The sequence below is a fragment of the Myxocyprinus asiaticus genome, chromosome 36, assembly GCF_019703515.2.
Source record: "Myxocyprinus asiaticus isolate MX2 ecotype Aquarium Trade chromosome 36, UBuf_Myxa_2, whole genome shotgun sequence".
In the NCBI taxonomy this organism is placed as follows: Eukaryota; Metazoa; Chordata; class Actinopteri; order Cypriniformes; family Catostomidae; genus Myxocyprinus; species Myxocyprinus asiaticus.
Window position 1 is genome coordinate 28804555 of NC_059379.1, and position 72089 is coordinate 28876643.

General features: G+C 37.7%; 1 protein-coding gene across 1 annotated transcript; it reads right to left on the reverse strand.

Moving 5' to 3' along the window:
• Window positions 1-16154: 16154 nt before the first annotated feature.
• LOC127426630 (transcription factor Sox-9-A-like) lies at window positions 16155-20122 on the reverse strand. The gene is made up of 3 exons (XM_051673560.1): window positions 19366-20122; window positions 18726-18976; window positions 16155-18469 (listed from the first exon to the last, which is right to left on the reverse strand). The coding sequence occupies exons 1-3, from the start codon at window positions 19800-19802 to the stop codon at window positions 17685-17687; spliced, it is 1473 nt and encodes a 490-aa protein (XP_051529520.1). The 5' UTR covers window positions 19803-20122; the 3' UTR covers window positions 16155-17684.
• Between the last annotated feature and the right edge of the window lie 51967 nt (window positions 20123-72089).

The window sequence follows — 72089 nt, forward strand, 5'->3', positions numbered from 1 at the left end:
ACTGAAGATTGTTTAAAGATGAAAATGATCACCACAGTGTTTTCAAACACCTTTGAGGCATTTAATCTGTGTTAATGTGGAACAGATGTATGTGCATGAGTGAGAGACTAATGCCTCACTGGGTCTCACAGCAGTCTGTTTGCCAGGTCTTCATGATGTCCATCATGTTCCTACCAGTTAGTCCACCTGTAATCTAAATGGATAACCAGGCCACGTGCAGAAATACAGTATACTCCTACAGGCTCTGCAAAAGCTAATTTTGGAACATGCTTCATATTTTATGTTGTACAGTGGAAATTGTGTGTGAAACAATTCTGTATGGGGTATGCAGGGCCATAGAAACTTCTGGTTTTCATAATTTTTTCAAATATCAGAAACACTTTGCTCATAGACAATTTATCAGTGATTCAGATGCAACGGAATATATCTATACTTTCCTTTCAAAATATGTACAGTATGAGATATTACATGCTTGGTGCTGTATTCATTCGTCCTCAGATTTCTGTCATCCACGTCAGGATTTTGGATCATGTCTCATTTTGTAAGTCAGAAGCAGGTGACCTTTTCACCCTCTCTCACTGGACTGAAAGGACCCCCTAACTCTCCACCAGACACCCCTGTCACTGACTGATGTTTTTGTTGACAAGCTACTGAATTACCACATTATTCTGCGAAACAGCATGGCTGTGATGGTCCACCAGCTTGACCAGCATAAAACCAGCAATAACCAGCCTAGACCAACAAGGAAATTCACACTGGTCTAAACTGATCTTTTCAGCAGGGTATGAAGTCACATACTTTTTTAAAGCCTCTTCACAGAGCAAAGTGTTCCTGTAGCTCAACTGCTGGAACATAGTGCCAGCAACTGTAAGGTTATGGGTTTGATCCCCATAGAACACGAATACATTAAAAAAAAAAAATGCATTTTGAATGCCCTGCAAGTTGCTTTCAAGTTGCATATTAATAACATTTAATTAGCATGATAAACAAAAGCTTACCACAAAACACATGCATTCTAAAGAAATTCTTTATTATTTCAAGTTTATGTATGAAACACAGTTCTTGCAAACGTATGTTTGCCACACACACACACACACACACACACACACACACAGATCATGTCTCATTTTGCAAGTCAGAAGCAGGTGACCTTCTCACCCACTCTCACTGGACTGAAAGGACCCCCTAACTCTCCACCATCTTCTGTTAGCGAATGACTAATTCTTTTGAGTCGGTTCTTTTCAGTGAATTGGCCAAACGGGCTTGCAAAACAGTCTGAATCAATTTGTGATTCAATTAGTTAGGAGCGCTCTCTCACTGAATCGTTTGCAGCAGTTTCTCACACAGAAATCGGGATATTTACGAACACAGAACAAACAGCACTGGATAAAGTGGAACTTTACCTACAGTCAACTGAAACAAATGGCTGGGAACACTGCATTTTATACACTGTGTTATGTTAAAAAGAACTTCTTGAACTGATAAAAATGCGTCTCGAGACACCTGTGTTCTACTGTACTCACTGTGATGTGTTTTGCTTTTTTAGTGCAAGAACGCATTTGTTCTGGAATGGTTACTGGAAGAAATGTTTTAGCCAATAGTTATATGATGCTACTCATACTCAAGAAAATGAAATATAAAAATATGCTTCTCTCAAAGTCAGCAGAATTGAATGATTTGGTGTTGTTTTTGCCAAAACAAAAAACAAAACAAAAAATCTCCCAGGGAATCATGCCCCCAGAACCCCAAGATGTAAGTTTGTGTTAGGCAGATTTCTGTGCATACCCTCAGATGAAATCCAGCAGGTGCCCATGAATTATGTAATCAAGTCTCCCTACACTCTCAAACAACTTGTACATTTTATACTTATAATTAATGACTCCATGAAACCTATGAAAGTCAATAGGTTTAAATTGTAGACCTACTGCAGTTTTTAATGTGATTGCAACACCTTATTTTGGCATCATCAACGTGAAACTTGTCGAAATAAGTAGAGCACCCTGGGAAAGTAAACAACAACCATGTTCAACAAGCAGTGTCTTGCTGTACCATAATAGTTAGTGGTCCACTAGCTTTAGCAGAAAAGGCGTAGATAAGGATGAAGATAAGTCCCCTCCCTTAATTCTCTACTCTCCTGCTGTCCTTCTCCAGAATTTTAGTCGGTTACAGAAACTCAGTGCTAAAAATGTTGAAAAAAGACCTGAATGGTTATGCTACCCTGTCTCAGCTAACTCACCTGACATCTTGTTTTACTTTGTTCAGCTGTTGTGTCTGCACATATATTTTAAGCCTGTGCTTATAGGACTTATGCTGAAGACTCCAGACATTTAGCAAAAGACCTTGGTCCAGTTTTCTAATAAAGAAAAAGTAGACCTAGATTTAAACTGAAAGTCATCTTACATTAGCAGCAAGCCAGTGGCATGTGGTGGACTTCTGAAATGAGGAAGCAAAGTCCCCTTTGTGTTTTTTTTAAAAAAAATGTTTTTTTTTTTTTATAAAAACAAAATTTGTCCAATGTAAATTTGTGTTCCTGTTCAGTGATGTTCAGATGGTTTCTGCAGTAGAGGCATATTAAACACCATTAACCTCCTATTATCAGCAAGCAACCAATTCTATAATATTTGTGTCTACCGTACTATTACTATTTACTATGTAAACCATGTCACATCAAAACCTTATCAAGTTTTACATGTTTAAACATATTTTTAAAAATTTATTTAAAAAATAGTAACTTTAATAGTAAAGTAAAAAGCATGTTTTGTGCAACTTTTGTTTGTTACTATACTAACCTGTTTCGCAATTGTAACATTCGTTTAGTTTTACTTTTGTACTGTTGATTATTTTTTCATTCAATTTTTTGAGGAAACTCCCTCCTTGGAGGACACACCTCTGCAGCAGATATGTGCCATCGGAGACAACTTAAGTGGAGAGATGGGTAACTTGTATGAATGGGCAAAATTGTTGTGCTAAATATGGTTTCTGTAGTCCCACCCTACAGTGAAAAGAGCCAATTGCTTGTTTGTTTCCACTAGAACATGCATGCAAAATTGCTTGATAAGCCTAAAAAATTCAGTTTTTATTTATTTATTATTAAAGCACAAGTTATACCACTTTTGTCAGATAGTAATGCTAATTTGAAAAATGTCACTTGGACGTAATCTTGACCAACAGATTTTGGTCTTTCCCCATTCACATAGATAAGAGCTTAACTTGCAAAGCTGAACCGACCAGGCTAAAACCACATTACTTGACCAGAATTTTAGCAAAATGATTTTTACCTAGTTTATTATATGTATTACAGCAGTTTCTGGTGAAATCAACACTAGAGGTGCTACAGTGATGATTTTCATTCCCTTTCACACAAATCACAAGTAAAACGGAAGATTATCAGTTCTTAAACACTTTTCGCACTGTTCCTCACACAATGCTATCTTTTGACATTGAAACACTTTTACTATAGTGCATGACTTGTAAGGCGATACAGTTAACATTTGCAAAACATAAACAACTACATTTACAAGCTTGTTCAAGCACAATCAAATGACATGGTAGTGTATGAGCATGTGTGTCGACACATGAGTCAAGTGTCAAAGAAGCACCACAAAATAATGTGATTGCTTCAGCATTTGTGTTTTTCATCTCAAATTGTCTTTTTATGACACTATTGGTTGGGTTTAGGTTTAAGATTTAGGGTAGGGATGTCAGTTTTCATGATTTAAAACTCGCTAGGTCATTTACCTCAAACCGAATCTGTTTGAGAGAAAATTGAAAATTGAGCTAAATTGCTTTTAGCTTCACACAATGGAAATTTTGCCTCCAAACTGCCACAATATGTAGAAAGAATCACAAAATATTATTCTGCAAAAAAGTCACCACAGTCACTTAATTTTTATGAGATCAGGCTGGCCCAGATGCATTACCAATATGGCTGCCAAGCGAACTTCTCCATGTTTACAGTATCGCCATGCTTTTTTCATCTTTAGTTAATAAGTAGTGTGTCACTGCTGCTAAAGATCCTCAGGTGATAAACAGATGTATAAGTGCTATCTTTTGTTTGTGTGGGAATTTGCTTTACATCTCCACTCCTCTCTTAAGTGCTTTGTCACCAAGGGGGGCTATAATCAGTGTCAACTCGTCTTCAAAATGTCATCTCCAGGGAGGCCAGCGATGTGTCTGGCCTGACTCTTGGTGGTCTCTGATAGATCTCTTTTAGGCTAACAAGTTGTGGTTTATGAATTCTAAAGGAGTTATTATTGCTCCACCCCATTTCTACCCACATATGCACACATGCACACACACACACACTTCTCGAGCACATAAAGTTCACACAGTTCATCAGGTGGTGAAACATAGTGTTTGGAATTGTGTGTGTGTGTGTGTGTGTGTGTGTGTGAGAGAGAGAGAGAGAGATAGGAAGAGATAAAAAGTGACGAATTGCTACATCTGTTGGCTATGCAGTGCATGCCACTGTTAATCTCTAGTGATATATGTACCATCAAGACATAAAGCCTAGCAACTTGTGTGGTTATGGAGTTGTGCAAATGTGTGTGTGTGTTTGTGTGTGTGTTTGTGTGTGTGCGTTTTCACATGTTTTTTGCACTAAGTAGGTCACAGTTCCTTGTGTCTCTGTCTGTCAGTGAAAATCCAAGAATCACAACTCTCGAAAAGGAAAAATTAGCCTACATCTTATTCTGACTTCCAAGAATGTGTGTTTAACTCACACACAACATGTTGGGCTAGACAAGAAGAATAGGAAAAGTTCAAAGAATGTTTACTCTGATGCTGTGGGATTATGGTTAAAGTTTGTATCTTCTGGGGCTGCAGTTACTCAGTGGCCTCACCAGCTGTGCAAGCAACTGTCTCTGTGCATATGGAGGTCAGGGGATGATAACCCTCATGCGGATGATTTATGTTTGCGTACACATGTTTTCCTGTGTGTGTGTGTGTAATCCTGATTGTCAGATGTCTTCCCAGCAACAACATACGTTTTTTTGACATTATGTTGGTGGTGTTCAGACAGGGGCATTTTCTCCGAGGAGGCAAAGGAAGGCAATGCTGATTATATTCAGAATATAAAATAATCGACAGCACAAAAATAACATTAAATAAATATTATAAAATATGAGACTAAATAGTGTGTAAAACAACACTGTCCAAAAGTGTTACCAGCGTAGTTACAGAGGAAGGCATTCTCATTGAGGTCTTAAATTGTGCAGCAAGTATGCGGGTGGTAATGGCAAAATATAGGCGAAAAGTCAACTGGGAGGAGACAAGGCCACCTTGGCACTATGATTGGCTGATTACTCTGTCAATGGAATATTGCCTATCTATCATGTGTCAAACTGGTGGACATGGATGCACGAATTACAGGGCTAAAGGTGATGTAATTTCTGCCTCACTAGAGGCACCAAAACAATTCTTTAAGTGGGACTGCAAAAATAATTGTTCTCAAAAAAAAAGGTTTCTGAACACTCCCCCTGTTTTCCGTTGGTCGACAAACAGATAGTCCCTCCCCAAACTCATGCCATTAGTTGAGCTAATGTTGCTGTTTTGGGATGCTCAAACAAACCAAGCGCCAGTGAAAATCAACCTACAAATCGATCACTTTTAGTTGTCTCTGCATATTAACCTTGACAAAGTATTTTTTCATTAATTTACATTACAACAATTACACATGTTTTTGCCTATTTGGACGTCATCACCTTTGGTAACATCTGAATCGAAATGGACTTGTAATAAACTTGATATGACTTGAAACATGAAATGATCTTTGACTGAGCTGCTTTTAAGTGGCCACTTGGCTCGATGAAATTAAAGATACAACAGCATGCGACGCTTGTGTTGTTTAACTGAGAATTTGTAGAGTAATGCTCAGCTCAAAAGGTGGCTATTGATAATAATAGGCAAATAACATATGTAAATATGCATAAAATGCAATGTTTAGACCTTTTCAATAATGTAAATAATTACAGAGGAATAGCAATGCTACTGAGCATGTCTGGTCTAGAAGCATTTCTGGTAGCAGCATTTTTACAACCCAGAACTGTCAAATCAAAATGACAAACTCACTTTTGAAGTCAAGCTAAAACAGAACAAAGATAAACAATGAGTTTTCATAACTGGATCCTTTAAATAAGACTTTAAGGCAACAACTTTTATCAAAGGACATAAAACGTTTACCTGAAATGACTTATTCAGACATGTACTTGTACATGTACATTAACACTAACTCTACACAAAAAATTCAATGGAAACGTATCATAGTTTAGATGCATTTAATTATTTCCTCAGCGGAAATTTTTGGGAATATTTCAACGCTTCCATTATAATCAATGAAGATGTTAACACTGCAAGAATTTGACTCGCACATTATAATGGAAGTGATCTATAATGACACTTTTAGAGCCTGTATACTCTGAATTACAGAGCAGACTTATAGGTAGAGCTTAGACTGTACCTATCAAACTTAGGGTTAGTTGGCAAAAAAATTATTCACTTACCAGAGATAAAATGTGTTAAATATTCTACAGTTGGTAGTACGAAGCCAGTCGTCTCACTTCACTACTGCAGTCCAGGCGTCCATTTCTTCTGTGTTTTTCTAAAATCGAAACATTTTAATTTCCGTTAATTCCAGGCATCCAGGGAGCATCAAGCCACCGAACAACATGTGACAATCATGTTAACGTTACTGCTACGAGTCACTATGAATAAAGCGCCTCTCGCTTAGTGGTGGGGATTTTGATTCATACCAGTGACTCGATTCTTTTGAATCCGTTCACCAAAAAGATTAGTTCACATTCGTTCATAGATTCGTTCACTGATCAGTTCTGTAAATTAAGCCTTTGCACCAGTAGATGGCACCAAATGACCGTCTTTTAAGTTTTCACCAGTAATTTTACTGAAACAAAAGCACATAGTCAGTCATGACTGGAACAAGTCCAATTATAATTTATAAAAATTTGCACCTCTACAATTCTACTAGGAGACTTCAGCACTGCAGAGTGTTTAAGCATCATACGCGTTTCCCCACAACTGACAACAAAGCTTATTTATCATACTGTGAACTGATGAGCACGACATTTTACAAAGCTATAAAAAAATAAAAAAAGACAAAAATACCAGCCAAAGAAAATAAAAATAGTATGAGTTTCAATAACCTCGTATTTCATTGTAATGTATGGTCATCACTCACTTTTATTCACAAATCATCTGTTCCCTTTTCTTGTTAAATGAGAATGACGAACTGAACGAACAACATGTCTCTTCTTGTTCAATCATTCGAAAAATTTTCGTTCATGAATGAAATGAGAGAGTCATTCATTTTGTTCATGAACGAGTGTACCAGTACCTTTCAGTTTGTTCATGAACGAGACGTCTCATCTCGTTCAGACTCAAAAGACGGACTCAACTGGTTCAGTAAAGGGTGCATTCATTCAGCAGGTGAAACCAGTGATACTGTATCTTCTTCACAGCCTGCACTCAAATGCAATTGGCTATAATCTGTGTTTACCACTAAAGGAGTCTCGCGCTTCAAACTAGAGCGCATTGGCTTCAAAAGTGAGAGACGTCAGTAGGGTTGCCACCCGTCCCGTAAAATATGGGATCATCCCATATTTAAAGATAAAGTGATTTGTCCCGTATTTAAGCTGGTCAGATGGCGTCATGGTGAAATCATTCCAGATCGGCAATTTAACATTGATATAAGTTGGAAAATTTGACTATGGCTTGTAAGGGACCTTCTGAAAATTCCACACATTGTGCTAAAACTCGCTAATACTGTGGAGGGTGTGGTAAGGGACCGTCTGAAAAGTCCACAAATTGTGGTAAAACTGTGGAGTTTTTTTCTATATAAATGTTCAATAAAATCAAACAATGTATGAATACAACCATAAAGACAAGTACAGGTGAAGGAAAAAATAAACAAATAAAATAAATAAAAATTATAAAAAATATTTAAAAATATGTATAAACATCCAAAATGTATACATAAATAAGATTTCTTTATCTTTGGACAAATAATCGAATAAATTAAAATAAATATATTTTTAACTTATAAATGATGTATTTTTTTTAATAAGTCATGGTTCAGGAAAGTTCTCATTTTAGCAATATAAGAAAGGATATACAATTTGTATTAATAACGCATATTAACTCAATGCATTTATTACTAAAACTGTGGAGGATAAGGTTAGGGGCCGTGATTCCCCCCATTTAAGTGTCCCTTATTTTAAAACTTCAAAAGTGGCAACCCTAGACGTCACTGAACGAGAAATATGTGTCAATGTATGGAGGTGAGCGAGAACTGTGTTCAAACTGTGACACACATTTACATTGGACTTAAAAAATAAAATAAAATAAAAAACACCCAAATGCAGAAAGGGGACTTTTTTTATTTCAGAAGTCCACTACAAGCCACTGTCTTCAGCCTATTCTTAATCCTAAATCTAAAGCTGTATATCCAATAAAACGCTTGTGTCTTTCATAAAGTTTTATCCAGACTGAATGTATTATGGTCCAGCTTTGTTTTAGTTATTGCCCTGCCACACATTTAGCAATAACACAGGCATGTGTATCAGATGGAAGCCTTGCCTCTGCCCTGAAAGGCAATAAAAAAAAAAAAAAAACACACTCTTCATGGTAAAAGCCCCTAGTCCAAACAACTCTCCTCCCATGCTCAGTGTCCACACCTTTCCATGTCACCTCAGCAGAGCCTGGTAAACCTCTCTGGCTACTTTATCTCTCTAGACAGCTCAGGTCATCACGCCTTTGTCGCTACATTTAGACATCCAATATTTTCAACAACAACAACAAAAAAAGTGCAGACGTGCTCAGATTTTTTTTTCTATCCAAACTTCCAGCAAAGTCGGTGAACCCTGAACCCAAACCCAGACACCCAGATCAGTTGTTTGAGACTTCGTAAGACTCAGACTTTGAAACTGGCCTCTCAATGTAAACTCCGTCCACCCACTGAATTGGGCTCAGTTACAGAGGAGGTACAGACTGTGTGCTGTGTGTATTTACCCTGGTTAAAGATGTTATTTCTACCACATGAGCTGACGCTAGGAGAGCCTGCGTTTAAATGTAATCATACTTAGTGAACTGATCATAGGCGTTCTACCGTAACAGGATACGTGCGTGGTGGGATAAAGATGGTCGCTGCTCTGGAGGAGTTGAATGGGAAGATATGGTGGATGGCCAGTCTTTACTTGTGTAGAGATATGAAATGGAGGTGTTGTCGATGTCACATGTGTGCTGTCCTACCCCGCATATCATCCACTCCATTCAGAACATGTGGTTTGCAGTCAAGCGCCACAGCTGGGTTACTCTAGAATAATTTGAACCCTTCAAAATATCATTGATTAGTGCAAAGGTTAGTTTGTATGTATTAAGGCACTGGAAAAAAAGGTGAAGTAATAACACATGACATTGTTTTGCTTTTGGCTCAATGGGCATGTCAAATGCACTGCTTGGGTTCTTGTTGAGAAAACACAAGGTTCATTTATTTGTGTTATTTCTTCAAACTGCCGTGGTTAAATGCCAAAAAGATACAAAGAAGTGTCTTCTTACCTTGAAACCGCTTCCTTTTCAGGATTCCTTTGAATAATGATCCTTTGATATGGTGCTTTGGGTAATGGGAGAGGAAGTTAATGCAATGTACAACACCATTAAATAACCCAAACTTTGTCGCAGTTGAACTGTTTGATGGCCACTACAGTGAACGGCTCTTTAAAAGCCATTTTAACAATCCAGGGTGTCAAGTTACATCAAAACCACCATGGATGAATACTTTTGACCTTTACACAAAATTCTGTTTGACTCTCCACTTTAAGTGAAAGGCGTTTTTTATTTTATTTCTGACAACATAAATTCAACATGGCTGACAAAAGTGGTGAAGCACCAATGAACTACTCTGGTTGTGATTCTGATTCCTCTTAAAGACTGTGATTACTTAACGGTTCCATTAACATTTCTTACTAACACTCTTGATGTTTCTTCTTTAAGGAAGTAATATTTGGAAATTTTATTTTTATTTTTATTGATTCTCTGCCCTCAAATGGTGAGATAATTTCATATTCAGAGTGTCTATTTGCACCCTGGTGTAAATAGCATCTTCCACACAGTGCAGCTATTTGCAGCCTAATAGTCTGGAGGAACCAGAGAAATATACGACAAATTAACCAATAGATGTTGCTGCAGTGGCGTGGGGTGTAAAGACGGTGTGTGATTGTGTGCTGTTGTCCTAGCGACTGCGGTTCGAATCCACGTTTTGTCCCACTCTTTTTCCCATCCGGGTTCCTGTTTCTACTCTTAGTACTACTTAAAATAATAGATAAAAATGAATACGAAATGCTGATTTCATCGCACTGGTTTGATCACGGTGAATGTCGAGAGTGCAGAGAATGTTTTGATCTGGAGGCGGGGTCTGTTGATTGCACTCATTCCCGCGTGAAACCATGTTTACTGTAGTAAAACTAAGGTTATTTTTTTTCTAAGGTAAGGTTAAGGTTAGGTTTAGTGGGACTCTAAATAAACACAATAAACACACTGCAGTGATGCCCATACTGTATTTTAGTATTTAAATATGGTTGCAAACAGTATCTGACACTATTTGCACCAGGGTAAAATTAGTATCTACAATTATTTGCACCAGGGCTGGGGTGCAAATAATATCTGCTACTATTTGCACTGGGGTGCAAATAGCATCTGCCTTTCATATTTTAGCACAGCAGATATAACAAATCAGAGATACATTTGCATAATTCCTGCAAAAGGCCTGTTTACACAGACTTAATGGCTTTGTAAAGACTTTTTTTTAGAGGCATAAATGCAATCAAGTAATTGGTACTGTAACTGCAAATTACAAGACAATGCTGCAGCTGAGTAGCACTGCAGGAAACACTATCAGAGTAGTTTAGCACAGTGTCCTATTTGCATTGGCCCAAAAAATACATGTTCGAAAAGCAGAACTGAAAGTAATTGAAATCATTCAGTTATTTTGTTATTTTTTTTGTTGCATTTTTTTTTTTTTCGATTCCCAACCCTAAATATTTACCACTATCTTTTTTGCAATGTACATATGTGTAACTCTCTCAAAATATGCTATTAAAAAATAAATAAAACAAAACAAAACAAAACAAGAAAAACAAAAGATTGGGGATAATTATAGTCTTGTCTTGAAATTAAAAGAATTAAAAAGGAACATTAAGAAATTATTTTTTCTTCCTTTGTGATTAAATAATTCATGCATCAAAGCGTTAATGTTTAACAGAAAATAAAATGCTTTATACTATGCACAATTTACAGCGGCCGTATTAAACAACTTTATCTCACATTAATTAATATTTAAATATGTATGCATAATTTTTTTTCCATCAAATGCTGTTACAATTATAAATCTTAGAATGCGACCCCGGGTGTCTATTCAGCTCTGAGGTCCAAGGGAGTCTCACCACACCAAACTGAACTGTGAACTTGTAACTTCCTGTGCTGGAGGCATCTGTTGCTAGGAAACGAGTGGCCCACTCTGTCAATTTCAGCTGGAGCGAAATGTTTCTCTTAAAAAAAATTTTTTTTTTCTTTTTTCTGTGAGGTTTGGCTGGCCATCTTTTATTGATGTACAGTTTCCTTTGAGTTGGAATGAGACATTCTGTGGGCCAGGACACTTTCAAAAGAGAGGAAATGGGGGTGTGTTCAGAGGTCAAACGTTCCCTTTTGTGGAGCTCCTGAGGGACAATGACAGTGGGGTGATGTTATGTGGGGGCAAAGGGGTGAGATCCTTTGGGACTGACAGGGGTATAACAGGTCTGAGTAGGGGAGATGCTGCATGTTGACAGAGTAAATGTGGAAAAGTGGACAATAATACAATCCAGAAAAAGAGGAGAGCAGAAAGCTGATAAACTGAGAAAAGGAGTAGGCCCATAAGGATCATAAAATATGAACTAAGCTTCGTACTGTATTCTTTTTAAAGCAGCATAAGCAAACAAGTTTGCCCCAGGGGGTGAAATTTGAATAAGCAAATTTTTGCTCCTGATGTTTTTAATGAGTTCAGTGCAGACACAATAGAGTAGATTGGCATTTTTTCTGGCAATGAAAAATAGGCCACAAAATAATTACGTTTTGTTGTCGATAGAATATTTACTTGATTAGTGCATCGTAATTCAGAGGGTGTTTTTGGAATGATGCAGTGAAACTCACATTGCTTTATTATTAAACAAGGTTAACTTAATTAAATGCTGTATTTTCCCACAGATATTAAATTGTATACTGACCAAAACCTGCTGCTTTGTTCATGTATGTACGTTTTTATGTTGATAGCGCTCCAGAATTTTTATGGTTGCTTTGTTAGTGATGTGGGAAGTTGCCAGATTCCTCTTTTTTCACCCTTATTTTGTGTTGTTGTTTTGCATTTGAAAGGACCACCCATTGGGCTCCGAGGAGAGAGATTCCCTGCACGCTGTCTCTATGGAATATTAATGGGCTTCTCCTGGGAAAACTGTCCACAGAATGGGCTACTCCATCGCTGTCTCTGTTTCCGCTCAGCTGTCCTCTGGTTATATGTGGGTGTGCACTCCTTCAGTCAAATCCTGCCAGGAGAAACCTAAAAAGCTCAAGCCTCAAGCTTTTGTATTGCCCCCCCCCCCCCCCCCACCCACAGGACTGTATTCATGATGTCTTTAATGAAGAAATGAACTACAGTCCCATGAAGCATTGCAAATATCGTAATCAAATATAAATGGAAACAATGGAAAAATATAAAACCATTGATTTAAATTTGATGATTAGAAGTACATAACAATATATTTTAAGTTAATTGGGTGGTCACTGCTCTTTTGCTCCATTTTTATCTGATTGGTCAATTTTTTTTTTTTTTCCCCTCAGGATCATGGGTAATGTAGTTCTTCACTAGGAATTCTGCTGTTAAACACGACTAAAAAAACTTAAGTTGAATGCCTTCAGCAGAAGCCTATATCGTCGGTTAGCAACCTAAGAACTCATAGTCTGTCTTTGAAGGTTTAAAAGGTTCAAATAAATTCCTCAATGGAAAAATAAAATGAATGGGATATTTAGTTCTGGAACCAGACTGTTGCACTCTATACCATCTGCAACCGACAAGTAATTAACAAATCATGTTTTGTAGCAGTGACGTAACAAAGCCTATTGGCTATTTTTAAATTTAGAAAACTGTGCTCGTTTAAGATGTCTGGTAACTCAAAACTTAAAGCTGAATGTTTTTTTTGTTTGTTTTTTTTTCTGAATGTCTGTAAAATGTATTGCAATGTATTGCAAAATGTATTACAAAACACAATAAAGAAACACAGGACCAGTTACATTTATTTCGTCAAATTCCTCAGTGTCAGCTTTATAACAGTAATCAATAATAAGACACATTGATTGAAATGAGGGGGCCATTAGCACATTGGGTATATGGGAACAGCTTGTTCGAGTAGTTTGAGAGGTAACATTGATGGTGATCATCACTGGTTTTCATCATCAGAGCTATATAGTTCTTTCCCACTCTATAGCAGAACGTTGTGCAAGGCTGCATGGCATGTGAAACATTTCATCTGTCAGCTCCTGAGTTTCATCATTATGAGAGTGACCATCCTATTGGCTTCTTCATATGGCAGAGCTTGCTGAAGTCATTGCTCTTTTATTTCAATCCCTTTCACATTCTTTATCTGTATTTGACTTACTCTGTCACTTTCTTTCATTCCTTCCTCCATTTCCTCTATCCTAGTCTGGGTCTCGGAGGTGAGCACTGAATTTTCTGCACACATACAGTGGCCCCAAAATGTATTTGGACACTTTTGGACATGCAAGTTAGTTCAAATGTATGAATGCCATTGCATTAGGCAGCATAATATTAAACCAATGATGCTAGATCTTTTTCTAAGAACTAATTTCACTTTTCTGAGCCATTTTTGCAATGACTTTTAAAAAACTGGTGTCAAGGTGACTTTTTAGGCTTTCTGAAGTCAGTTCCCCTCAAGTTCACACTGGTGACCTACTGTAGCAGAGTAACCAAAAAGTTAATCACATTAACTATGGACATGTTCCATTAACATTTGACAACAATATATAATACATGCCAGTTGGTTGTATATTTTGTTTGAATGCAAAGACATTCATAATTTTTAAGTGTCTGTTCATGCAGTGTAAGGGTTCAATACTTTTTGCGATCATTCTATGTGAAAAGTCCAATCTTTACTAGCTTGCCAAGCTGTGAATGAAACTATGTGAATTTTAAATGCCAAGGAATAGCAAATTAAAATTGTGTTCGAAGGAACAGTGTTACTGAGGTATTCAAGGACACATTCCAATCTAGGCAGAATTGATTGAGTAAATAATTTCACGGTTTGCACTTATTTAAAATAGAAATGTTCCTATCCTAGGTAAATGTTAGTTTTGTGGGCATAATTTCCATATGGTAACATAAATAACTACTCTTTATATTGAAACAGCTGTGACCAATGGACCCCTGACCCACCACTGGATTGGCTTTTATTGCTGTGGGCTGCTGTCTCTCCCTCATTCATGAATAATATGTTTTTTAATACTATCACACAAGCTTACAAATGTTTCTGTGCACATACAATGGCTTTTGGACGATTAAATCACACTTAAATATTCCAGGTCCAATGCAAGTTAAGCTCAATCGACAGCATTTGTGACATGATGTTGATTTACACTAAAACTAATTTTGACTCCCTCCTTTTCTTTAAAAAAAGCAAAAACTGGGTTATAGTGATGCACTTACAATGGAAGTGAATGGGGACAATCCATAAACGTTAAAGTACTCACTGTTTCAAAAGTATAGCCACAAGATGTAAATACTATGAGTGTTAATATGATTTTTGTACAGATATATCATATTTTACAACTCTGTTGCCATGATGATACAATGCCATAAACACTAAAACAATGTAAGCAACTTTACAGCTTAAATAACACACACGTTTTAACAGAAGAATTAATTAAGTGATTTTATAAAATTATAAGCTTCACATTTCTGCCTTTTAACCCTCTAAAAATTGGGCCCATTCACTTCCATTGTAGATGCCTCACTATAACCTAGATGTTTACTTTTTTTATTTATTTTTTTTAAGAAAAGGAGGGATGAGTCAAAATAAATGTTGGTGGTAATCAACATCATGCCACAAATGCTGTCGATTGAGCTTAACTTGAATTGACCCCGGAATATTCCTTTAATAATATACAAAGTTTAGTCGACCAAGTAGCATCTGCGAAAAATTATGTGAGAGCTTTTCTCAGAACTAACTATAGTCATTTTTTAGATTAGTTTTACCAACTGGTCCCAAGTTAATTTGTAGTGGATTTATGCAGTGAGTTCCCCTCAAGTTCAAACAGGTGTCCTAGCAGAATAGCCACATATCTCTTTTGTTTTAACCTTTAAAACCTAGCTTTTTTTTTTATATATAAAATGTTTTCCTTGAAAAGTGAAATATCTACAATTTAAAAAAAAAATCTGTATAACTTGGATTGATATTTTTACAATTCAAGACATTCATACATTTTGAAATGTGACTTAAGTGTCCAAATACATTTTGGGACCATTGTATGCCCTTTTACTAACTGATGAATGGAAAGTCTCTTCAATCAGACAGAAAAGTCTTTCTGAATTAACAAAGAATCAAACACAAACTAGTGCTGAAATAATAAAATAATAATAATAATAAATTAAAAAAAACACCTAAACATGATCTCTTTGGCATGATGGACTCATGTGTCAATATTTCCCTTTGCTGACTATTTAGAGGAAGAAACGTGAGAACAGGAGAAAAAGGAGAACAACAGAAGGCCAAGCAGAGGCAAACTAAATGCTGTTTTTTCTTTCTCTAAATGCTTTCCTTTCTCGACCAATTATATTATAATGAGTCTTATAATGTGCTGACTATAGGCCCTCCTGCTGTTTCATCTGTAAGAGGAGTGAGTGAGAAAGGGGTTACATGCTTACGTAAGAACAAACTAAAGTTCGTCATTGCTTAAGAAATTCCACCCCTAAGGCTAACCCATACATATTCATGCCTGACATTGTAGAAACAAACCACACACAGATTATGATCTTACTTGAAAACTTTACTAATGGAGATGATTTTAATAAGAATAATTAAAAAAAAATCTTAGGTCTCTGTTTTAAGTTTTATTCTTGCTTTTATTGCAAATATAATACAAAAGATGAGCTTCTTCATAGGCAGTAAAATGTTAAACTTTTGAAAGACATATAAAGACAATTTGTTCAGTTTGTGTAAAAAAGAAGATATCAAAAGATATCAACATCAGTACTGAGATTGCTGACATGGAGTAAAACACAAATTCGAGAGGGAAAAATCTAAAAGCAAAGAAATAATCCAAATAACAAACTAACTTACTTAAAAACAACTACTTCTTCAAGCTTTCAGACAGAAAGACTACTCTTCCAGTTTAATCAGCCTTATCTTAGAAACTGCAACAGTATTTTGTGCATAATTAAACAACCGGTTAGAAATAAGGACAAATAAACATTCAAAATAGAAAAATCTACATACGATAAATAAACATGATGAATACAGAATTGTACTATATTAAGTACCAGCCCTCTGTCGAAATGGCCCGTTGGATTATATGTCACCATATACAGAGGCGCAAAATAACAATTATTATTATTATTATTTGTATAAAGTATTAAAGAATAAAATGCAAATAATTTCTTTGAAATAAAATTAATACTAATAAATAAATTAAAGGGGTTAAGATGGGATACAAGAGGATGGGTGAAATGGGGGTGTAAGGTGACACTGGCTTGACTGCAGGCTGCTAATGACAAGCAGAGGTCTTAGGGCACTTCCTGGAGCTGTGACACATGCTGTTACACACTCAGTAAGTTCTGCAGCTGCCACATAGATATTCCCGCTTTAAACCCAACTCCATTCACTTCCAACATATGACAGACAGTGATGTTGGGGGGAAAAACAAACACCTTTACAAGAGCTGGTAATACCTTAAAAAGTACTGGGTTTTGTGACAGTTGAAGAGGGATGGTATTTTACAGGAACATAAATAAAGGGAACAAAATCCACTAGAGTATAAAATGCACAGCATGAAAACTACAGACAATAGAGGGTAAGAGAATGCTATTGTTGGTGAAAAAAGATGGGCTTGAAAAAAAAAAACAAGGCAGCACTATTGAGAGTGGTTTAGTAAAAATAGACTTTTCTACAAGAAACACAGAAGGCCTCTTATGACTGGCAGAAATACAAAAAGAAAGTGTTAAGAAAACATACACAGTACATATTAAAGGATCAATAATCAATAAGTCCTCACAGAGGATTAATTTCTCAATTTTTTTCTCTTTTCTTGCAATCAAGGCTAAAAATATATATTCTAATCACAAATTCAGGCGATTAAAAAGGCACGTCGGGAGCCGTTTTGAGCTATTTTTTTTTTTTTTTTTCTGTTTTGAAGTCAAGCTTTCTTTCCTACATCTTAATGTTTCATTTTGCATCAAAAATTCAAGTGTGTGTGTGTGTGTGTGTTTGTTTTAAGAAAGTGGAATGTGTATGTGTAATGATGAGAACATGTATGTGTAATGATGAGTCTTTATGCAGGCCAATAAGTCTTCTTTTTACAGTCTCTTGATGTTGGCGGGTGTTTCTGTCTGTGTGACAGAGTGCATGTAAGTGTCCTTAGGGTCTTGAGAGCTGTGTGTAGACAGGCTGCTGGTCCCAGTGCTGGGGGCTGTGGTTTGACTGGGGGATAGAAGGAACCCCTGTAGAGTCAGCGATGGGGGTGTACATGGGTCTCTGGCTGGAGCTCATGTAGCTGAAGGTGGAGTAGAGGCCGGAGTTCTGACCCCCTGCATGGCTGTAATACGAGGTGGCGCCACCCTGGTGGTCGGAGTATTCGTACTGGGCACGGGTGATGGATGGGAATGAAGTGCTGTAATGTTGGAGGTGCTGGACGTTGAAGGAGCCATAGCTGACGTGCTGTGGGGAACCCTGCTGCTCGCTGTAGTGACTTGGACTCAGCTGTTCAGTCTTGATGTGCGTCGTTCTCGGTTGGTCCTGCTCGCCACCACTACCGGTCCCCAATGGGGTCAGGGTGTGCTGCTGCCCACTTTGGGGGCTCCCGTTTTGGGGCTTCCCCATCCAGTTGTGCCCCCCGGTGCCCCCTGTTGCCGGGCTGACGGAGGCACCGCCGCTGATGCCATAGCCGCCCACGTAGGCCGTGTTGGTCACACCTGCGTGCCCGTTTGGCGGTAGGTACTGGTCAAATTCGTTGACGTCAAAAGTTTCAATGTGTGAGATGACGTCGCTGCTTAGCTCGCCAATGTCCACGTCGCGGAAGTCGATGTTGAGCTGGCGTCCAGTGCCCTCCTGAAGTGGACGGGCCTCACGCTTCAAATCCACTTTGCCTGGCTGCACATCCGTTTTAGGGGTGGTGGGGGGAGTGGGCGGCCCTTGGGACTGGCCTGTTTTGAAGCAGAGGAGGAGGGGAGAAAAAGGGGGGGAGAGAGTTAACCACAGCACACAAATGATGCAACAGCAAGAGTGAAAAATGAAAAGAAAACGTATATGTCCCAAAGCAAGAACTCAAGAATCAGCAACTGCCAAGTGCATTACTGCCAGTAATCTAATTCATCAGATAAAGATGTTCTGATAATAAGCTACAGTTTCAGTACATATAACACTCATTTTTGAAAGCTTTCTGCTCAGTTCACTGCCCACCTGAGTGTTCGCTGGGTGAGTGCACCTCTCCCATGCTGGAGGCAGGTGAGTCGGCTTGCTGGAGCGCTTTGAAGATGGCATTCGGGGAGATGTGAGTCTGCTCGGTACCGTCCTCAGACTCGTTCTGCCCGTTCTTCACGGACTTTCTCCGCCGGGGCTGATATTTGTAATCGGGGTGATCTTTCTTGTGCTGAACCCTGAGTCGCTCAGCCTCCTCCACAAAGGGTCGCTTTTCACCCTCATTCAGTAATCTGTCCAACAAAACCAATAGGTGCACCACTGAGCATAAAAATCTTGAATCTTTACAAAGATTAGTAGCTTTTACACCTCTATGCATTTATAAAATACATTATATTCTTGATGTTAATGGAAAATAAATATAATTTGAAAAAAGGATAGCTGCTCATTATAAAAAATAATAAAAAAAAAAACATGTTTTCAATTACATTACACCATTGTTAAATATTGTATTTAATTATTAAATATTAAAATACTAAAAAAAAAAAAAAAAAAAAAAAATAAAAAAAAACGTTTTATTTATTTATTTATTTTTTTTACATTTTAAGTTTTACATTTATTTAAAAAAAAATACAAATAAGGAAAATACTAAATACGTTAAAATAAATAAATAAACATTTACCTCCAAAGTTTGCCCAGAGTTTTGCTGAGCTCTGCGTTGTGAAGGTGCGGGTACTGATCGGCCAGTTTTCTGCGTGCAGCTTGCGCCCAAACCATAAACGCGTTCATCGGTCTCTTCACGTGCGGCTTGTTTTTGCTGGAGCCGTTCACTCTCACCGGCATGGGCACGAGCGTCCAGTCGTAGCCCTTCAACACCTGAGACACCGCCTCTCGGATGCACACCGGGAACTTGTCGTCTTCATCCTTCTTGAACTCGCCGAGTTGCCCGTCTGTAGCCATGAGGCTGTTCTCCGTAGGTCGGGTGTTCTCGGTGTCGGAGCCCGAACCAGATGGACACGGGGACCCCGCGGAATCCTCGGACATGCTCGGACTGGGAGCGTCAGACAGACACTTCTCTGGCTCATCTGTCATCTTTAGGTAGGGATCGAGTAGATTCATGTGAAGACTGTTGATGGACAACCTCAGAGAAATGGTGTTGCTCTTGCAATTCAGCCCCTGCAGGCTTCAGAGGATTAAAAACAACAAATGGCAGTCCCAACTCAAAGTGTCCACTCCAAAAATACTTTTTCTTTTTCTTTTTTTCTTTAATTATTTCTCCAACTTTTAATTCCTCAAAAGCTCTGAAATCCACTGAAGCACAGCGCAGTGCTTCACTCTTTCAATTTCAAATAGAAAACATCAGTGTTTCTTGTGAACTGCTGCTGTCTCTGCAAAAGCAAAGCGCTTCCTCTTCGCTCCCGTGTAGTATTTCCAAGAGAGGGACGAACTTTGATTTGTCACTTGAGCGCGCACGGGCTTTTAAAGTCCACGCGCTGTGACGAAAAGGAAAACGATGCCTGCTCGTGCCCACCCCTCTATCACTCTCAATATTTTTCACTCGCAATTTAACATTTTCATTTTAGAAAAACGTGAAATATGCTTCAACTAAGTTTTAAAGTTTCTTCTTCTTCTTCTTCTTATGAAAGCTTATTTATCAAAACCACACTTTACTGCTTTTTCTAGAATGTCACCTTTTAAAAACACCATCTGACTAACTGCGAATCTCCTTCTAAAACATTTTTAGGACCTTATATAGTACACGTTAACAACGTCTGTGAAATTGAAAAGATTTCAATCAAATGTAAACAATGATGTAGCCTAAATATCCAAAGCAATGGTCTTTGGTTAATGTATTTAGTGATTAATTGCGGAGAGGTTGTGGAAAGGAAACGTTACTCAGTTTCACAGTCAGTGAAAGCTTTCCACTTTCACAAATTTCTTCTTTTCCACAGTTTTAGAGAAGTAGGGAATGTTGTATGTATTTCTCAAATTCATGTTAGAAAGATGGTGTGTGTACAGGTTCGGTTGGTGTTTTCATGAAACTGACCGATAGGGGGAGACAGCGCTCTGTGATCACTTCACTAGAGTCCAGAAAACACTCAGCACGCCCTGCTTAAGAACTGTTCGACAGAAGAGAGCTGTAGACTTTCAGACTTTGTCCATATAATAATTCTCCGGCAAATGGAATGCTTATAAAACGCTTCTGTGGCCATTTAAAGGGCTTCAACAGCGCGCGCTGTTTCATGTGTGTGCGCGCGCGAATGTGTGCAAACTTTTGGTCTCGTGCGCTTGGGTGAGCTAGAAAATGAACATATAACAAGAAAACATTGTATGAGCAATTGATGAGTGATTTGTAGCACACATGAGGATCTTTCTCCCTCTCACTCCCTCTCTTATGAGCAGTGCTGTTAGGTGCTCACGGGAGAAAAAGGCAGAGTTCTGGATGTCGTAAAGCTGTTTGTTTGCGTTATGTCAAACTCTTGCAATGCACAACCAGTCTGAAATCCTATCTGCCCAACAGTTTCATTAAGGCTCAGCTTCCACATACAGAACTTGAACTGCGAGCGTTTTGGTTCCTCTTCGCTTCGACACACATCGTTTATTTACATTGGATGAGTTTATTTAAATTATTCACTTAAAGCATAAACAGAACAGAACTTTTCGGACCTTCGTCAATAGCACGTTGCCTCTTCTGTTAACAGCTCGTCGCTAATAGGAAGGAGGATCCGTTTATTTATTGTAACGCAGCCTTGCGAATGCTGGGAGTGAATGACAGCTTTTCAACTTTACATACTCTCTCATCAACTGATCTTTTGACAACTGCTTCATTTTTTTTTTTTTTTTTTTTTGGTAAGCCTGAATTGCAGTAAGCTCCTGTTGCCATGATTGCTGCTGGCAGTGACTATTATAGATAATATTACTGCAATTAGATAAATGTTACCACATTTGTGCTATAGCCAATAACTTCTCCACAACTGCCTTTAAAAGTTGTATTTCACCATCCACTGGTTTATGAATGTGTTTAAGAAAAAGTGCAACTTGCATTCTAATTAACTTATACCACCTGTTAAAAAAGAACTCACATCAGAGTCACATACACCGGTTTCAGTCAAATAGGCAGCCGGGATGGATAGTCAGCCTTCCAGCGATTTCAGATGAGATACACCTACGCCACATCCTGTCAAAACTAAATGTTTCAGGAACAGATGGCAAAAGCTGTACTAAAAAAAAAAAAAAAAAAAAAAAAATATATATATATATATATATATATATATATATATATATATATATATATGTATAATATTATTGTTCATTTACCACCCCATATGGTAATTTGATCTTTTTGGTTTTACTTTATTTTTAATTTGTTGATATTATATATATATATATATATATATATATATATATATATATATATATATATATATATATATATATATACACACACACACACATACACTACCGGTCAAAAGTTTTGAAACACTCATTCTTTATTATAATTTATTTTTCATGTTTTAGAATAATAGTAAAGTCATCAAAACTATAGAATAACATAAATGGAACTATGGGAATTATGTTGTGACTAAACAAAATCCAAAATAAATCAAAACTTTTGATTTTAGCATCTTCAAAGTAGTCACCCTTTGCCTAGAATTTGCAGACATGTACTCTTGACATTTTCTCAACCAACTTCTTGAGGTATCACCCTGGGATGCTTTTTAAACAGTATTGAAGGAGTTCCCATCTATGTTGGGCACTTATTGGCTGCTTTTCTTTATTATTTGGTCCAAGTCATCAATTTAAAAAACTTTTTTATTTTTAATAAAATTTTAGATTTATAATGAAATAAATTAATATGGTGGCACAATTATATTTTTGTCTACAAAACTAATTTCAAACATTTAAGCATACGCCTTCAGATCAAAAGATTTTTAAGATCATGAGAAACATTTCAGTCAAGTGTTTCAAGACATTTGACCGGTAGTGTGTGTGTGTGTGTGGTATTTCAATTAAATCTTAAATAATAACTAATGTGCTCTTAAAGGGATAGTTCACCAAAAACTGAAAATTCTCTCTTTATTTACTCACTCTCATGCCAACCCAGACTTTCTTTCTTCAGCAGAACACAAAGATTTTTAGAAGAATATCTCAGCTCTGTAGGTCCATACAATGCAAGTGAATCGTGATCAGACCTTTGCAGCTCCAAATATCACATACATGAAACATATAAGTAATCCAAATGACTGAAGTGGTTAAAAGTGAAAATGGAGATTTAGTTAAAAAAAAAAAAAAAAATACATTTTTATCTGTTTCTCACCCACATCTATCATACATATTGCTTCTGAAGATATAGATTTAACCACTAGAGTTGTATGGATTACTTTTATGTTTCCTTTATGTGATTTTTGGAGCTATGTGATGTTTGGATCAATGGTCTGATCACCATTCACTTGCATTGCAAGGACCTAAATTCTTTTAAAGATCTTCTTTTGTGTTCTACTGAAGAAAGAAATTCATACACATCTGGGATGACATGAGGGTGAGTAAATTATAAGAGAATTATCATTTTTGGGTGAACTGTCCGTTTAATGACAGCCATGTCTGCCACATTTTATCATAGAAAAATGGCAGTGGATAGCTGCATCAAAAATATCATATATTTCTTTAAAATTGCACCAAATCCTTTGAAGCAGCGGTTCTCAACTGGTTTTAATTCAGGACCCAGATTTTACATTGGACATCAAGTGGCGACCCAACACAATAAAAAAATCGTAATCTGTATTTACTGTAATATAGCATGTAACATATAATATAGCAAAATATCTTGCATAGTTTTGTTTGTGGTTTTCAAATAGAAAGGCATGATATTATTTTTGTTGTTGATGTCAACAACAAAAGATGCAAGACGTTTTCTCTCCCTCCTTTTAAAAGTTGATGAGCATATCTATTTATGAGTGTATTACATTTACAATTCAAACAGAACATATATTACACAGGAGTAAAACTTTGTCCATATTTTTTCCACAAGTCTCGGAGGTTCCAACTTTAAAGCCTTTTTATTTACAGTGCAATGCCATATAAGCAGATAAGACCATAGATGGCTCCTCATTACTGTAGTTAAGTCATTGTAGCTAGTCTTTCTAATAATAATAATAGTTATAGAATTTTGTTATAAAAAATAAATAAATAGCCTAAACACATTTAGAATGTGTCCTGGCCAAATTCCCCCCATTGGCCCTTCTCAAACATGGCCTTCTATTAATCCCCATCCATTAATTGGCTCTATCACTCTCCTCTCTCCTCTCCACCAATAGCTGGTGTGTGGTGAGCGTACTGGTGCACTATGGCTGCCGTCACATCATCCAGTTAGATGCTGCACACTGGTTGTGGTTGAGGAGAGTCCCCTGTTTAAAGAGCTTTGAGAGTTGTGTCAGCAAAGCGCTATATAAATGTAACGTTCATTCATTCATTAATAGAAACACATTTACAACTACCACAGTTGTCATAAAAATTAAGTTCAACACATTCCACCTAATAGATGATTAATTATGTTGTCAAAACACCACAGTTACTGTTGCTATTGTAGGATATTGATTAATTTTAGCAAGGGTGATGATGTGTAATTTGAAAAACTTTTATTTTGGCACATGCACAGTGTTGTATCTCTTCCTCTTTTATGTTGTTTAAAATGTCGGGGCTGTCTAGCTGATTGAGTGGCTTGACTTCCTCCATAGCACTTCAAACTTGAAAATTCTAACAAGAATTCAAATGGGTCGCATTAGTTTTGTGGTCTGTGGCGCAATATTGAGGGAAGTCCAGTTGATATGCCCGTGCTCCAAAGATACAGTAGTTTAGAGCAGTGCTAAGCAGAGCATTTGCTCAAGTAGTTATGTGATGGCTCATGCCGCACACTTGCGGGAAAACCAGTCTTCAATCGCATCGCATTTTCAGATGAGAAGCATTAAAGTGCAGAGCATGAGATGAATATCATTTCATTTGCCTCGGCAACCCGAAATATAGCTTGGGTCACACATTTTTTTTAATGTAGGAAGCACCCTAGAATTGTTTTTTTCCCTGCTGTCCGTGAACCAGTCTGATCAAACAGTTTTGGGTCGCAACCCACCAGTTGAGAAACACTGATTAAAAGGAACAATGACTTTCTTCTTTAAACACAAAAGGCGAATTCATAAAACATCTTTACAGGGTTTATTTGCCACAATGTAAGTGAATAGTTACCGTGGTCTGTTCGAAAAAGGACAAAAAAAAAAAACAAAAAAAACAAAGGAAAAGTATTCAGTAAAAATCTATATTCCAAGTCATTTGAAGCCATACGATTACTTTGTGCAATGAACAGAAAAAAATTTATGTTGTTTGTACTCTCAAGTCAAATCTTACATATAATTGTCGATGACATAAAACCTAATTGGTTCTTATCACGTCTTCTGACCAAACATATGACTAGCTTGACAAACTGAACTAACTATTCACTCACGATATGGCAAGCAAACCTTCTAAAAACTTTTAAAAAATTCACGTCTTGTGTTCCATGATAGAAAGAAACACAGAAATGACAGAATTTTCATTTTTGGGTCAACTATTCCTTTAACTCAACTTCTTAGTTACACTTAAAGCCAAGTTATTTTCAAAGGGTAAGTACAGATCCTATGAAAGGCCTTGGGAAACTTCTCATCTTTTCTTGGAGTAATGGTGTGAAGACATTATGCAAACACTTGAGGTAAACTGGCAAATCATGTTCGCCATTCCTTACTTTGTCTCTGCATGTGTTTGCGGAAAGTTCTTGTTTTTCTCTTTATGCTGTTCAGAAGTTCCGTCTTTTGGCAAGGAAACGTACCACAACTGTTAATTAGACACTAAGAACAATCTGCCATATGCTGTCAGTAAAGTCAAGTGCATGTTAATCAAACAGGACTTCATCTATAGAATGTAATCACATAGTCAGAATTTGACCATGTTTTATGGCACATCATTTTAAAATTACAGTCCATAGGAAGAATTTGTCATTTTAGCCTCAAGCATGGCTTTGCATTCTTGTTATTATGTTGTATTGGAGTCTGTGAAGCCTGCTTGGAATAGTGTTAATTTAGTGACACCATGCTAGTGATGTTAGTTCTGGGTCTCAGGGCTGTGTTGAGGTCAGAGGTTCTTCCAGGCACTAAGTCGTTATCTGTGATTTACAGCCAAGTACCCAGTTGCAGCAGATCAGAGAATTTAACTGTTTGCTAACACACGTCATCCTGCTCTAAGTAAAGTTTAAATGGGTGTTGTCTGATCCAGATGTTTCTGAAGTGTTAGACTGCTCAACTCTACAGCTGCTTCCCCTCCTAGTTCACTATATCAATGTCTTTTTAAATGGAAAGTTCACTCAGAAATAAAAATGTACTCATCCTCATGTTTGAAAACCTTAATGACTTTCTTTGATTCATCTCCTAACAAAATTTGTTAGGCAGAGTGTTAGGGACAAAAAAACAAAAAAGATGCAATGAAAGTGAGTAGTGACTTAGGTTGTAAGTCCCTAACATTTTGCCTAACATTTGTGTGTGTGTGTGTGTGTGTGTGTGTGTGTTCCATGGAAGAAGTAAAAAAGACATTCGACTATGGAACAGAACAAGTAAATGATGATGAAATTTTCATCGTGTGAACTAGCCCTTTAATTTAGCTTGATTCCATAGCAACCACAAATGGTCACAAAACATATTTTGTCTTGCATGCAGCTTGCATATTTATGTGAGTTATGTTATCCATTTTAGCCGAGCTGACCAGCTGAGCTGATTAAAAATGTGAAATGTCTTAAAAGTAGGCAGGGAAATGGGCCACATTGAGCAGGCGCAAAGCCACGGGAATCCGCACATGCTCCAAAGATACAGCTGGTGCAAACACTGGCTTTTAAAAATAACAATGTGCTTTTGCGCCAAGCTAAATGTGCTAATGACAGATCCACACCTTTATGAACTCTTTTGGTCTGTTAAGGGGGTGGCAGTGGGCAGGTTGAGGCTTAAGAAATTGGTTTGTCAGCGGGAGGGCCCAGCCAGTGGAAAAGCGGACGCTCGCCATGCCGGCGATTTTTTTTTTTTTTTTTTTTTTACAGATCGAGAATTCTCTGATGCAGCGAAACGCTAGCTGGTCTGGCCGCCAGTCCAGTCATAGCACAGCACATTTTTAATTGAACTGTGCCTTGCAGACAGTAGTGCTAGGCATGTAGTCGGATTAGATTTCATTGAGCTGGATGACTGATAGTAACCTGCAACATTTACAGTACTATTTCAGGCCAAATCCTGCATTATAAAAGAATGTTTCATGACTGCTGTTCGGGGCAACTTGTGTCATAATATACTGTTATTGATTACATTACTATAAATTGTATACAGTGGCACCAAAATGTGTTTGCACATTGAAGCCACACTTAAAAATGTATGAATTTCATTGCATTTGATACAATTGACATACATTGTAATGAAAGAAAGCACACTTTTTTAAGAAAAGCATTCAACAATAGTTTTTCTTAGGTTTTTCACGTGTGGTTAGTCTGCTAGGACACCTGTGTGAAATGAATTCATATATTCACTAAAAATGACCTTGGGACTAGAGGTTTGCACAGGCCTTAAGTTGAAGCCAGATCCTAACCAGCCCAAGAGACTTTGTGACCTGACCCGACTGGTATTGTCAAATTAGTTATATTAGTTATAATTTATTCTACTAGCAAGTACATTTGTTGCAATATTCTGTATTTTATTTAAGTATCATAGGTAACATTCGTAACAGTATAGTAACAGCAAACGTACATAGAGATGCTTTTAAAAAAAAAAATTGTTTTACAGTAACTTGACACGGTATTTAAAAAAATGTGGTGGTCCTGCAAGAAATGCTGAAAAACAGCAAAAAGCGACACAACCATCCATCAGATGCAAAAATACGTTTGGTGTGAACGGCCCCCAACTTTTTCATTAATTACAAACCCTGACCGACCCTGGGCCTAAACCCGACAGACCTCTAAAAGTTATTTTCTTCAGATGCAATGCTTTGATATTTGATTCTTTGTTAATGAATTGACAGTCATAGATTTTTAAGTGTGTCTAAAAATGTTTTAGGGCCACTGTATATGAAACTATCATATACAAAATATACATCAGATAGATAGATAGACAGATAGACAGACAGACAGACAGACAGACAGACAGATTCAGTAGATAGATAGATTTAGTTAATGTCATTAACAATGTCACTGGTGTTCTCTCCTGTCCAACAGTGACATTCATTCACACATGTTCAAGTATTACCTATGAAACCGCAAACTAAATATAGCTATTTATGCCATAGTTGCTTGGGTTAAGCTGGTTAATTTTTAACCATTTACTGTCACAGTGACACGGTTACTGTATCTTGTGTGTCAGCCACAGTCAATTATGACACTGCATGTAATGACTCTACATTATCAAGCCTTTCGTATAACAAGAAAAAGTTGCTTTGATGGAGTCTATGCATATGTAGGCTAAACCTCACTCTGTTGAGGTTGTATCTTTCTCTTTCTCTGGCCCTTACTCCTACTGACTCTCTCACTCTCTTTCTTACCCTCCATTTCTACCCTGCAGGCCATGCTAAATGAAAGAGCCTATTCTTTTTGCAGAGTCAGTTTGATTCCTGGGCATGTCAGCATAATGAAGGAGTGATGAGATCCACCAGCCCAGCTCTCTCTAATTCCTGCCCCCAGCTCTTTCCACCTCATACACACAGGTAACTGTGCACAAACGCCAAGAAATTTGCTTAAAAAATTATGGCAGCAGAAATGGCTGCATAGATAAACAATCCCTGGCTAAAAATCCACTTTTCAGACCATAACTAACCGTCCTCCACTGGTAATATCCAAGCTCGACCACAACTGGACCTCAGAGGTTCATAAGTAGATTGAGCAGCAGCTATGCTGCCTACAGTCAGAAACGACCATCAATTTATTTTCCTTTTCTTATTTGATGGAGTAATTTGAAGGAAACACAGAGACGATGTGTACACTAGGGTTACTTCCTCATCAGTGTTATTGAAGATGCTTTTTGGAGCAAGGAGCAGGGACTTCTGGGACAGCATTGGCACTGTGTTTGAAGCATTGTGTGCTAACTGATGGAAGCACTGTAAATCACACTGGAACACAAGGAGAGGTCGACTGAAATGTAGGATGAAATGGTGGCACACTCAATCTCTCACACACACTCATAAATGCACACATGTCCGGTTATGGCCTGGGAAATTGAACTGGCACAGCAAGACAGGAACTTTCTAGAAACAGAAACTGCCTCTTTAGATGCACGTAAACACACATAGACATGCATGCATAATAATATTGGTATATACACATGCGTTTCATGAGATCGCAACAACCTTTTGGACTCTCCTCCCTGCTTGTGGAATCTAATATTACACTCAGAGGAAATTGTCGAGCTTTATTTCCTGAAATCTCTTCCATCTTAAATTGAAGGGAGAGAGAGAAAGAGAGAGAAAAAAATGCTTTAGAGGTCTAAAGTGAGAATGGAAAAAAATGCTGCTGTGAGATATTGTAGGGTGTAATACTATCTTTATGCATTTTTGTGAAGTTGGAAAAGATTAGGGCTCTAAATACAAGGATATATATCTTTCTTTCTCTGTCTTACGCCTTCTCTAACTCTAATTTTCTAAAGCCTTCCTCTTAGTGCTGGGTTATGGGCCAGGCCAGAGGGGCCAGTGCCCTGGGGCCTCTAAACCCTCAGCTGACTGATCTCACTGTGAATTAGAAAGCTGGAAGTGTTTTGAACATATGAGCACGTGTGAGCTTCAGTTTCCATTTGAAATGTCCACAGAGTGGTGCCAAAAGCAAGTTGTATTTTTAGTAATAAATGATGTAATACAGTCAACAGGAATGCATATTTTATTAACTCCACCTCCTAACCCAAACCATAACCCTAAACCTAACTGTCAGTGGAGTAAAAATATAACTTCCGAAGCATGTTCGCCATTGTTAATATGAATGCAATTACTTCCTGGTTCCGATGGGACCAGAGCACATGTCTTGGTGGTTGCACATGCAGCACGGCATTAGTAACTCAAGAGGGAAATGTGTTCAGGCTTGAATTGATAGGAAAATGTCCGATGGGGGATGGTACTTGTCAGTACTTTCACAATTATGGGGTTGATTTCAGGGTACATGATCATTTGGAAGCAACTTGTTGATTTCCCATGTGATCATGTTGATCCATCCCTGCTTCCTTTAAACTAGTTTATATTGAGCCACGGCCTAGCGGTTAGTGTGCGACTCAAGCTCTATCATTTTCTGATCTGTCTCTCTCTATCCCTGTTAAAAATGAGGCCAAAAGGCCAAAAAATATCTTCATGTTTACATGCCTTTGTGTACCACAACAGTAATATGCCTGCACTCTCAAAATCACCACCCTATTCGAACCAGTCTGGTTTTGGATGTTGTCAGGTAGTGGGGGAGGGGAATTTTTGTAACTCTGATGACTGTGGCGTGTGGCCAGCAGGTAAACATCATGTCAACGCATTAGTCCTTTGCCAGTCCTGCCTGTGTACCTCTTGGACGAGTGAAAATCCAAGAACAAACAGATGAACTAGCATGAAAACAAACAGTGAGAAAACTATTCAAAATTGTTTGATGCCAATTTTCATGAAATTATTTTTGTAACTACCCCAAATTGCCTGAAGCAAAACATCTTAAATGGATAGTTCACCCAAATATCAATATTCTGTCATCATTTACTCAACCTCATGTTGTTCCAAGCTGTTGCTCTGTGGAATTTTAAATCAACAAAACCTACCTCTCTACCCTAAACCTTAAACCTAAACCTGACCGATTAGGTCATAAATGCAAATGTGATATAAAAAAAACAATTGCTGAAGCAACCATGTCTCACGTGTCAACTGGCATGCTCTTCATATTTGGTCTTCTGTGTCAGATGAGGTACCATTGAACTTGATCACGCTTGAAAAAGCTTGTAAATATAGCTTGTTATGTAATGTAAAGTCATGCGCTATAGTAAAAGTGTTTGTGATTTGTGTGAAAGGGAAAAAAGTTATTGTTGTTTTAGCACTTCTAGTGTTTATTTCACCAGGAAACTGCCGCGGTATGTACAATCAGCCTTGTAAAATGTATTTTTAATCATAGGTATAATAATGTGATTCTAGGTTGTAAAATTCTGCCTAATGTAATGGTAGCCAGCTGCTACGTGATAGCTGTGCAGTGTATAAACCTCACTCACCTGTGATGCACTTGTGACCAAGGCTAGGGCCATGGCTTTTATAGCCTCCTTGCTAGCATGTCCGCCTCCCATGCTGGGGATCGCCGGTTCAAATCCCACTCAGGCGTGTCGAGTAGGACCAGTGACACCAACATCTCCTTTTGTTTTCCATTGATAAAAGACAGTGAAGTATTCTTGGGTGAACTGTCCCTTTAAGCTATACAGTATTTATCAATTCTAGGCAATGTTTTTTCTTTAATTCAGAATTCTGAGGAAACGATGAACAGATCTGTCAGGAATATTCCAGGTTCAATACAAATTCAGCTCACTCGACAGCATCTGTGGCATAATATTGATTACCACAAAAATTTATTTTGACTCATCTCTCCTTTTCTTTAAAAAAAAACAAAAATCTGGGTTACAGTGAGGCACTTACAATGGTGGATTGGATTGGATTTTTCAACGTTAAAATATTCACTGTTTCAAAAGTGTAGTCACAAGACATAAAGGATATGCGAGTTAACATGATTTTAGTGTGATAAAATCGCTTACTAATCTTTTCTGTTTAAAGTTAGCCAAATTTACCACTTCGTTACCATGACTATGTAATGTCAACAAACCCAAAAACGGCTGTAAAAATGACATTAAAATGTTTAAACATCTTTACAGCTCAAATAATACAAAAGTTTTAACAGAAGAATTAATGCAAGTGCTTTTATAAAATTATAAGCGTCACATTTCTGTGTTTAAACCCTCCAAAAATTGGCCACATTCATTGTCCCCATTCACTTCCATTGTAAGTGCCTCACTGTAACCTTAAATTTAGCTTTTTTTAAAGAAAAGGAGGGACAAGTCTAAATAATTTTTTGTGGTAATCAACATTATGCCACACATGCTATCGATTGAGCTTAACTTGTATTGATTAAATTGGGATGTAAAGCCAGAAATAGCACTCTCTAAACTATCTAAAATCATCCTTCTAAGGATGTTGACAGTGAAAGTAAAAGTGTTCATTTGATATCTTAACACATTATCTGTGTGTGCTGTTTGTGGGTTGGCTGCACCATTGGGAGGACTCAAGGTCATTGTTTGTGTCATTGCAGCACAGTAACATGTCTGTGTTTATGCATCGACTGCTCATACTTATTCATAACCATATCCTTACCTTTTTTTTTGTCTTCAAGATCCTGCCTACGTGTATGCATATGTGTGTATTGCATTTATATGTTCCAGCAGGAATATGTGTGTGTGCCTAACGTCTCCCCGCCCTAATCCCCGGCCCTTGGCGCTGCATTGTACCGCATATTAAACTTGTCATGCAACTAAGTTTGAATTTCTAATAAAAAATTCCAGTCTCTGAGCTTTTCAAAACAAAACCTTTTAGTGAGCACTCCGGTATCAGCTGACAGGGCAAATAAACGCAGATGAATGTCACTCTATTCCCGAACAGAACCAATGCTGTTTCCAACCCAAAACGTTGCCCTGGTTTCGCCTGATCGGCCTGTACTGTAACATGACTGTTAAATAACTCTCTGACCTTCAAGACTCTCCCTCCCCTGCTCCATGTACCGTCGCTCAGAAGTATATATCACAAACAGCTCACATCAAGGCTCTCCACGCGGTGCCCTTCATTGCTAATAACTGATGTTTGCTTGGAATTAACACTTTTTAATAAACTCATTTCTGGCTGTACACTCAAGCTAATGTTCATTGTAAATATTGGCGGTGGGTCGTTGACGTCTGCCGAGCTAATAAGGGATTTAGTGGGCTTAGATTCCTTTCCTATCCACAATACAGAACTGTACAAGGCCTCCTCACACAGGATGGCAGGGCTAGCATGTGTTGACTGGCAGCGTGTGTCTTGCTAGTGACGGGAAAAATGTGACACACATGGTTAAATGCTAGACCTCAGGGTCACATTCAGCAAACAGTCACCTCCCTGAAGCAAAACAAATAGGAAAGTAAACAAACAAACAGATTCAATGAACAAATAAACTAACTGGATATATTTTGATGAGGCAACCTTGGTGTTCCTAGGCAGGTTTGGACTGTTACGGAATACATGTAATGGCGTTACGTATTCAGAATACAAAAATGAAGTAACTGTATTCAGCCCACATTATGTTTTCAAGCACCTGTATTCAGAATACAGTTACTTTATCACATTTTGGTAGAATACTTTTTGAATACTTCTCTCATAATGACCACAAAATAAGACATAAAGAAAAACATTATTGCCAATCAAGCGAGAAACTTTTTCTTGAGTTTTTCTGAACAGCGCAGATGCGTCTTCTCGTACTCTCTTCCCCAGATCAGCAGCAGCGCGTGATTGCAGTGTTGCCAGGTTTTCATGCCAAATTGGGCTCATTTGAAAACACAATCGCTGCTTAAAATCAAAGAATCGCGGGTAGTGTTTTTGGTATACTTTAAAAATGGACCACGGTCACCTAAAGGTCTGATGGTAGGCACATAAGAATGGAAATGCAACGTGTTATTCATGTATAATGATTCCCGGATTAAATATCTGGCAACCGCACTTGCACAAATTAATAATCAGCGCACTGTCAGCTGTGCAGCAGTATCAATACAGTGGGCAACAAGGGTTGGCTTGAACATTGGGGGGTGTTGCAGCGTGAAGCATTTAGATGTTTCCATTGTACTTGCTTGTTTCGATTATTGGGGGGTGGGGGGGGGGTGGGAGTTACCTCCCCCATCCCCCCTGGAATCTACACCCTGGTCAGCAACGTTACTTTCACAAATATAACATTCGCACACATTATACATTGTTTCCCGCAATTGTTGCTGTGTAAACACATTTATGCAGTGCATATGCTGCTTCTGTGTAAAGATGGAGTAAAGACGGACAGCTCATAAGCATGTGGTGAGTCACGTCCACGTCAGAAACTTGCAGAACTGTTGAGAAATAGCAGTTATGAATGACAATAATAGGCTACTATGAATAGGTAAAAAATAAATATAGAGAAAGTATGCCTACTGCATAGATGTAAAGAGTGAAACGGACATGAAGTAGATCGAGTCCAAACGACAACAGAAAAACCTCATGCAAATAACTACTGTAAAATTTGTGACTTATAGACATATATTGCAAAAATGTATTGACACATATTGTAAAATACAGGCATATTAATATTATATCTCACTTTTTAAAAAACATCTCATACAAAGTATAAAACAACAATAAAAAAGGATAAGTAAAAGAATCAAAAGCTCCCAAAATAAAAGAGATTTTAACAAATCAGCCTAAATATGGAAATATGCAAGCAAGCCCTAGATAAAAAGGATTAATATACATTATCACATGACTTCACTACTTTATGGCATCCAGTTATCATCTCGAAAATAAATACAGTTTATTTGCATTTCTTATCTAATTTTGTGTCAAAATGTATTATTCTTCGTCAGTCCAATCTAATAATGGGTTAAGAAAAAGATTAAAATGTTGTTAAAATATTAAAATATTGCAGTTGACCACAAACTGCCTTCTGTTTCTCTTCTTCCTTCCATAAAGAAAAACAGTAGTGTCCAACTCAGTACATCTAATTTAAAGAAACAAGCTATTCAGATTCACTTAGATTAGTTAAAAGTGGAGGTGTAGCACTTCTGATTAGATAAATAATGACATATCACACTTAATTCCTCCAATTGTGCCTTGCCTTTATAAATATTTATTCTAAAAGTATTCTTGTATTCTGAATATGTTACTTTTTGTTTGTTGAATTCTGAATACATTTAAGAGAGAGTATTCCATATTCAGCCCAGAATACTTTCTTAATGTAATCTGCACAACCCTGTTCTTAGGTTCCCATAGCTCTGTTAGGGCATGGGGCTAGCAACTAGTAGGGTATCGTGCTAACCGTGTCATAATAATGGGTTCGACTACCAGGGAACACTAATAAAATGCAAAGATGTTATGCATTTTGCAGACACTTTTATACAAAGCAACTTTCAGTGCATTTAAGGTAAACATTTTATCATGTTTCCTGGGAATCGGACCCACAAGACTGCCATTGCTTGAGCCCTTTTCTAGCAGTTGAGCTAAAGGAATACAAATGTATAAGTACAAAATGTTAATGTTCTCCATTTTAGGGTGGTGAACATGAAACTTTACAATAAGGTTCCATTTGTTTACATTAGTAAATACATTAGGTATCATGAACAAACAATTAACTATATACAGTATTTTCTTTACAGTATTTATTAATCTTTGTTACTGTTAGTCAGTAAAAATACAATTGTTAATTGTTAGTTCAAGTTAGTTCATAATGCATGAACTAATGTTAATGAATACAACTTTTGATTTAAAACATTTATTAGTAGGCTATATGTTGAAATTAACATTAACTAAGGTTATTGATTTGTTAAAGTATTGTTCGTTGTTAGTTCATGTTAACTAATGTTGTTAAATATTGTTAACAAATGGAACCTTATTGTAAAGTGTTGCCAAGCTAATTATTACTACTACTTCTGAAGAAGCAGAAACACTTTTCAATAAGACTGATATGTTAACATTAGTTAACACAATAGTTAACATGAACTAACATTTAGCAAAACTTGTAAACCATTTAGTAATCTTGGTTAATGTTAATTTCTACATATACTAACAATTTACAGTTTACAACATTAGTTGTGTATGTTAACATTAGTTAATTCATAATGAACTAATTATTAACAATAGTATATTTTTAAATGAACATTTAACCCTTATGGATGTTTTGCAAAATGTTATTATTGTTATAGGATCTTTAACGGCCCGACACGTATCTATCATAAATCAATCTACAAAATGACCAGATAGTGTAAAATTTCCAAAGCATTTTCAAGACCATTAGAACATAATATAATTGAACATATTCTGTTATATGTTGATGTTTATATATATATATATATATATATATCCAGTCAAAAGTTTTGAAACACTTGACTGAAATGTTTCTCATGATCTTAAAAATCTTTCGATTTGAAGGTGTATGCTTAAATGTTTGAAATTAGTTTTGTAGACAAAAATATAATTGTGCCACCATATTAATTTATTTCATTATAAAACTACAATTGTATATATAAAGAAAATTATTAAAAATAATTAAAAAAAAACTTTTTTGAAATTGATGACTTGGACCAAATAATAAAGAAAAGCAGCCAATAAGTGCCCAACATAGATGGGAACTCCTTTAATACTGTTTAAAATCATCCCAGGGTGATACCTCAAGAAGTTGGTTGAGAAAATGTCAAGAGTACATGTCTGCAAATTCTAGGCAAAGGGTGACTACTTTGAAGATGCTAAAATATAACACAGTTTTGATTTATTTTGGATTTTGTTTAATCACAACATAATTCCCATAGTTCCATTTATGTTATTCCATAGTTTTGATGACTTTACTGTTATTCTAAAATGTGAAAAAAAAAAAAAAAAAAAAAAAATATATATATATAAATAGCAATGTCAAAATGTAAATCACTGAAATAACAACCACACCCTAGTAACAAAAAGCATTTATAATATATATGTATACGAGCATATGGGTTACTGATAATTCACCATTGTTGAGCAGAAAATCAATATGATATAGTTGTTATTTGTATGAATATAGTACTCATTTGTCTGGTAAAAAAAAAAAAAAAATAGATAACCCGTGATATTTTATAGATAAGAAATAATCATAAAAACAAGATTTATGGTTTGTTTTGGTTTTTTGTATTGTTTTGTTTTCTTTCTTTTTTTGTTTTTTTATTGTGACACTATTCATAAGTGAAAGGTTGCAGAATATTAAAGGGGGCATAACTCCTAAAATGGAGGTGGTAAAGGGGGTGGAATGGGGTCCTGGGTCACTAAAGTCTGTGTCTGTGTCTCTCTCACTCATGTTGTTCCCTCCCTCTCTGTGGTGTGTTGGCCTCTTCTCTGTGTTCAGATGGAGGGGCAGTGCTGTGGGCTTCTCACTGGGTGCCAACTGATGCTATCGCTCTTTCAAAACAGTCTCTTTCCCAGCCTGGCCAGTCTTAACATATTTCACACTCACACGCAGGACCAGGTAGCTGTCTACTGAATATTTGACCAAAAAAAACTTTATAAACTGTCCCTTGTTTTACTTTATAAACTGTATGTATATTCTTTATAGTGTAATGCATAGTCTGAGTCTGAGACCACTTTGAAAAGCTGGGATTTAAAATCCATTTTAAACCTGGAAATAAGTTTTAGGAATAAGTTTTAGGATTTTTAACATTTAAATAGAAAGTTGTGATGTAAAACAAAGAGGGAACATTTAAGATTTTGCACTGTTTCTATGTTACTAATCACATAAGCACATTAGTGACATTGACCATATTTACTCAGGTTGTAAGTCAGGTTTCCTTGCTTACATTGAAGCGCACAAGATTGGAACATTCTTAAATCATGCTGGATAACATGGATCATGGAGGTTTTGCACAAACTTATGGAGTTCGTGCCAGCTTGATTGCACTGTGTCATTAAAGCAAAAAAAAAAAAAAAAAAAAAAAGGAAATATAGGAATAAGGAATAACTACGAAATTCTGAAATTCATGTTCATTCTTCAGTTTAACTTTTCACTCAAATGATTATGCTGAAACTAGAAGAATTTTCATTAGTGGTCTCAGACACTGTATATATTACTTAAAGCGCATACATTGTATAATGTTTTCTAATATGTCTAACATTTATTATAATTATTTCAAGGAGGAAACTCCATAATTTAATATTGTGTTTTTTATTTTAACATAAAGAGCTCATTTTAAAGTGTGTTTTTTCTTCCTTCTGTAAAATGTTGTTTTTTGCTAGGTTTCTGACTGACCATATTGCTCCCATTTTACGGTGACATGTTCGACTGCAATAAGAAATTAGGGAATTTGTGTTTCTGTCCCAAGCGTGTTCACAAGAAACCACACGCACTCGTTTCTAATGGGAGTCTTCCTGGCTAGCGCCAGCTCATGAACATGGAAACGTGGTTGCCCTTGTCAGTCCAAAACCTACAATGCATCTCTCTCAAAGCAAAATGAGCCAAAGGAAAATGCTGCATCCAATATGGTCTCCTCGGCAAGTGCCATGTTTGTTTTATTTCATGATTTTTATTTTCCTAGCCTAACTCCCCTCACTTTTTGGACTATTGAATGCTGAGGCGCAAGTGTTTATCTTTAACTTTTTTTGCAAAAAGTCTCGCAAAATGAAAATAAAGGTAATATCACACTGATAATATTTGGAGTGGCAAGTGGGTTGTTTTCATTTTATTAAATGCTGATTAATATTCAGTGGTAGAAAGGTTAATACTCGACTTTATTCCCCTGTATCCTGCAGAAAGCTTGCTTTTCTGGGTCTGGGGGCCGACACACCAAATGCACGGATGTCTGGTTTAAATTACTGAATAAGCTTAATTTCATTCATATTTTTGCACTTCATTTTTTGCAGACTTTTTTTAGGGTAGTTGTAATTGTTAAAATTAGGTGTCTTTCACAAGCTGGGAAAACCTTAAACGGAGAAAAGTGGCCTCATTACTTTAGTCAAATTTCCTTTATTTTTTCCCTTGGACACGAACCGGGAGAACTGTTTAATTAGAGCAGAAACAGAAGTAGAGATGGTGAGCCACACATTCACAGTCTCAGATGTTCCACAATATATTGGAAAACATGTAGTGTTACATCATGATTAGGACTTGCTTTACGTACATCCTTAGACAGTGAAATTAAGGCAATCCCTCTGATTCACATGTAGGGTCACATCACATGCATTTATATTGTGGTGTCACTGGGCTTGCCAGTTTGGCCCCTACTCCTCCCACAATGAATCATACAGACCCATTAACAAAGCGGTAAGTGGGTGGGGTTGCCAGTTTGGAGCCTTTTTTCATTTCCAAAACCTGAATAAACCTTGTTAACCATCTCTATATTGCACTTAATGCCACTGGCTTCAAAACATAATGCCACGTCACTGCTTCCATGTTCAGCTGGTATCCCATGATTGCAACTTGTTTGCGGCATAAATAGGGCTTCAAATGCCTTTCCAATGGGTGGGCACTTTTCAGAATGTATTCTGAAAATCTCAGGGGGGAAATCACTAAAAATGAATTGTGCCCGCTGATACCGTCGTTTCTTTGCACATGCTATCTGCATTGTTTTAGCACACAGTTTACTAAATAAATTATGCAAATCAGGTAACAGCACAAATACACCTTAAAAATCTGTGCTGAATACAGTTTGCGCACCACAATTCCCCAGCTTGCTGACTTGTTTTGGATGTTAGGTTGTGGAGGATGTGGCAAAATACTGCAATCTGGCAAACTTTGCAGAGACTGTAAAGCATCACTCCACTACTTTTTTGCAGATACCTAAATCAACTCTTTACAATATCTAAAGTGTGCTTGTTATGTTCCTATGTGTTTCTATGAGATGTGTGTATCGTTCTGTGTTGTGTACCACTTTTGTTTTTTTTAATGGTTGTTTCCATTGGAAATCCCCTATGACGTCACCATCTCCTCCACTAATCCTGATAGACCGCCCAGTTTAATACCCTGCCAAAACCCATTCGCTTCAGCGTCTTGCTGTACTTACTGTAATCACTTGTTCATCGCTAGCCATTTTTCAATGTATTAGTTTTGTTTGTTACTGAATGTCTGCAATCTTGTTTCCTTGTCCCATTTTTGTTATTATTCGTTATTTGGTTTATGTTTGCCCCCATTTTTATTTTATTTTTTTTACACTGGGTAGAAGCGGACATGTAAGCAGGTCACGTGACGTATATTGTGCACACACATAGGTTTTAGACACTGTATAGACACACTAGGTAATGAGCGAGTGCCACTCACTGAACATTTCGTGTTTTTGGCTAGATAGAGTAGATTAGGTAGGGGGTCTCGGATGCTGAAGATCTTTATATTTACTCTCTGTTTTCTAGTCAGGTTAGAGGTTTACATACAGTATAGATAGAAACACCTCGCTGTGTGTCTTGGTTAATACCAGGTATTGTAAATATTGTGTGTGTATATATATATATATATATATATATATATATATATATATATATATATATATATATATTTTTTTTTTTTTTTTTTTTTTCATTTCACTTTTCACAAATACACTTTGTATATAATAAACCTCTTGATTATTGCACCGTATTTTCCCTCGTTTGTTGTCATTTGTTCCAGCACTCAAATAATTTTAATATCTATATTTAGTGTTACATCCTTACGCCCCTAGACCATCTTGGGGTCGTAACAGTGCTCATCTACACTCCACGTCCAGGGGCGCCATAAGGTGGGGGATAATTTTGAAAAATTTGCATTCTTTAATAAACCAAATTTTTTGAAGAGGCATGTTTGCACTAAAAATAATGACAATGACTTAATTGAAATACATCTGGCACAGTGCTATACCAGTGCATGTAGCACCTGGTTAAGATGGATTACTGTTGGTTCATGGATAAGATGCAGGCTCCATTGTGTTTGCAGTCAGAAGCTTCTGACATAAGAGGACATGGTGGAATTTTGACTTAACAACACTGGTCACCATAGAGAGAAAGAAATAAAGGTGTCATGGAAGAACTCTGTAACCAGAAACCTATATTTTGACAGCTTTTCCAAGATGGTTCTGGCTTCCTGAAGGAAAAGCTGATAAATCTCAGCTTTCGTCACTGCTGAGTCACTTAACAAATTTCAATCTGTCACCCATTTTGTCTGGCATATAGTTCTGTTAGAAAATACATAACAAGCCCTCTGTGGGTAAGAGTCAAATGACTCCGGTACATTGGCATGGTGAAAGGCTGTTCAGCAGATACACTATCAGCGAGACCCCTTGCTCAGATTTGGCAAGTGTCTGGCCACCTTATAGTCACACAGGACTTTATCGTTCCTTCTGTCCCAAACTACGTCAGGTTGTTTTTGTAATTGTTATTTTTCTTTCAAGGTAGGACTGTATTGATATTCCTCAAACATTCTGTTTAGTGTTTCTTCTAAACCTCTAACCCTACAGTAAGTATTAAACTTCTGCAATTAATTAATCCCAAACCACTTAATGACATATAAACTTTGTTTTGTAGATCATTTCCTTTTTAGATATTCTATCTATTTTTGTTTTTTGTAACCTTGATACCTTATAAGAATTTTATGATTAAAGTTTTTAAAATATCCCATTGACTCTGAAATTATTCCTTCAGAGGACACTTTCATGGAACAATCAAGCCATGCAGTAGGGTCCAATTTTATTGCCAGATTGTTTTTCATTCAAAGTGTAACCTACAACAATGATTTCATCATAATATTTGCATTCTGAAATGTTATTGGTCTTGTCTTCCTTGCATATATTCTGTCATTTATAGCTTCCTTTTACACTGCACAATGACAAAGTGTGTTGATTCTTCTTCTCCTAATGCAAAAAAAAAAAAAAAAAGTTTCTTTTAAACCTCTCTAAAGTTAAGATACAGTACCTGTATTGAGTGCACACTTTATTGTGTCCTCCTGCCATTCTTCCAGCAAGACCAAATGGCAATTACAGCTCATTTGAAGAAATTTTAGAATGTGACTTGCTAGAAGTCTTTACAGGATTTAAAATAAGTAAACTAAACCCTAACTACAATGTTAAATTTCTGCTGGGTGTCTTACAACAATAAACCATAGTCACTGAAATGTTACTGTTGTAACCTCCGTTCCCTGATGAAGGGAACGAGATGTTGTGTCGATGTAGTGATACTAGGCACTTTGGGTCGCTCTTGGGAGCCCCAAACACCTCTGATCTTTGAGAAAAGGCCAATGGGAATTGGCGAGTGGAATTTGCATGCCACTCCCCAGACATACGGGCATAAAAGGAGCTGCGCTGCAACCACTCATTCAGGTTTTGCGCTGAGGAGCCGAGACAGGGTACCTGCTGTTTCAGCGGGTAGCTCAGCGTTGTGGCAAGAGGGACACAACGTCTCGTTCCCTCCATTAGGGAACGGAGGTTACGACAGTAACCAAGATGTTCCCTATCTGTCACTCACTTGACGTTGCATCGATGTAGTGACACTAGGGGTCCCTATACAAAACGCCACAACCAGCTGAACTGTGTTACGTGGACTGGCGGTGCAGGTGCAGGCAGACCTCTACCCGGCCCCCACGTAACCTCCCCCAATGCTCCATGAGTGTTGTACAGCCCCTCGCACCCCGGGGACAAGACAAACTCATAGTGGGGACAGGCCGCACCAGCCGTGGCCTCTTCTCTTCTCTTCTTCTTTCTCCCACGAAAACGGAAAATCAATCAGCTGGGGCCATATGCGTCTGCATCGGGGGGGGGTGTTCTTTCCCAAGAGGAAAGACACCATGGAGACCACACCCTGCCCGAAGAGGAGGTAACGTGGAAATACGTCACATGGACTTACCTTGCATACAGAGGAAGTCCCTGTGGTAGGTCCTACCCGGAGGGGATGGAGCTCTACAAACACGGCGACCAGTGGCAGAGGGAGCTCTGCCCAAGGAGGACATGGGTTTACCAACGGGGAAACCGTACCATGGAAAATACATCACACGGGGTTACTCACAGGCAACCAGCACATGAGGAGCACCTACCACAGTATAGGGCATACTAGTGCACATACTGGGCCGGCATTGAATTTCTCTGCCAAATTTGCCTGCCACAGGACTAGGGAGAAAGGACATCCAGGGTTCACAGTCTCGTGAACTCGCATGGGGGAAAAAAGCAAATGTCTTCTCCTCCAGGAGGGGAAAGGTGCTGTACACAAGCGGTACACCTGGCCAGTTGCCCCGCATACTTACCTGTTCATACCTGACAACACACGGGATGAAACCGGCTCAACCCGGAGATTATAAAATCTCGTGAAGGTAATTGGTGTTTCCCAGCCCGCTGCTCTACAGATGTCTGCTAAAGAGGTGCCATTGGTCAAGGCCCAGGAGGCCGCCACACTCCTAGTGGAGTGTGCTCGTATTCCCAAAGGGGGCAGCACATCCTGGGCCTGATATGCCAAAGCGATGTCGTCCACGACCCAGTGGGCGATCCTCTGTTTGGAGACAGCCCTCCCTTTCTGCTGTCCTCCAAAGCAGACAAAGAGCTGCTCAGAGGGTCTAAAGCTCTGCATGCGATCCAAGTAGATGCGCAAAGCACAGCAATGACAAGGCTGGGTCTGCCTCCTCCTGGGGCAGCGCTTGCAGGCTCACCACCTGATCCCTATGAGGGGTCATGGGAACCTTGGGCACATAGCCCGGTCGGGGTCTCAAGGTCACTTGAGAGTACGCTGGACTGAACTCCAGGCAGGTGTCGGTGACAGAGAACGCCTGCAGTTCCCCAACCCTCTTGATGGACGTGAGCGCAGTCAGGAGGGCAGCCTTCAATGAGACAGCCTTTAGCTCAACTGACTCTAGGGGCTCAAACAGGGCTCTCCAAAGGCCCAGCAGGACCACGGAGAGATCCCACGAGGGAATGAGGTGTGGCCTAGTTTCAGCCTCCTCGTGCCTCTAAGGAACCTGATGATCAGGTCGTGCTTCCAGAGGGACTTACCATCCACCGCGTCATGGTGTGCCACTATAACGGCCACATACACCTTCAAGGTGGAGGGGGACAGCCGCCCCTACAACCTCTCCTGCAGGAAGGAAAGCACTGACCCGACTTCACATCTCTGGGGGTTTTCACCTCGAGAAGAACACCAATTTATGACAAATGCCACTTCAAGGCATACAGGCGCCTCATAAAGGGAGCCCTGGCCTGAGTGATCATGCCTACCACGCCAGTGGGCCAGACATGGAGATTCCAGAGGACTGGTTGCAGGTGCCAGATGGTGCCCCGTCCCTGAGAGAGGAGGTTCTCCCTAAGGGGAACTTGCCAGGGAGGGGCTGTCATTAGGATTGTGATCTCCAAGAACCAAGTCTGGGTGGGCCAGTGGGGTGCCACCAGGATGACCTGTTCCTCGTCCTCCCTGACCTTGCACAAAGTCTGTGCAAGCAGGCTCATTGTGGGGAAACGCATACTTGCGCAGCCCCCAGGGCCAGCTGTGTGCCAGCGCGTCTGTGCTGAGGGGAGCCCGAAGGCACTTCAAAGCATTTCTAGGGTCCTTGGCACCGGATCGTGGGAAGGGGGGCATCAGCTTCCTGTGGGAGGCTCTACGTCAGGGCCGGGCAGTCGGCCTGGGCTGCGGCAGAGCCGCTAACATCACTGCAGGGGGATGCACTTGGCGACGAGCAGACAGGGTGCGGGACCTTGAGCCACACCAGGGCAAGATGTGTTGGATAGCCTCCATCTGCTTCTTGACCACCGAGATCTGCTGGGCAAAGTCGCCGACTGTGTCGCTGAACAGGCCAGCCTGGGAGATGGGGGCATCAAGGAAGCGTACCTTGTCGGCATCCTTCATCTCGACCAGGTTAAGTGACAGGTGGTGCTCCTGGACCACCAAGGTGGACATTGCCTGCCCGAGAGCCCGTGCTGTGACCTTTGTTGCCCGGAGGGCGAGATTGGTCTCCGAGCGCAACTCCTGCATCACTCCCTGCATCACTCCCTGCATCACTCCCGGGTCAGGACTGAATCTGAATTTGAATCTGAAATATACACAGATCGTGCAGCTCTTTCAGCGCCTTGGCCTGGTGCACTTGCAGGAGGACCATGGCATGCAGGGTGGAGGCGGCCTGTCCAGTGATACTGTAAGCCTTGGTCACCAAGGATGACATGGACTTACAGGCCTTGGACGGGAGTCTCAGGCGATTCCGGCAGGTGGCGGCGTTTTCGCCTGAGACTCCACCTAGTCCACCTGGGGAATCGCTGTGTACCCACTGGCTGCCCCACCGTTGAGGGTAGTGAGAGTGGAGAGGCTCAGAGGTTGGGTCTGGGTAGTAAAAGGTGCCTGCCATGACTTCGTGAGCTCCTCATGCACCTCCGGGAAGAATGGAACCGGGGCGGGGCAGGGCGCAGCCATGAGCGGCACTCTGAGCCAAAGAACCAATCATCAAGCCATGAGGGCTCAGGGCTGGGTGGAGGGTTCCACTAAAGCCCGACGCTCGTGGCAGCCCGGGCAAGCATGGCTGCCAGATCCACGTCGGCCTCAGACTGGGCAACTACACCCGAAGGTGGGAGCCCCGTTGAGTTCTCTGCATCCGACTGGATCAGCCCACTCTCCGATGCTGCGATCGAGAGCTCATCCTGCTCTCGAGCCCCGAATGAGATGTCAAACTCACCCTGGGGTGAGCCGCCTGTCTCATCCCAGAACTCGACCGGGGCAAACGAGCGTACTGGGGAATGGGACGTCCATGGGGGATTACCCGGTGGAACCACTCCCATTGGGGTCCCCAAATCTCCCCCAGCACTAACTGATGTGGCCTCGTACCCATAGGTAGAAGGACCGGGGTGGGGAGCGGCTGGAGTGGCTTTCTGCAGTGAGAGCATGAACCATCCACGAAGCCTGTCTCAGGGTGGCTGTAGCCCAGACACGCGAGGCAGCGATCGTGGCCATCAGAGGCGGAGAGGTAACGACCGCAACCAGGAAATATACACAGACGGAAAGGCATCTTTTAAAAGATGCTCTCCGTCAGTGCCACTCTTTTAGAGGAAAATATACTCTTTTATTATTAGAATATATTCTCTCTTTTAGCTGTCGAAGCGCCCAGGGGCATTCTCTGTACTTATTTGTGCACAAGGGGGAGAAACCGCTGAAATGCGCCATATATCCAACAGCATATGCAGAGGTGAATGGAACGGCAGTGTAATTCAATGAATGAATTCAATGAATGAAGAAAAAATCTGAATGAGTGGTTGCGAGAAAAATCTGAATAAGTGGTTGCGAGCCAGCTCCTTTTATGCCCGTATGTCTAGGGGAGTGGCATGCAAATTCCACTCGCCAATTCCCATTGGCCTTTGTTCAAAGATCAGAGGTGTTTGGGGCTCCCAAGAGTGACCCCAAGTGCCTAGTGTCACTACATCGACACAACGTCGAGTGAGTGACAGACAGGGAACCATGAAAGCACTCTAGGCATTCGCTAAATGTTTGTAAACATGTGGGTAGGGTGACCGTGAAAGTATATAGAGGCACTGCTGCTTTTTAAAGCTGTACCTACTGTAGGACCACCTACACACTGGCATTTAAAACACATGACAATTGCTCTTTTTAAAGTAAGAAGGTGCTCTATATATGAAATATCTGAACAAAAAGTTGGTCCAAGCATAAAGAACAAGGACCCTCCTGTGCATTCCATGATTTGAAGTGTTCTCAATTCATTTCTAAACACTCAGTGAGCTCTAACAGTAATGTGCTGAAATGCTATGTTTAATAGTCTTTAGTAATTCTAGCAGTACTGGTGTAGGTGTTTTTGATGTTTTGTGCCCAGCCTTCATTTACAGGCAGTAAACATCTAATGCAAATTGTGTCATTTGGAGCTGTGGTCACTTGTGCAGTTAAGTGAGTGTGAAATAAAGGATAAAAAATTATGCAAGTGTGTCACGAGGTGCTGAAGTACAACATCAAGCCAAGATATTTATTCTACGTTTGGAAATGTTGTGTCAAGTACTCTCAGGAATAGTTTGTGTCGTATATACAGTATACTATATATATATATATATATATATATATATATATATATATATATATATATATATATATATATATATTAGGGCTGCCCCTAATAGTCGACCAAACGTTAGTCAATGAGTAGAGTCTTGGTCGACCACGTTTTGATTGGTCGGTTGGTCGCAGAAAAAAAAAAAACTCCACAGGAATTGGTGAAGTCATGCAGTCACATGGCTGGTCCATGCAGTAATTAATTATGTCGGGCAGGAAATCCAAAGTGTTGGATCATTTTGAACCCCAAGAAGGTGACATGCAAACATCATTCATCGACCTCAAACGTGGCTTATCATTTGAAACATGTAAATAGCCTAACGTTAGCCACTTAGCATGGCCGCTCACTCTAGCGTTAGATAACCTAGATAAATATGTGCTATTAAGCTTATCCAAGTGTTAGTGGGGAGGGGGAAGCTAAATTAGTACCTGTCTTACTGCATGTTTAACTTAATGTGCATTTCTTTCTATAAATTAAAAAAAATTTCAGACAGTCTCCTTGCTGGTTTTTCCAACACATTCAGAATCAGTACCGCTTTTGCCGGTGTTGCTGCGGCTCGCTTCGTGCGTGCGCTTGTAAAATTTATATTTTAAAGGCTCATTAGTATGGTTTAGTATTTCTCTGTAATGTAGAACAGTGTTAGCAATGTTACTTATAACATTCTTATAACATGGAACTCAAACCATTTTCTAATGCCCCCCAAAAATCAATCAATCAATCAATCAATCAGTCTATCTATCTATCTATCTATCTATCTATTGTTAATAGTTTGTTCATTATACCTAATGCATTAACTAATGTTATTGTAAAGTATTACCATTAAGGGTTAAAGTTCATTCTTTTGTGCAGGTTTATGCTTGTGTAGTAAATCTGATTATTATTATTATTATTATTATTTTTATGTGTGTTTAATGCTAGCTCTCTCTCACTAATTTAAGAGCTTGTTCATAATAAACATCATCATTGCTACTGACTATAGGTAACACTTTGGACAGAACCTGGCTTTCCAACCTCTCGTAAGGTTGCCACATTGTTTTTATTTTTATTTTATTTATTTTTTTATATAAAAGCTAAAAAAAATCTAAAAAAAAAGAAGAAATAAAACTAAACGCTGAAAGGAATACTTATACAACCTTTATGCATTAGTGAACTTTATTTTTATGAGGTTTAAATAAGTTTCCCCAGGGCAGCTGTAATCTGTGGTTTATTTTCGGAACTTTTTCACATGTATTCATATGTTTAACTGTTTATCTTCTTGCAATGCAGTATTGCAGAGAGGAGAACTGGTGCTCACTTTGATCAGAACAGACAGTTGGATATGTAAAATCACTGTTCTGGCACTCTGAAAAGCAACTGGAAATCAAACATTTAGATGAGAAAAGTTGCCATGACTTGGATTATTTTCTTAGCATTTGTATTGCATCTTTTTCACTCGAAACATCACACTCTTCATTGCTGGAGAACAACTTTAAAAGTTTGGGTGGATTGATGGATGAATGGATGGAAGACCTAGATCAAACCAATACAATTTCATAATGGGTTTAAATACTAGGGGTGTGCAGCAAAGCCATTAACTGTATCTGAATCTGTTACAAAACTATCTGTAACTGTATCTGCATTCGGATAGAATGTGGGTGTGATTTAAACCAGAAGTGCATCAAAACTAATTTTAAAATGTAACTCTCTTAAATTTAGGCTATAGCTTCTGTATATAAAGTATGCCTCGGGTAGGCCTATTTAAATATTATTATTATTATTATTAATAATAATAATTATTATTATATTTATTATTATTATTTAATGATATTATTGATATATTCTTTTATTTTTTCTCACCAGATGAAACTGAATATGTAGGCTACATAAACTGTGGAATATGTTGTTAACTGTTGTTTCTCCTGGTATTTCAGACTTTAATATCTGCTGAAACAACATTTTTGTTTATGTCTGTGCAGTGTGCAAGTAACAATGTTATTCTGGAGGCATGAGCTGTCAAGCAATTGTAAAATGTCAAGTACATATTATGCAGCGAATATTAAATATAAATATGAATATTAAAAGAAATGAGAATAAATTAATATAGCCTACAAACTGAAAGCACTGTAAATCTATATCAGAATGCTTTATGATACACTCAAGGCTTATTGTGTGTTCACATATTTTTGTGGAGGACATAATTAATTGGTAAAATCACATGTGCAGAATTAGTGAAATGCAGTGGAATAAATAGCAAGATCGAGCCTCTCTCTCTCTCTCTCTCTCTCTCTCTCTCTCTCTCTCTCTCTCTCTCTATATATATATATATTTTTGTAATCCTCCTTGTGCAGGAATATTCTGAACATATTTTCACTCTATGAAGTATTTAAACCTCTATGCAGAATTTAAACATTTTTGGAATAAAGGATTAACCAGATAATTACCTTAATGTGGATATAAATGTGGTCAATTTACAGTCGAGCTCCACTATAAAATCATCACTTCTTTGGTCAGGAATTAAACATTGCATTAATATGATCAGACATTTCAAACAGACATTTCAAGAAGTGGAAAATGTGTATGATACAGTTAATACTCTTTACAACCTTAGATTTCTAAGACGCGCACAATTAACGAAGAATGCAAATGGAGTCGAGAATGCGGCCATCCGATCTGAACTTAAAATCACCATGAGCATTTTCATTCATAAAGTTTACACTGTAGTAATACTGGCTTCACAGACTCATCATTGCTTTGTAATTTTCTATATGTTTATTTAAAATATAGCTTTATGCCTGTGCTCGTTGGATGATCAGTCTTCCAAATATTTTTCCAAATATCGTTATTTGTTTTGAAGTCATTATTTGTGCCTTTCCGAACAAGGTATTTGCTTCGGGCACATCCCTATTAAATATCAAATTTTATTAATGCTTTTTGCTGGCAATTATTCTCAATTGCACAGATGATCTCCTCTCCCTGATAAAATAGCCTTGATAAATCTCATGTGTTATAGTTTTTCAGATCACCAACCCAACACTTGTCAATACAGTAAACAATCAGAACAAAACCTGCAGTGCCATCTACAGACTACGATTAATGCAAACATTTATAAATAAATGGAGGGCCCTATTTCTTGTAAAGTAATGTCTACTCACCTATTAAAGTATGTGTAGAGGAACTCCATCCTCCACTGCTTCAATGAGTCAAATTGATACTTTAAATGATCCTGTCGTTCAGTCTTTGGCGCATTTAAGATTTTCCTATAACATTTATTTGATCGATATTTTGGCAAATTTTTAACGTTTTCTTTTTAACCTGTCACATAAACTACAAGCAGGCTTGATGATGCATTAACGTGATACTAAAAGCTGATTTTCTTGAATGATTACCTCTGATAATTATTGGGTATGAATGTGGAAGGAGGGAAATTTAATTTAGCCTCCGTTTGCCTATTTTGGGTGCATTCTAGACAGAAGCAGATGACGTTGCATCATTTGAATATCCATTTTGATTGGTCAGTTTTACTAACAAGAGAAGGGTTTATGCTGTCAGCCTCTGGCATTCATACCGATTCAGGCAGTGATTAAAACTCACCTGGGCTTCTGCACATGAAAGAAAAACAAATAGAAATCACACGTTTCCATTTGTGTATAAACTGATTAAAACAACAGTTCATTTTATCACTTTTGTTGTTATGTTCATTTTGAATAATTTTCCACTGGTCATTGGGAATTTTGGCCTGTTTGAGCCAACATAAAAACTGTAACCACACACTCTTAATCAAGGAATCTCAAAATTACGTAAATAACATAATTAACTGTATAACTTGGTTCAGTGTTCTCTGTTCTTTACATCTGTTCTTGTCTTCCAGATTCACATGCTGAGGGATCAGTGTACCATAGCACAACCCATCCATCCCATCATCCCTCCCTCACCCAGCTGTCTGCTCACTTGAGTCTGCAGGATTAACAAATCACATCAATATGGATGTGTGTGGGTATGTGAGAGAAAGAGAATTTGTACGTGCTTACCACGTAAAAGCAGTAAGGTTCGTTGTGAGACAATGACATCATAAAACTGAAATTCCATAGCTTGTGGTCACCCCTGTTCTGTCAGCAGAACCTGTTTGGGATGTTTTCATGAGAATGGGTTAGACAGGTAAACCAGTAGTGAAACTCTATCCGATTGAGCTAAGGGGTATATGAACAGCAGTGATTTTAATCACAGGTATGCAGTAACGGTTGAATTAAGAGTAATTGTCGGGTTGAGCTGCAGACCTAACGTCCAGTGTCCACTGATCCCTAGATCAGATACTGTGAAACCCATGATATGTACTTGATAAAAAAAAAAAAAGCAAGGCATTGAATTATAGATGGGATGCACACATCCTAGAGATTTCAGTAGAACTGTGTGTGCCAAAACACAAAAATCCACAGTATCAATTTATTATGTGTGTGGGAATGTAAAAAAAGTTATCCATTTGGCAGTTTCGTGGAATTTTCCAGAATTTAATGTTAAAAAAACAAAAACAAAATGCAAGTTTGTGAAAACTGGGTGTCTGTTAACTGCTGAAAATAGAGGTATAGCATATGACATCCCTTTCAAGCTTAAGAACAGATAAGACTGTTTCAGTTGTTTGTTTATGGGAAAAGCAGGAATGGTTCAGATTTTTGGATTATCCCACAGCATGATGTTCATCATTTCTCACTCTCACCCTCCAAACTGGGTTTCTGTAAAGTTAGAAATAAATTTTTTAAAGGTGATGTGTGTATTTTTTTTTTATATGTACAAATACTTTCTCCTAACTTAGCTAATGTGCAGAGTCAACAGACTGATCATTCTATGAACTCGGCAACAGTAGGTCAAATGTTTTGCTGCTGGAATCGGTTTGTGCTTACCTGAAATTTGATTCACTTCCCCCAGTGGCCAAAGCTGGAAGTGTTGTAGGTATGGGCACATTTGAAACCCGAAACCTAACTGCCATTGAAGTGAAAATATAATTTTAGAGCGAAAATACAACCTCTGAATCACGCTCACCACTGTCTATATTAACACAATTACTTCCTGGTTTCCATGGGACTAGAACCCATAACTCTGAGATTGCTCATGCACCTCGTATCAGTAGCACAAGAGAGAAATGTCTTCATGTATGAACTCATGCAGAAATGTCTGACAGGAGATAGTGCTTGTCAGTAATTCACACAAATGGGGTTGATTTCAGGGTACATGAACTTTCGAAAGCATTGTTAATTTACTCAGTGATGATGCTGGAGTAGACTATACTGTATGTGGGGGGGGGGGGGGTGTAGGTTGATTTCCCTGAAAAGTGTAGCACTGTGGCTTGGTGGCACTCAAAACATTGCTCTGTTTGTTTGAGCATCCTGACCGGTCCGAAACAGCAACATTAGCTTAAAGGAATATTCCGGGTTCAATAGTTAAGCTCAGTCGACAGCATTTGTGGCATTAGGTTGATTACTACAAAAATGAATTTAGACTCGTCCTCCTTTTCTTTAAAAAAAGCAAAAATCGAGGTTACAGCTAACCATCAGGGACTAGAAACAAAATGTTTTTCATTTCAGTTCATTCTGCGCAAAAACTGTATTTTTTCGTTCAGGTTCAGAAGTTCCACAGCCTCCTTTCCAAAAGGTTACCGGTTAGAACAAAATAAAAGAACAGTTAATAAGGTTTTTCAAAAGTGACAGTACTCTATGCCAAGGGGTGGGTGAAATACCAATTGCAGTGTTGCCAGATCTCGCAAGAGAAACATGCAACCTGGTCTGGAAAAACAAGCCCAAAATAAGCCACTTGCCTCACCAAAATAAAGCGGAAATAAGCAATATTTTTTTTTTCTCCCTGTATGGTGGATCTATCAGCATAGAAATCCTAACAAGCCGTTAATTAACAGTTAAGTATAATTTTATTTACAGATCAAAACCCGGCAGCATCAAATCTGTATTAATGCATCATATCTATCGTTTTTAGTCCCTGCTTACCATTGTAGTGATAGTGAATGGAGACAATAAAAGTGAATGTGGCCAATTTTTGGAGGGTTTAAAAGCAGAAATGTGAAGCTTATAATTTTATAAAAGCACTTTACATTTACATTAATTCTTCTGTTTATTGTTTGAGCTGTAAAGTTGTTTAAATTGTCATTTTGACATTACATCGTCATGGCACAGAAAAGGTTAGTAAGCGATTTTATCACAGTAAAATCATTTTTACAAGCATATCCTTTATGTCTTGTGGCTATACTTTTGAAACAGTGAGTATTTTAACAAAACTTTGGTCCCCATTCATTTGCATTGTAAGTGCCTCACTGTAACCCAGATTTTTGCTTTTTTTAAAGAAAAGGAGGAACGAGTCAAAGTAAAATTTTTTGGTAATCAATATTATGCCACAGATGCTGTTGATTGAGCTTAACTTGTATTGAACCCGGAACATTCCTTTAACCAATGGTGTGCATTTTGGGCTGGACTATCTAGTCAAGTCATTTTTATTTGTATAACGCCTTTCACAACACACATCGTTTCAAAGCAGCTTTACAGAAGATCATGCATTAACAGAAAATGAAACTGTAATATCTATAAAGTCTTAGAGTGATCATTGTGTAGTTTGATAAAATACGATTGTGAATTTTGTTTAAAAATAATTAAATAGTAATTGTATTTAGAAACCCAGTGAACAAGCCGAAGGCGACTGTGGCAAGGAACACAAAACTCCATAAGATGTTGGTTAATGGAGAAAAATAACTTTGGGAGAAACCAGGCTCACTGTGGGGGCCAGTTCCCCTCTGGAAAACATCATGAATATAATGCCAATATTACTTATGTATAGTGCAAGTCATGGTTTAAAATTATTATACTAAGTAAGTATTAAGGGTCAGTGTTTAAACAAAGATTTTGTATGAACTGTAAGATTAATGACTAATGTCTTTGAAGTCCATCATGGATTAACTGCAGAAGTTCACATAGATGCATTGTCCTTTGTTAGTTGGCTGATGAAGGATTTTGTTGGCAATTAATTGATAGTCTATTTATTCCATTATAAGAGTGTAGTCCATCATTAGATATCTGTTTTCCTATAACAATTAAAGATTGAGAGATGTTTTGTAAAACTGTTTTAAATTCTATTTGTGATGCTAGTGGTGCAGAAATTACACAATTTACATTTAGACAGTGTTATCTGTTATTTAAAATTGAGTTATCATTTATATAATTGCTGAATATAAGATTTATCAATTATTTGTATGCTTAGTTAGAGCCAAACACACGCACACGCATGCACACTCGCATGCACGCGCGCGCACGCACACACACACCCCGTCTGGTAGTTTGCAGATCTGTAGAGCTTTGCCAAATTTAGCCTGGCCAAGAGGTAATTGTTTCCACATTGTATGGTATATTACAGTCCCTTTTTTGGCCAGAAAAGTTTGTTGCACCCTTCTCTTGCCAGACTACCCTGTCTCTCCATTCGCCAAATTTACCTGATGTATTAATATAATTCAGATAATATGCAAGTGTAAAATTGAGAATATGTTGTTCATAGTATTTAGCATTGGGTACTGCCACCATCCTTGGTTTTCCAAAACAAACGGACATCCTGGAATCACTCCTAATTTTTCCTCATCCATGTCAGGGGCGCATTTCCATGTTAACTGCCAATCTGTAAATAAAAAACATTATCCTTCTTCATTAGGATGCTTTCTCAGCTATCATATCATCAGAGGAGTATTGGGTAATTGTGCTCTGGACATTTGGTAAATATGTTTTCTCTGTTGCGGAGGGAACATGGCAGGCTGGGTTCTGCTTGGCTGGGATCGGTTGTGTTTTCAAGAGCAGCTGGTGTAATAAGAACCAGGTTGGTTCCACAGCAGCTGCCTGGCTCAGGAACCGAAGTCTTGACCCAACCCACTCTATCATTAACCAACCACAGTCCACTGATGTGGGGGTAATGGTGATGTTGCCGGCATACCGCCACGCCCACTGATGATGGAGGGGGATGGAGGGAGACGGAAAGAGGAGGGGGAAGCCCAAAAGGATTTGGGGTTGGATTTAGAAACTCTTGGCTCAGAGGTGTTGGCATGCATAACAATGCTTCTAGGCTGGGCTACCACACACACAAAGTTCTCCCCTTCTCTCTTTACACACTCTGTTTCCAGGAAGTCTACCTTAAGGCAACTTTCTCAACTGCGTTTATCTTTCTTGAAGTGTTCTCACCTGTTTGAGATTATTTGGTATTGAACATCCTCGAAAAACACACACTGTAAAGCATTATCTCTCTCCCACTGCAGTCAAAGGCTTCCACCAACCAGCCTGCTGTACTGCATTCACATCTGTTTTAGTTTTTCTGATCATATGGTGGAATATACAAACAGTGTTTAAGCCATATGTGTTCCTGAGTCACCAAACTTATATGTACAGCATAACATATTCAAAAGTATTGCAAAAGTTGCACAAACTCTAACCAGGGTTTAATTACGTTGCAGCTTGTCTAAATGTTGTCAAATTAACCTTTAAAATTAGTGAGAGTGTACAATTTTCTCTTTTTTATGTTATATACAATTAAAAGTACATAGCAAAGTCTCAAATATAGTGAAATCTGCCAATGTTAAGGCCAAAACATACTCCACGCTAGAACATGAATGCAGACACTTCTAGCTGCACAAGCTCGATTTTTTTTGTGTTGTTGCTTTCAAAATGTGTCAAACTGCATTCATTACACAACCCAAGTATGCATTACATTCCCAGCGGTGCCCTAAGGGGGTGCTGTAGTGGATTTTACTATAAACTCTAAATCTGAAAGTGAGCTTTCTCTTTCAAGCCAACCACGTCATGGTGGAGCATCTTTTTGAAGAGATTATTGCTGAGTAAGTAACGTAAAATCAATATATTTATAGCAACTTGCCTGAATAACACCACATCCGGTTTATGGCAAAAACTAGGGCTGGGTGAGAAAACTACATGGATATTTAAAAAAAACAAAAAAACATCTGATATCGTTGATAAACTTTTATCGTTTTGAGTAATTTTCGATATTTAGCTTACATTCTTCATCTAGATGATTGGATCAGGTGTTGCTAAATACGCAAGCAGTTCGGAAAAGTTGAATCCTAGTCACGAAATCAGCCGATTTCTTAGCAGCTACCTTACCCCATTGTCACATAAACCAGTAATGAGGCTAGGTAGCTGCAAGCTAGCTAGCTATCCAGCTAAAATGATGTTGTTTTATACCAAAAAAAGACAGCACTGACAAGGCAATACAGCTATTGAATGAACACAACAACTCCAAAATCAACACCATTGTTGTTTATGTACTATTTAGTTAAATTTTTTTTTTTTTTTTTTCATGATCCACAGCACTGTCATATCCGCTTACTTAACACAGAACTTACTTCATGTGATGTTTGTTGGTGGTTGGCAGTCCAGCTTATGGCGCATTAACGCAACCTACTGAGCTGGAGTGTGGCGCGTCACAAGAAAGTCTTTCAGTGGAGTCAAAGGTCTGCTGAAGACAATGAAATTGCCAAAATGTAAGCGAAAATATGTCACAAATCTTTTGTAGGATTAAAACTTAAACGGAGTATACTTCTTGAACTTAAAATTAAAAAGTAGCTTAACCTCTGGAGTTTCATTCTTGAGGTCCAACATGTAGAGTGCATTTCCTACCCCTTTAATAGTATGAAATGTATATCATTATAAATATCGATATCTAACGATATAAAAAACAAAACAAATACCATGATGATATTTTTGGCCATATCGCCCAGTCTGCTTGCCTAAAGTATGCTTCTGGTCTTAGCATCTCTTGTACTGGTCATTCTACACAACAGTGCCATTTCCCATACAGAAATCTGATATATGGCAATATATTTAAAGCACATAAAATATATGTTCATGTATAGTTTTTTGTAGATATAAAAAAGTCACATATAATTTTATATACATATATGTAACATATATTTCAAAATAATACAAAAAGGCCATTTTCATATATGTAACTTATATTTTCCCCAAAACTAGTGAAATTTGAATATGTTTATATACTGTATGTTTAAATATTAACTATCATTTTATGCATAAGTTTATAAGGCCATATATTAGATTTCTGTATGGGTTTTATCCTCTTTATGCATTTGTGTTAAAAATAACTTTAACAATGAATAGTAAAAGCCAACGTTTACTATGTGTTCATATAGACATTTTTCTAACACATCAAATATTATTTATGTATTTATTTATATTTTTTTGACATGAGGGCAAATTTTATGGCCTATCTCCACTCCTGTATTTCCACCTTCTCCTTGCTATTTTGCCAAACATGCCAAATATACATTTTAATGAAAAACAAGTGGAAATAAAGCATTTTGTTCTTAACTTCTCAGTATATATTTTTAGATTTGAGTTGACATATTGTATTATTAATAAGACTTTTGTCTAAAGGTACAATGTAAAAAATGTCTGTAATTTTAACAGTAAAAGACTGTAAAAATGCTACTGTAGTAAAATATACAGTGAAATGTTTTAATATATTTTAAAAGACAGTACAGTAGTTTTTACAATAAAATGTTGTAAAAATGTAAATTTTAGATGTAAAAATTATGATTTTCCTGTATAATTAATGGTAAAAATGTACATTATCTTTAACAAGAGAGTACATGTACTTTTTACAGTAAATTATTGTTAAAATTACAGTAAAAAACAATAATTGGGCGTTCCCACAATTCCTTGCAATATAATCATATTTCATTATATTTTATGGGAATAGTTATGTTTCTTCTTATTTTTAATATCAGTTACGTACATTTGGGTGTTCGGTTTTATATTTAATGTAGTTTAGTTAATGTTTACTGCATTATTTAAATTTCACATGTGTTACCCTGATGGTGTTTAGTGTTTGTGTGAGTGACACTGAGCACTGACTCTACATGTTTATTGGTCATTGCTCCTGGAAGAGCCACTATTGGTGAACTTCATGTCATTATGTGATCTTCTGTAATTTTTACGGTGATTAACAATACCTTATAAAGTAAAAAGTAGATTTTTATAGTTTCAGAAGTTTAATATCAAGTTTATGATGTTTTTTTTTTTTGTTTTTTTTTTTTTTTTTACAGTGCCAGCGTAGTCATGCAAATGACAACAATTTTAAACTGTAAAATTTACAGGTTATTCTGTAAAGTTGTTTACATTTTTACTGTATTTTCTTTTTTTTTTACATAATTATTCCGGAAACCACAGCTACTATTTGTTTTTTGTTTTTTTGTTTTTTTTTGTAAAAACAACAGGATTTTTTTTTTTTTTTTTTTTTTTTAGAGTGTATGCATCAACCTTGAACTTCATGAATTTCATGAGTAAAAAAAAAACTGATGATGTCATCTTTTTAAGAAGTGAACTCCTCAAGACCAAGCTTATTTTTTGTTTTGTTATGATCATCAGTGGGGCATGATCTTAAAATTCCAACCCTGTTACCATGATTTTGACTGTTCTGAAGGCATGATTACGTCCCATTTATTAATTTAGCTTGAGATGGCCTAAATAAATTTATTAACACTTAAACACAATATATATCTGATAGAATGTTTAAAATTGTATTGAAACTGAAAAAAAGCACCCATTTCTTAGAATCACCCATGATGTTTTTTTTTCCCCTCTCTCTCTAAATAACAAGCTTTCATGCAATTTAGCTACAAGCTAATCTCATTAGGATCACTTCACTCAAACCACATGGCTACTACACCTTCTCACTTCCTGTGGTAAAACCATGCACTGTCCTCAGCCACAAAATACAAAATATTGCCCAACACCCTTACTCTAATCCTCTTTCCTGGTACACCGAGGTACCATCTTGTAAGCTGTAATCATAGCTTGGTTTTGTGGTAAATCTCACTGGGACTCGAGGTGAACAAGGTTAATAGGAATGCATGTGATTCACAGATTAAATTGAGCCACTTTGTTTTGCCGGGTAATGGTACTTGTTGCCTACAACATCTTGGCTGTTTCACTATTGGGAGGAACATCGACAAAACACGACATACACTTTCTGTATTTATCACTTCATTATTTATTTCCACCACAAATATATCACAAAAAGTTAGTGTTTAGCTGAAAAAGTGGTGTAGATATTTGACATTTAGCTAACTGTGCCATTTGCATTTTACTTTAGTTGAACCTCGACAGACTGCACCCCGATAAATAACATTTCCTTTTAAAAGGTTAACCCTCCTAAATGTCATTGTATGCACACTGCAGATAGCTATTTTACAGCACTGAAGATAATTTAGTTAGTGTGAGTTCTTGAAGTTATTAATATTTAATAGGTAATCTAACATAAACAATACATAATAGTTCACATATATATATATATATATATATATATATATATATATATATATATATATATATATATATATATACTGTATATATAATTCAGATAATCAGATTAAAATTGCATACATAGTTTTTATTCCCATATCATTGAACATAAGCATACAGTTGACAGTAATCCATTTTGAGTTCGTTAATCTGCCCTGTTCTTATGTTCCAACTGCGCTATTTTTAATTATATTGCTGGTCTATGTACATATGCTACATATGGACACTTTTTGAACATCATTTGAACTTGTTATCTCCTTCATAAACACTGTGTACTTTAGCATGTCTTCCACTGGTCATTTGTGTTGGGGTGTGGTCCCCTCCTACTACGTTGACAGATTGCACCCATAGTCTTCTGTGACAGTGGGGGCCTGCAGTGATTGGCCTCCAGCACTGCCTCATTCAGACCTACAGCTGCAGGCTATAGGGGTGCAGGGATGGGGGGCTCCTCTGTTTCTTCTCTGCGACTGCCAAGCTGACATGCAATTTAGTTACTGCAGAAATTGTGAGTACACTGCAGGGAGTCTGATGAGTGTGGCATTTTATGTAAAAACCACATTTGAAGACGTACTAGTTTCAGGTAAAGACTGAGCACCTTTTTGTCAGTCTCTGTTGGGTTGTAATTTAGAGTGACCTCACTTAAGATTTGTAGCTCTAAGTGTGTCCATAAATAGTGTTTGCGGAGCGTTTGCCCCCTACCTCAACATGCTGCACTCTGGGTCATGTCATTGCATGAAACCTCTATCATTGAACTAAAGTTGAGAGCTGAGCTTTGCACAAATCTTAGGATTTCCTCAGTTAAACCCCAAAATGATTCATAATGCATTAGTCATGCTGTAAAGTAAATGTTTCTCTCATTTCCAAACTGACTGTTCAAACTGTAATCTCATGGATGCTTTTACAATCGTGACTTTGCAAAACAATAAAATCATACATGTACATAGTTCTATATAATGCTCCTCATACTGTAGCCCAAATTCATGTGCCCAGCCCACACATCAACTAACACTAATAATCAAGGGATTATTGACCACAGTTTTTTTTTGTATAATATGTTTTTTTTTTTGTTTTTTTTTTGGACTGTTTAGGTTATCCGACCTAGCGAGTTTACCCAGAACATGTGCACACATGTGGCAGCAGTGCTGATGTTTATCTAGCAGTAACTGGAGCACTGCTAGATTCTGTTTTACCCTAATCTCCTCTCCTGGCAATCTGTAGCTACACATGGCCTGACCCTGATTAACCCCTGCACTTGGAATCAGATTGGTGCTACAAAATATAGTTTGTGCTCCCCAAACCTCCCCTTCTAATTTCGACTGACACCAACATCAGAACCCACCATGCCTGCCCCTCCCCTTTCCTCCCCTCAGGTCTGTGTGGGAGAAGACAACTTTAAGTTGAACAGGGTTATTTCCAGAAATGGCCTCTAATTGCTTAAGTCTTAAATGATGTGTAATTGTCCTTTTTTCGAGGGGTTAAGGTAATAGAGGTAGGTGAGATGTGAAAGACTCTAGTCTTCTCCAGCTGTTTAATAACAGGCCAAAGCGAGCAAACCACGGCCGCGAAGTAAGCCAGAGCTCGTGTTGGATGAATATTGGGTTGCTGAGAAGTTTATTTTTGTAAATGTCCAAAACAGGGTAGAGATTGTGTGGAAATGGGAATAGACTTGGCGTCAGTGTGCTGGTGTTTCTTTAAAAATGTTGTGCACCTAATGCTGGCAACTGTCTGCAAACTTTACAAAAATCATTATATTATAGAAACGTTAAGCATTCTTTTATTCATGTAAATGCAGTATACTGAAAAAGCCTGCTTTGTTTTCAAAGGCTTGATTGAGGCATGTCGTACCAAATATCACATTATAAAGCAAATTATAAAGTAATTCCTACTGTAAATTCTGACTGGATGAGCCACTTTCAAAGCCATCATACAATTACTATAAGGCCACATCAACAATAAAGCGTTTTTTTTATTTAAAAACGCATCGATCTTGCTACGTCTGGAACATTTTCCTATACCTAAAATGAAGACTTTAAAAAATGCTCGCTGTGGACGTGGCCTAAATACTGGTGTGTTCAATTCATGTCAGAATTATAGAATTTACGAGTTGAGCTGACATACAGTGAACACCACCACAAAGCTATAATTACTGGTGGGAAACTCTGGAATTTCTTTTAGCCCAGACTTTTCGAGTTAGGGAAGCACATTGGTATTAGTAATAACACCTTTACTTGTGGATTTTGACTGTGCAGTGTATAATTTGTATGCATTTACGTTATGTTAATTAAGAATAGCGATAAAGATTGTCAGAAAATAAGACTCATTTAGCTGGTATATGATGCGACATGCTTGTGCTACAAAACAACATCTATCATTATCAATCAAAAAGGTATCAATTAAACACCTAATGCTTTGCTCTTCATTTTGTTGCATTGGTGGCAAAAAAAAAAAAGCTATCTGTCTTTGTCAGTAAGTGAAAAAGAGAGAAAGAAATGAAATTACAAAATGAGTACATTCTTCCAAACTTAAATCACTTGAATGCACATTTATGACTTTTGACCTCATAAGTACAAACTTCACAGGAGCACATGACTGCACATTCTTTATTAATGCACCAAGTTGCTACATTGATTGGAAACTGTAAACATTGTCTACAAGTAGGATAATTAACTATATTTAGCCACATACACAATAATATGTTTTCGGATGAAAATGCATTGATTTTGATACATTACAACTGAGACTCTCGAAAACACTTACTGGTACAGCATACTTTGGAAAATGATAATGTAATGAAACAGTCAACTGCGTTTTCAAATGATTTTAAACATTAGTGTGAACATGGCCTTAACAGGCAGAAGAATTGCACTCTTGAACTCTTGAATATTGTAATTTATTACAAAGTGATTGTGGCAGGGCGGAGGGCGGGGCCGGGTCGTGATTCTACACACCCGGCCCCTAATCAGGCTGATTAGCCCGAGAGGGATAAAGGCCGACTGGAGACGGCAGTGTGACAGAGAGAGAGTTACAGACAGCTGTCCGACACCTGTGTGTGTGTGTTTGTCTTTTTGGTTCAGTTAATAATTAAACTATTATTTATATTATCAAGCTGGTTCTCGCCACCTCCTTTCCATTGATGTGTGTTACAGTGATGAAATACAGTGATTTTAATGCAGGAAAGGGAAGTTTTAGGACTAAAAACTCTCCTTACCCACAGTAAAATCACTATAATGCAAGACCTCTTGTAGCTTATTGCTTTATCAAAGCAGACGGGAGAAAAGTGAATCAAATAATGATTGATACGTATTAAATACTACAGGTGAGAGGAAACATATTTTCCACCTTTTAGGCCTGGACATCATCCAGTACATTTCAAGTCAATAGCAAAAAGCTATCCACAACAAGAATTTACAACCCAAGCCAGGGGACAACATGTGGTAAAGTCATCATCAACTGTACATGAAACTGATAATAGCCCTTTAGTTAGTGTGGTGCTACTCTTAGCAGCTCAGCTGTGCAAAACCTCAATTTAAGCTTGGCTCTTATGAATCTCTCTCATATTCTGATCCTTTTCTTAATTTGGATGCTTTGCTGGTTTCAAATTCCTTTTTCCCTTGGCTCAGGACTGGAGGTGAAGCATCCAAGTGCGTTTCAGGGATGGCTGCCTATTATTCCCCAGCAGTGGAAGCTTAGTTAAGGCATAAGTGTTCTTGGTGCTCTCGTCTACTATTGGATTTTAGTGCTTCTTATTGATTTTCCAGTCTTAAGGCCAGATTGAGTGGTTTCCGAGCTCCAGGTTCTGCACGCCTGTTAAGGGGTCAATGGCTTTCTCATCACCCTCTCCAATGCTTTTAATATCTCAAAGGTCCTCTTTATGCTTTATTGCTCAACTGTTTCCAACAAGGGCACCTTTTTTGCAATCACAGTGTGTATTTACTGTCATTATCAATGCATTTAACTGAAATTTTATACAATTGCTGTTCCAAAATGTATTGAGCTGCCTAGAGACTGGTGCATTTTAAGGCATTATGGATGCACACCTAATGTGAAGACTGTTCCAAAACGCAGGCATCTTAATTATGCTGCCTCCAAAGACACCTCATTTTTGTCAAATTCTAAGGCAGCATCTGAAATTATGTATTAATGTGCTATGTATTTATATGCTTATCAGAACATTACACTGTTACCTTAGCAACATGCTAGCATCTAAACAACTCTTAAAATTGTAAGTTGCAGAGTCGCAAGTTGAGTCTCCCATGTGAAGTGCTATGCTAATGTGCTATGTATTTATATGCTTATTAGAGCATTAAGCTGTTACCTTAGCAACACGCTAGCATCTCAACAACTCTTACAATTGTAAGTTGCAGAGTTGCAAGTCGAGTCTCCCATGTGAAGTGCTATGCTAATGTAATATGTATTTATTAGCTTATTAGAGCATTATGCTGTTAGCTTAGCAACATGCTAGCATCTCAACAACTCTTAAAATTGTAAGTTGCAGAGTTGCAAATTTAAATTTAACATTAAGTGCTATTTATGTGGTATGTGGAGTTGTCGCCTAGGTAAAATTTTCGAAAACAGTCACTTACTGTATGCAGCCTGATCTCGTGAAAATTACATGACTGTGGTGACTTTTTTGCTAAATTATATTACGTGGCTCCTTATATCGCAGCAGTTCCAAGGTTAAATGTTCCCAGTGGAGTGCTAAAAGCGAGTTAAATGTTCTCCCACACAGATTTGTTTAAGGTTTCTGCTCTATTGAGTTTTAAAACAACAAAAATCTACCTACCTCCCTACCCTAAACCTGAAATCTGCACCTAATCTACAATGTCATAAAAAGCCAATATGACATGAAAAATGCAAATGCTGAAGAAACCACTTCATTTATCTATTATTCACTTTATGTCCTATTATTTGTATGTCTATTTATACTCTTACCTTGTTTAATATTCTGTGTCTCACTATAATGTTCTGTGTGTACTTCTTTCTCCTATCACCAAAAAAAACAACAAAAAAACAAAAAAAAAAAAAACAAATCCTTGTGTACGTGAGAACACTTGGCAATAAAGCTCATTCTGATTCTGATTTTGTGGTGCTACTTTGACACTTTACACTCAGGTGTTACCGTGATACGTACAACAAGCCACGTAAAAATAATTTTGCAAAAATGTAGGTATTGAATAGGGTGACCAGATGTCCCCATTTTACAGGGACAGTCCCGGTTTTTGACAGTCTGTCCCTGACTGGAGCTGTCCTTGGAAATGTCCCTGTTTTTACTGCACGTTCAAAACAATCCGCAGAGTGAAAATACATGACAAGAAAGCTGCTATTGAAGCCTACCAGCAACAGAGTTAATTGTGTGCTGTTTATTTGGACCAACAGAGGGGGCTGCTCGCTATAGCAACTTTAAGTCATTCATCTTTCTTTACTGATTACTTGTTCGCGCCAGTTTTGCCATTAAGAACTGGACCAGGGAGCAAGCGCAATTGAAAAGAATCATCATCATTGTTATCAGCTTCGAGGTGAGGCACAAACTCTCTATGTTATAAAGAAATTATATTGTTATGTACTATATAAAATGAATGCATTTAAAATAAGAATACGACATTAATAACATGGAAAAATAAATGAAATGTATAATAAAGTATCTGCAAAGAACAACAATAAATGTAAGTCAGCACATTACAGCATAGATTACTTTGCAATTTGCTGGTAAAGAAGTGACTGAAAAGAAGCATCATAATGCATGAGTTGATCAAAATAAAAAGTATAATTGAGAAAAACAGGTCCATAGGATATACAATATGAGATAACTGATAGAAAGAGTTAGTTGAAATAGTATAATAATAATAATTACATGTCTTGTCACCCTAGTCTATACCTACATTTTTGCAAAATTATTTTTACGTGGCTTGTTGTATGTGACACTAGAGGTGCTAAAACAACAATGACCCCCCCCCCCCCCCCCCCCCCCCACACACACACACACACACACACATTGGGCAAATTGTCAGTTCATAACAGATACTTTTTGCCCTGTTCCTCACACAATGTTATCTTATGACACCAAAACTCTTTTACTATAGCGCATGGTTTCTAAGACAATATATTTTAACGTTTGAATCACATAACCAACTATATTGCAAGCTTATCTGAGGTGCGATCAAATTGTAGCTCAAATGATAGAGTGTTGCAATTGCAATGCAAAGTCCTGAAGAGTAGCACCACACAATTAAGTGGTTTCTTCAGCATTTGCATTTTTCATGTCACATTTGCTTTTTATGACATTGTAGATACAGTGTACATTTCAGGTTTAGGGTAGGGAGGTAGGTTTTTGTTGTTTTAAAACTCAATAGAGCAAAAACCTTCAACAAATCTGTGTGGGAGAACACTTAACTAGCTTTTAGCACTACACTGGGGACATTTAACCTCGGAACTGCCGCGATATGAGGAGCCACATAATATAATTTAGCAAAAAATGTTTTGAATATCTTTGTGATATGACTACAAAATGAAACAATCCCCAACAATATGAGGCACCTAAGGGGGGCAATCAGCCCTTCAGAAATTTATTTCAGGCCCTGATATAATACATAGTGTAAGTGTTTCATATGATTTCACTTGTAATACTGAGGGAAATGTAGTCAAGTGAGCTCATTTCTTTTGAAATTCCTCTGCCAGATTGCCAGCAAGCAAGTTAGCAGCCTACCATCTTACTTTTAGGAAAGTGCCAGGTAAAGGTGAAGGAAAAGAGGATAAGAGAAGGAATTTTAGAAGAGAGTAAAAGAGTAAACAGTGTGACCAAGGGCAGGTGTCCCTGTGCTGTGGAGTTAGCTGCAACAGTTCCTATATGCAATCATTGTTTATAAGTGTTTGTTTAGTTCACTTTTATGCCACAATGTCATCTACTGTATACAGTGTAGAAAAGAATGAACTCAAATGTAACAGAAGACTATTAAAAATGATCAACTTTACCTCCGTATCAGAATTTCATTTAAACATATTCAACAGGGTGTGATATACCATAGTTCACATTAGATTCACCATGGTCAAAATACATAACATCCGAATTGTCTCCTTTTTTTTTTTTTTAAATTCATAGATAAGTAATTTCAATGACATATTTACCACTGAACTAGAAATGTCACCATTTTTCATTTCAGAAATCTGGCCACATGTTTCTTTGAGACCAGGCTGCACTTATGAGATTCTATGAGAGTTGTAGAGATGTAGGCAGGAAGCAAGGCAGCTCACTATATTTTGAAACAGATTTGTAGCCACTTTGCTTTGTGTATGCACTCTAGAGTGTGAATGAGAGGTACATACATCAAGGTATAGTGCAAGCAATGAGGAACTGCTTTAAATCAAGTGGCCTGACATCTCTTGCAATGGCTAATTAAAGCAGAATGGCCAGGGTTTGATTGTAGGAAGTGCTGAGAGCTGCTGGGGGTAGCAGAATTGCTTGGACAAAGGCATAGCTCTCAGATCAATCAAGCCTATGATAAGCCTGTCCTGGTACTTCATTACTCTGAATCCTGATCTATCATTCTACCGTTTCAGGCCCACTCAACAGAGCATGGCCACTGCATTGTACTTAAACACAGTTAAGGCTAATTTAATGCTTATTCTTGTTTCACATAATTTATTTATTTGATATTTGGCCTCAAGAGGCCATATGATGGCCCTTGTTTCCCATCCTTCAGTGCTTGTCCTCAGGCCCGTGTTCTTCTAGAGTGTTTCAGAAAAATTAAAAAGGCATCATTTAAGGGATACTTTCTGTTTACCAAACACTGCTTAGAACAGACCGCATTCTGTATAAATCTGCTTAAAAATAGATACACTATTTGGCTACTCCAGAAATTCCAGTGAGGACAAATCTGAATGCTACACCATACAAGGATATTCTAGAGAATTGTGTGCTTCCAACTTTGTGCACAAAACAAGGTCCATACAGAAATGGTTTACTGAGTCTGGTGTGGAAGGACTTGACTGGCCTGCACAAAGCCCAGACCTAAACCCCATTGAGTAGCTTTGGGATGAATTGTAATGTCAACTGTGTTCTGGGCCTCATCGCCAACATCAGTGCCCGCCTCTATGATGCTCTTGAGTCTGAATGGGAGCAAATCTCCACAGCCAATTTCCAACATATAGTAGAAAGCTGTCCCTGAAGAATGGATGATTAATGTCTATGATTTTGAAATTGAAATTTAACAAACACATATATGAGTGTGGTGTGTGGGTATCCACATGATTTTGGCTATGTTGTATAACTGCGTCACTCTGAACAAGGAAAACAAAATGGAAATATGATTAAAGGGCAGCAAGATCATGTGACGAGCAATGTACTGTACGCATGCTGAACAGTGGCCATGAAACTTTTTTAGCAATATAACAGTTAGATGAATAATTGATTTAACGAACTAAAACATCATGATTGTTCACATCATCTATTAATTAACTTATGCTTTGTGCCGCTCACATCTTTGCTACGTAACAAGGGGGTTTTCCTAATACAAATACTGACTTGAGCTGTATTTATTTAAAGGATGATTAATTGCCATGCATCTTATTTTTTACCATACATTAAACATATTTTTTTTGCCGTAAAGCATTTTTGACATACATGCAAACAACAGTGACTGGCAATGATGACAGATTTGTCATCAAGACATTTCCCACAGATATTATCCACATAGTGAGGGATGACTTCACATCAACACCTGCACATCTATGTTCACCTCTGCCTGAAACCCTTCCCTATTAAGCTCCAGAGGTCACATGAAGAAATGTGTTGACAGAAAAATGTTGTCATAGACTTTATTACATCTTTAAGGGCCTAAAGGTTGTGGAAAATCTAAATTTCTTTTATTTGTGGGTGGAACCCTTACTTGCCGTAAATTGCTGGATGTGATTGTGGGTTTACATTGCACTGTCGATTAAAAAGTGCTTTGTAAACTGGTTGGCAGCCCACTTCCTTAATGAATTAATTATTTTTTGCTGTTGAGTGCTTTATTACATGTGTTTCAATATGTATTTGCCTTAACTTTCTAATATCTTTAGATCTTTATTTTTTATATGTTCTAAAGTAAACAACTGCAGTGAAATTGTTTAATAAGCTAATTAAGACCCACAAAACTTGTCCCAAATAGCAGAAAATAAATCCAACTGGACGTTTAGAGGGGAAAGTTGGCCCAAAATAGTTTGTTTACAAACAAGATTTAATGTGCAATCTTCGAGCGTCAGGATCAGGAAAACAGCGACAGATTGAGAGTGGGCTGCACGGGCGCTGTGGTTTTCCATAGGATGTGTTGACACACTTGTAGCTGAGTGTTTCATCAGCTCAAGCTCCAGCACAAACACACACATTTATGGTCTCACTCTAAACATGTCATCGTTGGAAACTGGGTGTGCATGCAGCCTACTATACAACTCTGAGTTAGTGCCAGCTGAAGCCATTAAGATCGGTAATAAGGGATGGACTGATTTATCTTTAAATATTAATAATTCCACTATTGTGTTGTATCGTGAGAACTGATCCTTACATAATGATATCAAGATTTTTTTTCTTTTAAACTAGTGATCTTGTTACATACAGGATAATATATCATAATCATAACAGGAACAAATGAACCGTCTTTGCAAATAAGTGTGCAGATATAGGTCCCATTTTACTTCCACTTCTCATCTTAACCTAATGTGGGATTTTTTCACTCCTCAAAATACGTATGTCACTAAATGTGATATTTATTAAAATAGCTTTTTTTTTTTTTTTTTTTTTTTTTTTTTTGATGTTGACCAATTTATTTGAATGATGATGGCTAATAAATATAATGTTAAATGACTATAATTACCACTTTTCTTCAACATTTCTATAAGAAATAGCAGTATTGGTACAAGCTATATAGGCATTGATAGCACTTGGTAGATTGAAAAGAAGATAAGCTGTATTGACCGTAACTATTGGTAAATCTTCAATAAAAAAATAAAAAAATAAAAAAATCCACTACTGGTCAAAAGTTTTGAAACACTTAAAAAAAAAAAAGTTTTCAAACTGAAATGTTTCTCATGATCTTAAAAATCTTTTGATCTGAAGGCGTATGCTTAAATGTTTGAAATTAGTTTTGTAGACAAAAATATAATTGTGCCACCATATTAATTTATTTCATTATAAAACTAAAATTTAATTAAAAATATTTTTTTTTGAAATTGATGACTTGGACCAAATAAATAAAGAAAAGCAGCCAATAAGTGCCCAACATAGATGGGAACTCCTTCAATACTGTTTAAAAAGCATCCCAGGGTGATACCTCAAGAAGTTGGTTGAGAAAATGTCAAGAGTACATGTCTGCAAATTCTAGGCAATGAGTGACTACTTTGAAGATGCTAAAATATAACACAGTTTTGATTTATTTTGGATTTTGTTTAGTCACAACATAATTCCCATAGTTCCATTTATGTTATTCTATAGTTTTGATGACTTTACTGTTATTCTAAAATGTGAAAAAAAAATATAGTAAAGAATGAGTGTGTTTCAAAACTTTTGACCGGTAGTGTGTATATATATATAAACAGCAATTTTAATGCATTAAAAATATCATGCATTCTGTGAACATTTTTGAGTGATGTCGACAAATTGGTGAGTCAGAGTTTGGATTCAGTTCATTGAAACTGAATCAGATCATTCCCAAAAATGAAAATTAACTCTAAAGCCATTTTAGCTATTTGAAGTTGAAATCAAAGATGCTATTAAAACATCTGTGTCTCAACAATCTTGCAGTTGCAAGTCATGAGATGAGTAGTATTTAGAAAATTAATGACCAAATAAAAATTGCATCTAAATTATTGCATCATTTTGTTCCACCAGCAACATTTTGTGAATATATTGTGAATATTCAATATATTGCCCAGCCCTGATAAGCATACACACAGTCTAAATGGGTTTCTCCCATAAATCGTAGCATCTTATATATATATAACCGGGGTCTATTGAATGCTTGATTCTGATTGGCGGACGGACGTTCTAAGGTGTGCAATTATTTTTCAAGTAAACACACGGCTATAAAGTAGTTCCAGGTCTAGACAGCATAACGGTTCCATATCACTTCGCCAAATTATTAAAGTTATTTCAAAGGCTACAGGCTACCACAACAAAATAACCAATTAAAACAAAGACAGTTAAGTACATTATATAAGAATGACAAACAATGTCTATAATATACAAAATTTATTTCAATTCCATTGAAAAGCATCCTTGGACTCCCTCTCTTTCTCTCTCTTTTGCTCTCGTCTCACACACACACACACACACACACACACACACACACACACACACACACACACACACACACACACACCCCATACATGCTACCACAGCAAAACAACCATTTAAACAAAGACACTGGTTAAAGTAAATCAGTTAACAATGTCAAACATTGTCTATAATATCCTACATTTATTTAAATTTCAGTTGAAAAGTGCCCTCGCGCTCCTTGTCTCACCCACACTTACGCTCACACATGCATGTTGGTGCATCTATCATTATGAGGACTCTCCATAGACATAATGATTTTTATACTGTACAAACTATAGATTCTATCCCCTAACCTTACTCCTAAACCTAACCCTCACAAAAAACTTTCTGCATTTTTACATTTCAATAAAACATCGTTTAGTATGTTTTTTAAGCTAGTTTAAACTTTTTTAAAGTAAACCACTTAAACCTACCCACACACACACACACAAACACACACACACACACACACTACCTTGTTACTCCAATGCCGAAAAGCAGTGCATCCTCTGTTGCTAGTTCTAAAGTTGCGTTTTCGAACTAGCAACGAAGGCTTGAGCTGTATCAAAGCAAGATGCACTTGATCATTACAATAGTTTCTATATTATCTGAATTATCTGTGGGAAACACCCTCACGCTCCCCCTGCCCCTCTGTTAAGCTCTCTCACACACACGTGGACACACACATTATACGCATTACGCACACACTTACTCGCGAGCAAAAAACAGAGCCGTCATATCAGCGCACACCTGCATCTGCAGGGTTGAAAACAGATGTTAAGGTTTACATCGGAGAAGCTATAAACAAAAATGGCGACACTCGCTGTTCTCTCGCTCGATCACTCAAAAACAAACACACACACACACACACTACCTTAATACTCCAGTAAATGCTCCAGTAAAGCAGCGCAAGCCTTGCAATCCTCAGTTGTAAGTTCTAAAATGACGTTTTCTGAACTAGCAACGAAGGCTCGGACTGTATTAAAGCAAGATGCTGAATCCATGGTGAAAGAAAGTAGTTCCAATCACAAGAGCGTTTTAGGGACGAAAACCTGAAAATGTCTTGAGATAAAACCCTGAACGATGTATTAAGATGCGGTAACTGTGGTATAAGTGGAATAAACTGACTCCGGCCTGTTGAATTATTGGAAAATAATGCACACCCGAGGTGTAACTGTCACTCCGCTGTGCGTCGTGACTGTATTACCACCTTGGGTGTGCATTATTTTTCAATAATTCAACAGTCTGTCGTCAATTATTCCTTATATACAGTATATATATATATATATATATATATATACAGGTGCATCTCAATAAATTAGAATGTCGTGGAAAAGTTCATTTATTTCAGTAATTCAACTCAAATTGTGAAACTGTATATTAAAGAAATTCAATGCACACAGACTGAAGTAGTTTAAGTCTTTGGTTCTTTTAATTGTGATGATTTTGGCTCACATTTAACAAAAACCCACCAATTCACTATCTCAAAAAATTTGAATACATCATAAGACCAATAAAAAAAAACATTTTTAGTGAATTGTTGGCCTTCTGGAAAGTATGTTCATTTACTGTATATGTTCTCAATACTTAGTAGGGGCTCCTTTTGCTTTAATTACTGCCTCAATTTGGCGTGGCATGGAGGTGATCAGTTTGTGGCACTGCTGAGGTGGTATGGAAGCCCAGGTTTCTTTGACAGTGGCCTTCAGCTCATCTGCATTTTTTGGTCTCTTGTTTCTCATTTTCCTCTTGACAATACCCCATAGATTCTCTATGGGGTTCAGGTCTGGTGAGTTTGCTGGCCAGTCAAGCACACCAACATCATGGTCATTTAACCAACTTTTGGTGCTTTTGGCAGTGTGGGCAGGTGCCAAATCCTGCTGGAAAATGAAATCAGCATCTTTAAAAAGCTGGTCAGCAGAAGGAAGCATGAAGTGCTCCAAAATTACTTGGTAAACGGGTGCAGTGACTTTGGTTTTCAAAAAACACAATGGACC

Bases quoted from the DNA above. Each gene is read 5' to 3' on its own strand.
- LOC127426630 (XM_051673560.1), bottom strand. From the start codon at position 19,802: ATGAATCTACTCGATCCCTACCTAAAGATGACAGATGAGCCAGAGAAG. The intron at 18,977-19,365 runs GTAAATGTTTAT...TTTGTTGGACAG, and splicing joins ACTCTGGGCAAACTTTGGAG to ATTACTGAATGAGGGTGAAA. The intron at 18,470-18,725 runs GTGGGCAGTGAA...GCTTCAAAACAG, and splicing joins CTCACCCAGCGAACACTCAG to GCCAGTCCCAAGGGCCGCCC.